The following is a 72089-nucleotide window of genomic DNA, read 5'->3' as shown; positions in this document are numbered from 1 at the left end:
TTGTGTTACATTTGCCGTGACAAAAAATTTCTGACTTAGGTTTCCTGGTATAAAAAAACCCACAGTAAACATATGAGCAGCGTCCCTGACTTGAACAGCTAACACTCACTCCAGGGCCACAAACTTGAGGCAATAATGGCATTTAGTTAAACTGGGCATTTCTATTGTGCTTTCTTTAGTTTGAATTGTAGTACGTATTGTAATTTTATTTCATCAAATATTTCTTAATCAGTACTTACTGTATCTGTTGATGAAAGGTGTTGACGAGTTGATTCATCTGGAACTCAAAACAGGTGCATTTAGGTCGTGAGAAAAATGGCACACAATCTGAAATATCAGCGTTGATTCTTAAATAAGTCGCACGAGAAAGGAGAGAAGTGTCTTCCCTTGTATTGTTATATAGCACATGTATGATAAGTAAATTGTTAAGAACCATACGAGCCCCTTTGATGAATTAATGAGCACACAACACGATTTGAAAACTTCTTTTTTAATGGGTACCCGGTTGTACATTATTTTACCTGGGTTATTATCAACGGGTGAATACCTGGGTACCCGTTAGCATCTTTACCTATTTGTTTGTAACCTCTACCAATTTTAAAAACAAAAAGCATCAAGGATATAAAAAATTCACAAAAGTTTGTCATTTCATTCAATGTTTTATAATTTCTAACCTGATTGACACCAAAGGGTCCCTAACACTGTCCGATTATTGGTATTTCAATGCAAACAGGAGCTTCTGAGGTAAACAAACAGACTGGTCGGTGTCCATTTCTTATTTCTAGAATAGTCTATTTCAGCCAAAACTGTGTCTGTATCCAATATTTGTAATTTCTAGTTTTAATATTTCTAAAACAAACTGAATACGTAAATATGAAGAACTCTTGTATACATTTGTTCAAAGAGATGTAATTCCAAAATTTACGGAATTATTTGATTTCAAAGAGAATTAACTACATCACATACATTGCTTGAGAACATCGACTGGCATAAGAAGATATGGTGACCATGTTGCTAGAGATTCAAAATGCGTGTGTGTGTGATTTGGATTTTTAACGTAGCTTTAACAATTTTTCAGTCATCACTACGATGTCTGCAGTGTGACAGTTTATAGTGATGTCTAGCACTGGGGCATCATGCTGCAGACATGCAGCATGATGTCCCACCCAGTCACATTATCCTGACACCAGGCCAACCAGTGCGAACACTAACCTCTCAATGCTGAGCGCCAAGCGAGGCAACTGTTTGTACCATTTTTTAAGTCTTTGGTATGACTCGGCTGGGAATCGAATCCATGACCTCCCGCATCCGGGGCGGACGCTCTAACCGCTAGGCCACCGGAGCGGTGATTCAAAATGCCAATAAGTTGACTGTTTCGGAACCCCTAGTGATAATCAGATTAAAAATTATAAATCAGTGAATGAAATGACTACGTTCTGTACATTTTTTATATTATTGATGCCTTCTGTTTGTAAAGTTAAAAGGTAGAAACAAATGGGATGGTGTAAGAATACTATAACACTGTTTAAAAAGTGTATGTTATAGTAACCAAGTTTTGCTTTGCCTTTGCCTTCAAAACAATATTCGTCATGGCTTTCCTCAAATAAAAAGATAAAGAAAACCAACACAACCATATGTCCTGACTTAAATAGCCAACACTCACTCCAGAGCAACAAGCTTGTTGCAAATATGGCATTAGTTAAACTGGACATTTCCATTTTGTTTTCTATTATTGCAATCATGGTACATATTTATATTTTATTTTGTCAAATATTTCTTAATCAGCATTTACTATCAGTATTTATAAAAAGGTATTGATTCAGTTGGTGACATAATGATTTTGAAACAGGGATGTAAGTTTGTGAGAGAAATGGGTGACAAATCAAGGACTGGTGCAAAGTTAAGACAGGCGATGATACTGTGCAGATATACACAAAACACTGCAGGAACTAAACAGTAAACAGGTGACACTATGTAAGAAATCCACTTTCAAACTTCTAATACAGTTTTTTGCCAACGAGTTGGAATATAACGTAAAAAGATTTGTTTGTTTTGAGTGAAGAACAGAAAAAGATCATCGATTGGATTTGTTACCTATTATATTTACTCAATATCTATTTTAAAATGTCTGCTTTTGGAGGAGATAAAGGACTGTAACATTGTGCAAGTTTTAACAACAGTGACCTGCAGAAACCTGAAAGACTAACATGCTTAAGCAATTAAGCCGGTTTCATGATCATCCAGATGTAGTGGGCAAAAGCTAAGATAGGTCCGAATTTAGCATTTAGTATTTGGATAATCACATTACTGAAATAATCATGCAAAACAAAGCTACATATTAAGTCTGCCTTTTTCCATTAGCAAGGTGTAACAGCATTGTCTTACCAGAGGTCTCTGTTCTATCACATCAGTTGGCCATTTTAATGCATGGTTTTTTGTTTTTTACAGTATGTGTCTTGCAGTATTACTGTATGTCTTTGTGCAAACATTTAGAGATAGAAACAGAACTATTGGATATTATGATTATAAAAAGGGATTTCTCAGATATTGAAAATGTGTAGCTGTAAAAGGTAATCATTTTCAACAATTAGTATATTCGCAGTTCAGGTATGTGGTAGCCATGCAGATAGCTTTACGTAAATTATATACTTGGTGGCCAGTTCAGTAGACTTTCTAAATAAGGCGTGAATTGTCTTTTCCAATTAAATTGAAAAGGAACTATTGAATAGCCTTGGTGAATAAATATAAATATATATAATAAAACAATATTAGTCCTACATTCCTTTGTCAAACTATCCAGATATCAGCCATGGTATCAATATTGTGGCCATACATTGATTTAACTATAAGACGGACAATGTATGTATCTTTTTTCTCCATTAATGATCAAGATGTTCATGTATTACAATTTGTTTTTATTTAGCTGAACACTGGCAGTTTGTTTTGGGAGAATATCCCCTGGGCTGACAGTGTCCACCATTGTGCTGAATCTGCAAGTGGATTTAAAGTTCTGTTATGGCAGGTTAGTGAAAAACCTATCAACAACAATTTTATTTTAATGCTGATGGATCTCACTTTATTAAAATGATAGTTTTATTTCCTTTTCTTATTCGTTTTAAAAACATTGAATATACCATATTAATTTGACAGTATACATTGGGACAGTTTACATTAATTTTTAAAAAAAATGTTTTGGTGAAATGTAATTTTTTTACGAGTTTTAGGTTGTGGGACAACTTTTAAATCATTCAAAAAGTACATGTCAGCAAACGCACTCAAATTTAAAATGTATTAAAGTGTGTTCTTGAGATAAAACACTTTTATCCACTGCATCGTCTTCTCATCAACACAACCATTCTCCTATACTCATACGATCCATGCTTTCGATGCATTAATGTTTTTAAGCTTCCTTATGCTGTTAACAATTACCATTGGTGACAACTCATCTTCTGAAGTGGAAACTGCAAAGCTAAAGTAAGACATTTTGTCTGCGCAATTCATGCAAATTTTCACACTTTTAAAACTGGCCTGATTGCTGCGAAACTGACGGGTTTCTTGTCACTGTTCTTGAATTAAATATGTTGAGAATTATGTGTTCTTTTTGTATCTGTCTTTCATTTAATATTATTGAATTTTTGTACAACAACATTAAAAAGAAATTTGTTGTTGATATCAGATGACTATTGGACTTCTGATATCATGGATGGAGTTGTGAAGTCATCTGACAAGTAACACAAATGGCTGAATTCATCTGACTAGTAACACAAATGGCAAGTACCGGGTCATGTTTCACCTATGGGGTAGTTTTGTCTAGTCTGTCGGCGGATTAAAGACATAATGATTATAATACTTGCCATATTTGCCATTTTTGAGAAAATATATCATTTTCCTATCGATTATATAACATAGTTTAAATTTGCTAGGCCTGCTGGTAAGTGACTACCATATGCCGCTGCCGCACTGTGGCAGCAAATTCCTAATTTTTTTTAATGCAATTACTCTGACCTCACACCAGAACCTAGGAAACCAAATGTGAAAAATAGGATCTATATATTCATAGGAAATCCAGATTAGAAAACGGATCGCTTTTCATTTTAAGCCAAATTTTATTGTCCAAAATATTGAATTGCTTAGCTGAACTTTGGTGTGAAACTGTTACACAGTGACATGTGGCTTGAAGCATTGGTTTCAGATCTTAAATAGAACACATGAGAAATGGGAAATTGTCATCCCTTTTATTATATAATATTCAAAAACAAAACGAGCCCCTGTATCATTACAGGTTTGGGGACTGGTTTATCAATTACAAGAAGACAATTTGATTTTAAAGAAATTCAGCTGTCGTTTATGCAGCAGTTATCCTTTTGAAGGCTTTTTTGTCAAAATTTAAATCAACCCTTTTTGTTAATTTTTTTTATGTGATTGATGTTAAACCAGATCATCTTAATGAGTTTAGGTCGTTTGAAAAATTTTGTTTGGGTTTTGGCACAGATAAATTTAAAATTACACTGTTTTCGTTTCAAGAAAAGATTCTAATGCTCAGTTTTTATTTTATTTTTCTACTGTGATAGAAAACGTTTACATTGTACAACATGCATATGTTCGTTATGTTGTTTCCACATAACATAATGGTGGCCCCGAGTGGCCGAGTGGTCTAACGCGCTCTCCGTTACGGATCACTGCCATTTCACCTCTGTCTGCGTGGGTTCGAGTCTCAGATTCAGCCAATGTGGGTATGTGAGAAAGCTTGCCAGTAGCTTCTCGTGGGTCGCTAGTTCTTTCCGGAGTTTTCTCGGGTTCTTCCTCCACCATAAATACTGGCCACCAAATATAGCCTATCGTGTGCTGAAAAATGGCGTTAAACCCTACAACAACAACAACAACAACAACAACATAACATAATGCAGGTCAGCTTGGTAAAATTAGAATTTGTATTCTGTACGTTGAAATGACTTTACATGCCAATTTATATGAGTATAGTCAAACTTGTTTTGTGTGATAACTTTTATGGTTTTTCACATGATCATCTTTTCTGGCAATTTTGGAGAGTCTTGAACGATAAACAGCTTTAGATTTAGAAAATTCATGTTTTATGATCCAAAATGTTATTTAATTCCATTCAGTAATGGTCATATGTGAATCTTAAACAAGGTAATTTCATCCCGGAAATGACCTGAACATTTATCTTTTGAAAAGCATGGGAACCATGTTTGTAACTACTGCTTTTACAGTTGACCAGTGAAGGTAAAATCTTATATTTAGATTTGATCAATTTTTCCATCACAATTCTAGAATAATTATAAATATTAAGCTATTATTTTTTTTAAATGCAGCATGGGTAACATATATATACTTTTCCTTTTGCAGTAACATTATAACTGTTGAAACTGTTCTTTCATTGTAGGTATTCTGCTGTCATGGTTGTCCCGTGAAATTCACTAATGAAGACTTTATTTTGAACCATTAATTGTGCAGACATGTTCCTTATAGAAAGAAAATGGAGATAATTTGTATGTTTCTTGAAGCATTTATTGCAAAATCTGAAATAACTGCAGACCTATTTACCCATCCATATTTTACTGTATTTGTGCAGAATAAAGTCCCTCGGTATGGTCATTAATCTGAAAATACAATTTGAGGATGCATTTATTTATTAATTTTTTTAAGTGGTTTTTATTCTGTTTTGTTTTGTTGCATCATCTCTTCAATCCGCATCCGTGTCTGCAGTCTGTGTCACATCATTGATTTTAACATTCTCAGCAGCCAGTTGTTTAAACAAAGAAAATTGTCGATGATAAGAAAGTTTCAGCATGAAAATGGAAAGTCTAAAAATAGAAAGCAGCATTTTCTACAAGTCTATAGTACTTTGTGGCCATGCCTTAAACCATTGTCTGAAAGAAAACTTAGACTCTTCCTGTGCACATGGTGGATGGAATGACTTCACGGCATGTGGAATCAGAAAATCATGCAAAATTGGAATCATTAGTGAAGGGAAATAGAAATGTTTTGTCAATGATGAAAGGAAAGGAAGTCAGTGATGAACACATATTTCAAAAGTAAATAACATGTGCTGAGGCAATCCTCTGTGAGTTTATCATACATATGAATTTGTCATTGAGCACAGCTGACAAGTTAACAGAAGCAATGACATATATGTTCGCAGATTCCAAAATTGCACAAGGTATTTAGAAGCAATCCATTACTGTAAATGTTAACAAAGCTGATTTCAATTTTTTTAAAAATAAGATTGCCTTCACCTATCTAGATGAACTTATTATTTTCTGAGAGGATGGGTGGTGGTAACAATTTATGTCATAATGTTTTGTATTAAGTCTTCCTTAACCATGTAAAATGTAGAGATTTGCTTTATTTTAAATGTTACGGATATGTAGGAAGCTGAGAAAACATATTTACTAGAGAAAGTAACAGAGGTAAATAACAGTATGAATTTGGGTGTGTGAATGTATTCCTTTGTGGGTTTTTATCATTGTAATATAAACATGTTTAAGTCAATGGTCAATATCTGCAGATTTTGCTTAGAACACAGAGTTGCATGAATATCAGTGTCTTAACAAACTATGAATTATTTACAAAATAGTGTGGGACGCCGAGTGGTCTAAAGTGTTCTCCGTTATGGATCACTGCCATCTCACCTCTGTCTGCGTGGGTTCAAGTCTCGGATTCAGCCAATGTTGGTATGTGAGAAAGCTTGCCAGTAGCTTCTTGTGGGTCGGTGGTTCTTTCCTGGGTTTTCCCGGATTCTTCCTCCACCATTAATACTGGCCGCCTTGTATAGCCTATCTTGTGCTGAAAAATGGCGTTAAACCCTACAATAACAACAGAATAGTGTATCATCAGTATGTCGTGCAATACTACATAATGGTAATTATAGTGTATTTATAGTGTCTACAGTTTGTGCCCTGTTTCATTGGTGATATGGGCTAAAATGCTAGAAACACTGAATTAAAATACTGACAATAAAATGTATGGGAAAACAGGTCTGTAACTGTTCAAATTTAGCCCAATTATTTTGCTTCTTCTGGGCACCATCAATGCATTAGAATTTATTGTATTATATATTTGGGGTTTTCTGTGATACAAAGTTGTATTGGTTGCATTTTTGAGTATAAGGGCTGTTCCAGTAAAACATATACCCCGCCTCCCGGATGGCACTTAAAAAAACTAATGTAGGAGGTTGTGTTTCAAACTATTTTGATTCTGACAGTGGAAGGTTGGTTAGGAAAATCACTTCTGTCGTCGGTTGTGCTAACAAAATGAGAAATCGCTGGTGGGGTTGTCAGAAAGAAGAAAAAATGAATATATATTTAAAATTGCATCTACCCCGCTCCTAGCGGTCTAACGTGAATGAAACATTGGGTCAGAAAATGATGCCAGTACACGGGAGTGCATGTAATTTGTACGAATTCGCATACTTTTAAAGCAGTGATACACATTCGGCAAATTACGTCAACGCTGCGGATATAAAAATTTTTTATTAAACTTTTAACTTTAAATTTAAAAGTGCGTAATTCGCGCTGCCGCAGCTATCCAACAGCACTTGATGAGACATCCAGATATCTGGATACTTCCGTTCGACATGAATGGCTGTTAAACTAAATTTGATTCGTTCCTTGGCCCTAGAACAAGCATTTTATGGAGTTTTAGCCTTACGTTCATCGTGGAAGTTTTACAAATGCGTGTTTCCAATAAGGGCCACACAGGAAACCAAAATGGTTGAACACAACACGGTTTGTCTTCAGACGACGTTTTCGTCGGCAAATACTTGTTGGTGATAGCTATGATGACAATGAATTTCATATATATCGGTCTGTTGGACATTGGAAAAATGTCACTGGAAATACCAGTGTGTGATTTTGAGCCTAAAATTGATGTTGAGTGCGAGTCCGATGTAGGTGTTGGATGGACAATATGCCGGTTATATTTATTAAATATACCCATGTCTAAACAAACAGACTATGGGAGTGTTGGACTTAAAACCCTAATACAGCATTATGGAAGAGAAAAATCTGGCGTAAGAGGCAGCAAAAACACTGATTCAAAGAAGTGAATCTTTGGCAGGGTTCATGTTAGTAAAAACTGACAGAGGTCTTGGAAACGCTTATAATCACGCGTATTTGCACGCCAATTTTTTTTTTATTTAGGTGGGCGGTAAAATTCAAAGACTTGCCAGTCCTGCTTCAGACATCTGCATAGTGGGAAAATGTGATGATATTTACAATGACAGAATTTAGTGGTTGAAAGCCCCCCCCCCCCCCGTCATCACCTTTAACATTACATCAAAAGAACATGCTGCAATAGCTAAGAGGTGAGATCAAAGGCCTTGACTGGCAGCTGGGTGGGAAAAACTACTGATATTTACAGTGCTTGAATTCAGAGGCAGAAATACCCAGAGATGTACATGTGGTCATTTATAACAGTACATCAAATAAACAACTTTAGATTTCATTCTTGTGTTCATTTCTGAGTGTAACGGAATAAGCAGTGCACGTGACCTCGGAATCATGACATGTTGAGACATAGACTTGAATGAGTATTTTGGGGTTCAACGGCAAACTGACGAAGATTGTGAGATTCAGGAGAGGGCTAAAGTTGCTAGAAGTGATAGTTTGAAAGAGACATTAGCCAAGTGTAAATAAGTGTGTGACGCCTAGCTTAGTGCTTTGAATACGATCTTCCTTGGATCAAAAAAAAATTCAGACTCACTCTGATGGACAAGCAAGAGCTATATCAGTGTTTTAAAGAATGTAGAAATTAAACTCTATGGCAACCAATAGTTCTTATAATTGGCATAGCTTTCTGAGAGGGGACTGCAACTTTTCCTGATAGGACTCATATTTTTACCAAAATGGGAGCCATGGACTCTTAGTTTTAAAATCCTAACGAGACCTCTGGTTCAAAACATTTCTTTTTGGGACAGAGATATCCAAGAGAGAATACCCATGGGGCCATACATGTGAGATGTTGAAAATTGCACAACCATAAATAACAGTAACTTGTTCAAGCTAGTTATGCATATGCGTTTCAGACAGCAGGCAATGAAAGGAGTTCACAGCACAGAATAATATTTGTACACCGAAGAGGAGGATCATATTAAATTCAGAAACAATTAACAGATTAATGCTCATAGGGAACATCAGAGAATCCCCATACAACATAATTAAGTGTGTGTAGATCTAAAGTTGGCAGAACCACTGAGCAACAAAAGAAGAGAAAGACAAACTTTTGTATCATGCAGATGTATGACCAAATGATGTGCACGCTCTCTATGTGCAAAAATTAAATGACATTAAACATAAGAGACTGACTGTGTAAACTCAAAGCAAGATGGATAAAAATTTGTCCTGTTTGTGTTCGGTTCTTCCTATGTATATTTTGATCATGGTTGTATTTTCTGCATACTTTTTGGCACTTAGTTCCAAGCCATCATTTGGAATTTGTATTGCAAAATGGATAACTAAAAATGTCTATTATCTAGTACAATACAGTTTTAAGCAGTATCATAAACTGATGGTGAAATTGATGAAAAAATACTTGATGTCATTCTGATATATGGATTCTTTACTACACTACTAATCTGTTCATTCTTATTCTTTTTTTTTTAACCATCTCCTTTGGTCTTACTGGTGCCAGTGCTTTTAATAAAATTGTAACTTCTATTTTCTTGCAATCTAAATATTTGTAATGATGTGTTATTGTAAAAAAGTAAAATGTGCTTAGTGTTGTAAAATCTAAAACTGTTAATTAGCAAGGGACCAAAGTAAAATGTGGACAGAAAATATTGCCATATTACAGTGCTGTTAGAAATAACAGAATAGTTGCACAAGAAGTATTTTGCACAAAGTTGTAGAACTAGTGCTCGTATTGTCACCACATATTCTACTTAAATAATTATATCATTATTTCTGTATATTCCTATCAGTATTTTCGCAGTGGTAGTAATTTTCTGATCTGACGTTCATTTCTTGTACAATTTTTACGCATCAAGAATTCTCACCGCATCATTAAAAACAATGTAATCTGCACCAAATTGAGTTGTTTGAGAAGAAATTAACTTTTTTAACCCAAAAATCACTGAAGCTACAAGTTCTTGCATTAAAGTCTCACATTAAATAACATCTGAAGTAGCCACCATATTAGTTTAGGATGCAACTGTACCAATTTCACTTTTGGTATATCCAAATCTTGAATGTGATGGAGGAACATAGCTCCAAATTAAACACATCAATTTTAGAACCTGTTCATTGACTATGAATCAAGTATCCGAGTCCAACTGAATTGCTAGAAATTTTTGAATTCTTTTGAGAACATCATAATTAGCTGTCAAATATGGAGTAAGCCTATAGTCTTTATGCCATCCCAACCAAGACCCCACCACAACCACGTGATCATGCCCAATGACATCACAGTAATAATCGCTATACAACTAGAGATGACATCTCTTCGAGAATTTTGATTTCAGTAGTGGAACAGTAAGAAAGAGTGACAGATATTTAAGTGTTAGGGAGATATTTAACAATGGCTATTCCCACCACCACCACTTCCTCATTGGAGATGACACACACACACAAAACTTAGAGTACATCCTGAAATCCTGGCAGCATCCCTGCAGAGGAGATAACTTGACTATTCAATTTTATTAGTCTCTGGTTATCCCATATTATTTCTGTTACTTGAACATTATCTTACAATGTGTCCATTCAGCATGGTCGAAAAAGGCTCACAACCATTGAGAGTTGTTCAAGGACTCACATTACTACAGATGTGAAAGAGCGAGAACCATACTATAAATCAGTGAAGATAAAATAGAGTATATATGCGTTTGACTGTCCCCTGATTGGTTGATAATGAAAGTAAGTTTTAGTAAAAACAATAATTTGAGAGCTTGTCCTCCTAATTGAGGGACATTGTTTTATTAACATAATTTCAATCCCTTTACAGACCCGAGTTTGGACGACTCATTACTGAAATCAGCATCTGACTCTTTGGTGCAGTATTGAAAGCACACATTTCAAATTTGTATAGATCCAGAAAATGGTGCGGCTGTTATGTTTTTTTTTCTTCACAAAAGCTGTTGTCATAGATGTGTCTATACTGATATAAATTTGATCATGAGCACTCAAAATTTTAAGTTACTGACTTTTAATATCGTGGTGTTTGCACAAATTTACAGTGGGAACTGAATTAGTGCAGAGTCCTGAACTCTTGAGTTTTGTGCAGAAATATGGAATCCAAGCAGAATACATCCACAAATGTAGAGGTTTTCAATCTTGGATTTAGTCTCCCCATTGTGTTTCACACTGATATGCATATTCACAGAACATGTGTACAGTAGTCGGAAAAGTAAGTGAGAAATTTAGATACATATCATAAACAGGACAAACAGTATGTGGGGGGAGAAGATCATAAGAACAGGCTGGAATGGAGAAGTATAATAAAAACAATAATGAGTAGAAGTGTGACTCTTTTTTATGTGTGCAACATTATTTTCTTAGCATCAGTAAGAACTTTCATCAACAGGAAGACAATAAAGGGTGTACAGTTAACTAAATCCATATGAATTTAGCTACTTAAAAGCTGTATCAAATTGATTTTAACCTTCTGGTCTGTTTCTGTCTATTCTGGTGATATGTGTACTGAATCAGTATGGTTGGAAAAAATATTTGGCAAGTTTAAAAAATTAAAAATCTTTTGGCAGATTATGATTATACCCTACTTCTGCCTGAGAGATGTGAATAATTTTATTTCTTGGTTTGTTGATTGTGGTTGTTGCTCATTTCAAATGCATCATTGAAAAACATTGATGCATTCTCATACTTTGTCACAAATATTTATTACAGATGAATATCATCAGATATTGGTGAATATAGCTTGAATAAGTTATAACAGTTCTAGCTGGAACAATGAACATTGTTAAGAGAAAATCTAAGTGAGCTAAAACGTAAACCTTTCGGCAGTGTGTGATGCAGGATTGCTCAAGACTTTTCCATCTCATATGCTCACCATGAAAAATCCATTTGCACCAACTGATGATGACTTTTAGGTAACTGTCAGAAAGGCATAATTGAGGATATTTGACGATATTCTAAGGTCTAAAAAAATTACTTGAGTCAAAAGTTATAAACTCATACAGATGTGGCAAAAATGATTGACTAGTACCTTTGTTGCTGTTGCCATGGTTTATTAGTTGGTTGAGTCAGTGTGGTTTGATTTTGGGGGTTTTGGTGATTTTTTTTACAATATATTAGGTGGAGGAAGAACCCCGAAAGACCACCAGCCTAAATTGGTTGATCTGTGACACAAACTCACTCTGTGAGATGTTTAAGTGATGTAAAAGCAAGCACCTTAGTACACTTTGACACATGGAGCCTCTGTTGATTTGACGTTTATCTCCAACAGCTGAAGTCATTTAGACATCTTGGGGTTTCAGTAGATCATTATGGCCTTTACACTATTTTCAGATGAAGAGAATCTATATATGGCAGCGAGTTTTACTGCTGAAGAAAATCCAAGTCCTTTTGAGACACCATACACCACTTATGTAGAACCACTGACCTTCCACAAATAACTGGCAACATTCTCATTTACATATTGGAGGCAAGTAATTACATGACAAGCATCTAGTACCACTGCCATCTAAGCCCCTCAGATCTGTATAACAAGACAAGCATCTTACACCACTCTGCCATGAAATCCCCTGAGGCCATAGGTATAAGTCTCATATGAAAGACTAGAAGTGGGAGATAGAACCCGTGACAAGTGGATTGAAAAACAAACAAACAAAAGGACAAAAGACTGATTATAATGAATGAATACAAATACAAATATGCAGTAGATTATATGATGTATATGAATTCAGTAGATTTCCTCCAGCCAGCTGTCATTTCAATCGCTTCTGTCCCCAACCCAATATTAAAATCGCTTCTACCGCCCACTAACCCATAGCCAGAAATTATGTTAAAAAATATACTTCTGTAAGGGGCAGTGTTTCTCGATTAAAACACATCTGACGGTGGATCATAAGCTTTTAAATTGCTTCTGTTGTGGGTTGGTTGAATTTGAAAGTGCCTTCCCCCCCGGGGGTGGGGGTGGTATATGTTGTATGGAACAGCCCTAAGTACAAAAGTATTGTTTTTTCTTAAAGTACTAATCAGCTCTTTGTTCCATGTAAGCTATTTTGAATAGAATGTAAATGAAACAATACAATATCAATGTATTATATATATATATATATATATATATATATATATATATATATATATATATATATATATATATATATATATATATATATTTGTGTTACATAAAAATGTGAACTTAAAATACTTATTTTGGGTCCTTGGGTTATGGCTGTCATCACCAGTTTTGAATGAGCAAAACTTGTACTACTTCACTATTTTCCTATTTTTACTGAAAACCCTACTTAACTAATTCAATTGTAGATTTTTTTTAATTAATTAAACAGATTCTTGTAAAACTCAGTTTGGCTCACATTGTATTTATTGATCACTCAATCTAAATCACCCACAACATCTTTATCAGATTTGACTTTTTCACTATAACATTTTAATTGACATGTATTGTGCTGTGCACTTTTTGGTTTGTAAACAGTGCATCTTTCCTTGTGATAACCTGTCCTGCAAACAATCTGCTGGTATTTGTTGGTATCAGGGCCATCTCTTACATGCATTACAAGCTGCAATTGTTTGATCTTCATTGGCATCATGCCACAGAAACGTCTGCAGCCAAGAATCTTTGAAGTTCCATTTCTTTATTTATCATATTCCATGTTATAGTCAGGTTTAGTTTTAAGCCTTATATATATATATATATATATATATATATATATATATATATATATATATATATATATATATAACATTTTATTCAACTTTTCTCATCTTGCACAGGCTTTATAAGAAAACAATCCATCCAGATGCATTCTGTGGAAAGGCCATCATAGTCGCACATAAAATGGTTTCAAGGAATCAATTGACTGGTTCAAAACAGCAGATTCCTTGGTGGAAACCCTATCCTCCAGTCAGTGAAATTTGTTCTTGTGTAAAACAGCACTGTCTGCTTCCATTGTTTGTATCTACAAAACCTTTTGGCTGCTTTCAGCCTTAATCAATACACTTCAGTAAATAGACAATGCACTGGCAGTGTACATGCTGGTAAGAATGAATGACATTTGACCAAGTCATATCAGAGACTTATAAAAATGGTACTAGCAGCTGCCTCGCTTGGCACTTAGCATTAAGAGTTTAGTGCTGGGTCTGGTCGGCTTGGTGACAGGATAATGTGACTGGGTGGGGCACGATACTACATGTCTGTGGCATGATGCCCCAGTGCTTGATATCACTACAAAATGTCACACTGCAGATATTATAGCGATATGACTGAAAAATTGCTAATGATGCGTTAAAAATCTAAAACACATACACAAATACACTTAATGTCTTTTTTTCATTTATTTGCGTGATTGTTAACTGACACAACAGTTGTGGTATTAATCAACAAAAAACTTAATAGAGAGTCAAAAATCTTTTCATTTCTTTGATGTAATAAATTTGATAGCTGTTCCAGTTTAGAATATTTCCGTATATTGGACAGTTTGTTTTCCTTTTATTTATTATTTTCTTCCAATACTAATTCTAGAGTGACTGCATGTCAGTTCCTACTGGACATGATGACATAGTTAATGGGTCTCACTGCTGGCTCCTTACACTGCAGGTAGTCTACACAGTATTAGGTATTTTTCCCCCCTTCTTTCATCATGGTATATAGTAATTCTTTTGTTAACCCCAACTTTTATGTACATTTCAATCGCATAAATAATTGGGTCTTGATTTTGCTATGTTATATGATGTCCAAATGAAACTGACCAGAGCTATTTGCCCTTTAAATATTGACCCACTATTTCTTTTTCATGTTATCAGCTGTTGTCTATTGTATCGGTTTTTAGTGAAACTCATCAAACGTCTTCATGAGATGAATATTTGTAAAACTTTATTTTCAATATTTGTATTTGAACCGCTCTATTGATGTTACCATTGTTGAAAATTATTAATGTTCTATAAATTCTTTTATGCTGTTTGTGTGTCTGGGAATACATAATAAAAGTTTCAAACGGCTATTATTTGTTTTTCTCACCCATGCAGCAGAAAAATATAGCTGTTTTGCTAACCTTACTTTTCTTATCTCAGACCAGTCGTCTCAGTCAAGGTGTCCACGTGCTCAGAACTACTTTTCAAAAAAAAGAAACCCTTGTTGTCTTCTGCTGTGCCTGACGTAGTTGTTTTAAAATCAAACAACAAATATATAACAACAAATATATAACAACAAATATATAACAAAAAACATAGTAACTTATGTCAATCCATCTTTGAGAACACACCATACAAAAACATTTTGAGAGAGACAGAGATACACATGCATATGATGTCGATCTTTTTGATATTATGCTAGATCGTTCCACACAGCATGGACAGTTTTATCCTATATGCAGGCATTGCTCTGTACATTTTCAGGCCAGCGTCATTAAATGTAGCTTAAGCTACCTAACTAGTTTTAGATATTGCGTGTGAAACAATATACTTTATGCAACAATTAATGACGCTGACCTGAAAATTTACTGTGATACAGGTAGGACAAAATTTTCAATGCTGTGTGAAATGAACTTTGACAGAAAACATTGATCTGTGCACACAGACTATAGGTCTATACACTTCATAGCCTCCCAACAATCTTAACAACTACGGAAAAGTTGGTAACAGCCAGAAATGTGTTGTGAAAAACATGCTTTATTCTAATTTTGTTAAGCATATCCGTTGTGCCTCAGTTAAACTAAAAATAATTTTGCAATATTTAATGACAAATATTGCACTTACCCGTCAGAAGGAATCATTTATCCGTCGACACATCCATAAGCAAATTTCACTATAGCACTTACTATATTTCCAAGACAAAAAAATAAATTTTCAAAGAATCCGTGAACTCGAAAGTTTAGCACATGGTTATCTGCTTGGGTCCGTATTTGGAGGGTGTTTTATGCACGGGGGTAATTTTACAATCAATATTAAGGACAATACAAGTATGTCACCAACAGTTTCACCTCCTCCAAAGAAAAGAAGAGTTATATACCACAGTGACACAGATCACTAATTATCCGCGAATAATCCAAGCATGAACACATGTTACATGTAACTTTTCATTATAATAATAGCCTCTACTACTACAACAGAGGTATAGGCCCAGTATCGTTCCATTATTTACAACGTAATTTTCTAAATCGGATCTGATGTAAATGAAACATTCTCTTGTAATAAATATTAGCTATTTCTTGTTAATGTCATATAACATCCATATGTTAAATGTAATAATACCTCAATCCTATGCAAGGTTTTATGTTATTATTGGGGGGGGGGGGCCTCAGGCATAACTACTGTGTACTTAGGATGACACGGTCACGCCACAGTCCTCATAAACATGTTTATATTAATGCAACACATGTAAATATTTGCGCGTAAATGATATTTCAAAAGTGAGAAGTTCTTTTTTACTTTAATAGAAATTATTGCGTGAGAAAAAAATCTACATTGGGTTATGGACCGAGACAAGGAAATCCCAATCATAGGGTTACATTATATTGTCCCCCCCTCAGCAAGCCTCGTAGGGAAACAAATAAGGTAACCCCTTGACTGGGATTTCCTTGTCTCGGTCCAAACCCTAACATAGATTCTATATGTCTTTTTCTCACTCTGTTTCCATATGTATGTCTAGCGCTCTCGCTATATCTGTCTCTTTCGCTCTCTATCTTGTGCTCTGTCTCTCTTGTTCAATCCCTCTGTCACACTTGCTCTTTCTGTCCGTCTTCTCCATGTATCACTCTTGTCTCATGCTTTCTCTCGTTCTGTCACGCTCGCTCTAACGATCTCGTTTTCTCGCTCTCTGTCTCTCGTGATCTGCGACTCGCTCGCTCATTCTCTGCATCTGTCTCACGCTCGCTGTCTTTCACTCGCTCCCTTGCTCTGTCTCAAGCTTTCTTTCGCTGTCTTTCGCTCTCTCTCGTGCTGTCTCTCTCACACACATTGTGTCTCGTTCGCTCTGTATCACACTGTCTCTCTGCTCTTCTGTTATCTACATTTTGAGCGTCTGTGTACTGTATGCTGTGTCCTGTTAGTTCTAGTGTATGTGCACATTGGTTTTGGTTTTATCTTTATCCGTATGACCCAGAAAAACATAGTTGACACCAATTTTTCCCTAATTGCGTTGCACCTAGGTAAATACCAGTTCACGCCTTCCAAGTTATAAGGTGCGTAGACAAACATTGCAAGCACGTACGTTCTTTAAAGGACCATCATCCAACCTGTATTCGTACCCTTTATTGGCGAATGTGCCCCCCCCCCCCATAAACCCCGGTCACTTTTCTAGCCGCATGGCCACAAAGAACCGTTTTCAATTCAACAGACGGGTAATCTCAAGGTCTAAGCCCCTGTACACTAATCATTTACAAATTCTCCAATAAGTAATTATTTGCATTTATTCAATAAAATAATTATATTTGTTCATAAGTAATATCGATACAACAAACATCCGATCAATAATGTATTTTAAATTTAATTTCCTTACAAACCCGCATAAATATATACACATATGTCCAAGCACTATATATATATATATATATATATATATATATATATATATATATATATATATATATATATATATATATATATATATGAAAGTAACCGATACAATAATTTTCTTAACAACATCGTATTCCTGAGTCCTGGGTTTGTTGAAGATGTTAGCAGAAGACAACATTTAATGGTCATTATCTGTATGATACATAATTTTCAATAAGAATTATCAACTGCAGATTAATTGAAAGTTTATAAAACAAAAACTTTGCATACGTGTAACTGGTGTGAACTCCACCAAGCAAGGCTAGTACTTGACGTGTTATCGATACCAGGGATAAAACTTAGTTCCATATGATTAACTATGATTACAGATTTACCTTTATCCAGCATAGGAAACCTCTTATGACAAAAGGGGCATATGTATCGTAGAACTCCGATGATCCGTCTACCAGATACAGCACCAAACACTCATTTCACATTATAGGGGCGCTGTACCGACATACAGACGAACCAGGTCTCGCCAAGGCTGATCATGCAAAGCCAACCGCATGACAAAATCCCATGAGTTACCGAAATAGTGATGTTACTTCACAGATAACCCTAACTCTAAATGACAAAATATATTTTCTTACCCAACTTCTGGACTGATTTTCATGAGGTAACTATCTATCCATCAGGCTCCGTGAGACATGTATCGTAGTGAAAACTGCATCCAGATTACCCCATCCGTTCATAGGCTGTTAACAGAAAACTGTAACCCTAACCATAACCTATGCTACATCTGTGGGAAATCACAGGAATCCGAATTTCTCCCACACTACTAAAAACAATTTTCATGAACCAAGTACTGATCTTTCCAGGCTCCATGAAACACGTATTGCTGTAAAAAGTGCATTCAAATCGTATTGTCTGTTCTTGCGTTATTACCAGAAGCACATAACCCTAACTATAAACCTTAACACTAAGTCACAAGAATCCGATTTTATAACGAATGCATCGACCGGTTCTCACCAACAAGGTATCGTTGGATTACTCTCATGATGACGCATCTTTGGACATAGGTATCATAGAATTCCGATGATCCGTCCGCTACCTTAGTACCAAACACTAATTTCACATTATGGGGGCATTATATGTCGCAGACAGGCGGACGAACTATCCTTATGTTTGTTTCACCAAGGCCGATCTAGCAAAGCAAACTGCATGTCAAAATTCCCAGGCGGTATCGAGATAATCAGAAAATAGGGATGTGGCAACTTGGTCATTTTACCTCAAGCAGACTGTCTTACGGTGCTAGTTTGGAAGACTGGATTTATTCATATTTATGCCGTACAGGGTCTGTTTTGTCACTCGAATCCAAGTAACTCCATAAGCCCTCAAGCTACCTTCATATGCTAGGTGTCTGAGCATGCGTCTTTACCGGGCTCAACTGGTAGGGCCAAAGGCACAAAATATTCACCGAAAAAGACAATATTCATCTAAAAACGACGCAGTCAAAATTTTATTGGAAAGGCTATAACTTAGCAAAAATATCAAGCTCTCTATCTCAACAAAGTATTATTAGATTTATCTCCTTAAGATCCGTATTTGGATACAGGTATCATAAAACTCCGATGATCCGTCTGCTCACTATAATACCAAACACTCATTTCGCATTATAATGGGTGCTGCAAGTCGCAGAAAGACATACGCACCATCTTTGCATAGGTTTACTCAAGGCAGATCAAGCAAAGCAAACTGCATGAAAAATTCCCAAGATCTTGAGAAAATAGTTACTTCGTGGGTAACCCTAAATCTTAACACATCATGACCAAAAAATTAATTTTTGCTCCAAAATCTCTCGACCGATTTTCATGAACCAATTACCTATCTATCGGTCTCCATAAGACACGTATTGCAGTGAAAAGACCATACAAATCGCCGGGTCCATTCTTACGTATTACCATAAAACTGCAACACTAACCCTAACCTATGATAAACATAAGGGAAATCACAAGAATCCAGTTTTCTCCCAAAGCACTTAACCGATTTTCATGAAAGAAATACATATCTATTGGGCTATATGACACACGTACTGCAGCAAAAAGGGCATCAGAATTGCCGGGTCTATTCCTACGTTATACCAGAAAACCGTAATCTTAACAATAACCTAGATAAACATAATAGGAAATCACAAGAATTCAATTTTCTCATAAACCACTAGACCGATTTTCATGAACGAAAACCTATCTATCGGACTCCATGAGACAACTATTTCAGTGAATACGGTATCCTAAACGACACTATCTGTTCCGAAAACCGTAAACCTAACCCTAAGTCACAAGAACACAATTTTCTCACAAATGCTTCAATTGATTTTTATCAACGAGGTATCATTGGATTTGTCTCCTTAAGATGCATCTTTACATTATAAACACTATACTTGATTATTTCGATTCCAGTCTTTCTGCTTTTACCCAAGTACATAGTAAAAAATAAAAATGAATAGGTGCAAAATGCTCCTTATTTTGTCAGTGAATTCCTATCAGTGAGTACTTATCTTCTATGTGTGGCCTCCTTGACAGGTTTCTGGTTATATCATGGATTAAATAAAAAGTGACTTCTTTGTTACACCATTTTTAAAATGTCAAACCCTAAGTACATTGTTGAGTTCATCGTGTATGCACAATTTCCAGAGACTTGCACTCATCTCCTGTATTCATATCATCATTATTCCCAATGTTAGATTAAAATACTTTGAAAAGCATAATTTTGATTACCAGGGCCCAAATTTCTGGAATAGTCTGCCTCTTCAACTTAATCATAATGTACCTGCAACACGATTCAAGAAAGCTCAGAAAACTCACCTTTTCTGCAGTGAATCGACTTGAGCTATTTTTCACCTGTATTCTTTTTCTTAAGTATTTTTGTCTCAGTATGTGGTATTTTCCATTGATACATTTATTCAGACTATACTAATGCTTGGATTTAAATTATTATTATTATTATTATTATTATTATTATTATTATTATTTTATTATTAGTAGTAGTAGTACTTGTGTATAATACTTACCTTTCTGCTTTGCATTGTACGTGTCCTTTACATTTTACACTGTTATCTTATTTTGTGTATAATGTAATTTTTTGTGTTTATTTAACAAGATCTTAAATGGAACTAATTGTCATTTGGTTTATGTTAAATTTCTAATTAGATTAAAAGAGATGTTTTATTATTGGAAGATGATTTATGTATCCTTTCAAAACCTCTTCTCTGCTTAACCACTAATGTCTTTATTAGTACAGTGGTAACACACCATGAAGTGTATTACGTGTTTTGAAGGAAAGATGTAAGCCTTCCTCTTTAAGTCAATGCAAACACTGATGGGACTGAACTTTGGCCACATGTGTCCCAGTTAAATATTAATATTTTATGCAGATACTGAAAGAAATATTAAATAATCTGTCTTCCCCGAATCATGTGGACATTTAAGGCAACTTTTTTCCATTAGATGTGTTACATCAATTAAAACACACATGGAGTTGAACTTAAAATTCAGGATATATATATATATATATATATATATATATATATATATATATATATATATATATATATATATAAGTAAAGCCAAACTTGCGTGTTACACACAAACATAGCATTAGTTCTATGAAACATTTAGTTTGTTGAATAACTCGTCAAGCCTCTTTCAGTTAACAAATAACCACAATTGCTTGTTCTACTTGACTGATATTAATGTCATTGTCATTCACATAGTCAACAAATAATATTTTCTCAATCTTAAGTATGTTAGCATGATGTGTGCCTTCATGTTTGAGTCATTCTCCTGTTCTCACCATGAAAGTAGGACAGAATATATATACATTGTATGAAGCTGCTGAAATAGACAACGTATTTTCATCAATACAGGACCCGCACTTGGGAGAAGTAGACAGTTAAGGTTTCGAAGTTTCAACTCTGGGGTGGGATTGGGAAAGGCGTGTGCTGTTCTTTTAGCCATTTCTTCATTTGTAACTACTGAACTGGAGAGGAAAAAACAAACGCAGTTATTGTCTGTGAATTTAGCATGGATTTTTTTTTTTTTATAGTTATGCATGCCGACTACCAATCCAACATAATGCAAGAAATTATTTTGTCAAAAAACTTTCTATGAAGTGCCAGTTGGGGTGGGGTGGGGAATAGAAACAATAATGGTAGAATGATATGCGAGAAGGTAAAGAAATCATATGAGGATCTCACTCCAATAATTCAGAACCCTTTATTTACCATAATTTCTCTGATACAAATGTAGGAATTGAATACCGATGGAATACAGAGTTACCCGGGTTTCTGTGAGTTATTAGGGTTTCTGTAGCTTTATGGGCTTTACGTGTTGGTAATATTAATGAGAGTGTATAAACCCAGAGCTTGTATGGTGATGTCTTAAAGCAATCAGCCACGGGGGGGGGGGGGGGGGTTATTGTGGTGTCAAGCACCGGGGCATCACAGTCACGTTATCTTGACACTGGGCAACCAGACCACCAGAGTAGTCTGAGAAAATAGTAGTCTTGTAATATCTAAAAATACACACACACACACACACACACACACACACACACATATCTCCTAAAATGGAAAATAATTTAACGAAAGGAAATTATTTTGCCCTAATTATCATTTCCCATTAGTAATTTTATGTCTTGGCCTGTGCACTGTAGTGACTAATACATATTTTGATTTTGATGATAAAAATGCATTTGATAATTGTGAGAAAATAGTAGATATACAATCTAAAATGAAAACAGATAATTCAAAGAAATTTTTTTTTTTATTCAATTGTTTCCCTATTTGAAGAAACATATTGTGGATGCTTAGAATTATGACAATGTGTGGTCTATAAGTATGGTCGTATGAACAGGCAAGTAATAAAAGAAATATCGTATGATGTTAAATGTTTTATTAATTTTGATTTCACACAGAAACACTAAAGACCACAACATCTGAATGCAAAATGAATTTGAAATCATGCAATGAAAAAGATTTCAAATATAACTAAGACAGACTTTACTATTTGCTACTTTTTTCATTTCTTTCCTTAATACTTATTACAAGACCTCTTAACTTGTGAAACAAGTCTTTATTTAAATGCAAAAGCTCAAGTACCAAAAATGCAACTTCTTAGTATATAACTTTTAATTATGGTTGCAATGAAATTAATGCTGTTTACAAATCACAATATAACTCATACACTCGTCAGAGGCTGTCCAGGTGCGTAAATTCTTGAATAACATTCGGGACACAATGGGGGTCAATGGAGGTGGGAGACTGATAAAAAGGTTTTGAAAATTAAGACATCTTTTATGTACAGCATCTTATCTACTTGAAAACATTATTAAAGCATATACTGAATGAAATGGTAGCAAATTATGAAGAACGCAGTACAACTTGCCATTCATACAGATCACTGTTGTAGACCTAAAGGACAGATATGGTATGCATTTGTAGGCTGGGAAAAAGCCTTTCATAGTGTCCAGGGAAACCATATAATGGTGGCTGTGACAAAAAGCCAATTCTAAATATTTCTAATTATAAAATTGGAGTATAGCTTCTGCATTTATTGGGTATAAATTTTGTAAGCCTAATTCCTCAATTATTCATTTGCAAACACTCAGTGTAACTTTCACTGCATTAGTGTGTAGATATTTAAAGTCTATAAAGCAATTAAAAGCCTAATACTGTATACTTACTGAAAAGAAAATTTACACTTACAATGAATGTATCTCAATAATTTAAATCTGCACACACGTTTTTGTTTTTTTGTTTGCAGAGGTACATTGTACCATTACTTAAAAAGTTCAGTCAAACACTTAACACGTATACTGTACTCTTACATTAAAGAACTGTACAATTTGCAATTGCAAATGGCCTGGAGTCACGATTAGAAAATCTCAATGAAAATGTTAGGACTGAATACAGAAAATATATACAGTTAAAAACATATTAAACTAGGTGAGTAAATTATAAAACAACTGTGTACATGTTTTATACACAATTGATTTTTGTTACCAAAAGAACAATTTTTCTAGGAAGTTCATCAAACTAAATTTTCACCATGAAATGTCGGTCATTTTGATGTCATTTTTCTATAAAATCAATAAATCAAAATGTATGGTATCCAAAAGTGGTTTACTGTTGCAAATGCAACGTTCTATCATGCATGTACAAATTGTTCACTGTATTACTTGACAGGAGGAACACATCCACTACCCACTGTTTCGTGCCCATAGGCAACAAATTTCTACCTAGATAGCCACCAAAATATTTTATGTGAAAATTCTTTGGACAACAATTATTGCCCATGGTTTGATGCCTGTTCATGTTTCATATATTTATGAACATATATACATATTTAGTGCTTTAAGCCAATTACTGACACAAGTAGAAGATATAAAGCATGCCCATATGATAATCTAACTATTTGAATAATGGAGCTCTCCCCCAACCCAAGATTCTTTCAAATTTAGCTTATTCACTATATGTTCCATATTTGTAAGCTTTGCGTTTAGGGCTGTTTCATTTAAACACGCATAGTACCCAGGGAAGGCAGTTTAAAAAAAATTATATGTACATTGATTTCACAGATTTCATATTAAAATGATGAGAAAGTTCTAAACTGAATCAATGGGTGAGTATCCCACTTTGAAAGTGCCTTCCTGTGTTGTCCCATGTATGTTTAATTGGAATAGTCGTTAATCTGGCTGCCATCATTTAAGTACAATCAGCAATGAGAAGCAATCTGTAATGTTTGTTTTTTTTTACATTTCCCTTACTTTTTTAACATGCTGAAATAATAAGCAACATCTTAACCATTGCTCAATAACACAATCATGTAAAATACAGTTGGAGCAGATGCTAAACAAGAAAGGTAAACAATAATGAAAAAGGGAGGTCTATTAACTGCTCTTGCAACAGAGCAACATTATAACATGAGTAAACCAGTATTGCTTTGCTAGGAGTGAAATCATGGGAACAACAGAAATGTACATCCCTTTCAGCATTACTGTATATTGAATTAGCAATACAAATAACATGTTTAGTACTAATAATTGGCGATTCTTGAAAATTTGTGCTGTTTAAGACTTTAGAATTCTGCTTGTGCTCTGACAGACATAGTAGAGGTCACATTCTCTGTGTAAATCTGCAATCTGTAGCAGGTACATGGATTTCAGTGGAGCATAACCTTGTTGCTATCAATCATGAGAATGACATTCAGCACTGGATCGGAAAGATAAACCTACAATATTTCATGACAAATAATGCACTTACCAGCCAGAAGGAATCATTAATCCATAAGCAGATTTACTGTATCACTTGCCACATTTTCAAGACAGAAGAATAAATTTTCAAAAAATCCATGAACTTGAAAGTTTTGGAGGATCTTTTATACATGGGGTAATTTTACAATATATACTAAGAACAACACATGTCACAAACAATTTCACCTCCTCCAAAGAAAAGGAGAGTTATATACGATAGTGACACAGATTTCTAATTACCCATGAATAATCTAAATCAAGATGTTGCTCTTCGTTACAGCTTGTACTTAGTATAACTACAGTAGAGCAGAGTTGCCATTATCGTTTATTTATTTACAATATAACTTTTCAAAATTGAAACTGATGAAAATGAAAGTTTCGTGTAATAAATATTAATTATTTATTGTCAATTTCACATAACATCCATATATTAAATGTGATAATACCTCATTACTATGTGACATTTTATGTTGTTATTTTTCTTTGCTCACGCGCATAACTGTGTACTTTGGATGCACTGGTCACACCACGCCCCTCATTAACATATTTGTATTAATGATCCAGGAAAATATTGGGTGAGAAAAATAATTTACATTGGGGTTTGGACCGAGATAAGGAAATTCCAGTTGCAAGGTTACATTATATGTCTCCCCACTTGGCAAGCCTTGTGGGGAGACAAATAATGTAACCCTTAGACTAGGATTTATTTGTCTCGGTTAAAATCATAACATAGATTTTATATATATTTCCCAGAAAAGAGGACTGGATGGGTGAAAATAATGTGAACGAAGTAAGAATGATTTTATTTAGCAAACTGAAAATCAATTTCTTTTTTCTGAATTTCTATGAAGGAATGAATCAATTTAAATAATTTTTTCTCCCCCCTAATCATTCCAGAATAGTTGTTCATTTAAAAATATCATAATAAATGGAAAAATTTATGGCAATTAACATTTCAGATGAAATGTTACTATTAGAAGTTTGTATGTTAATAGATTTTAGTGTGGATTTCATCAAAAAAAGGAAAAACATTTTTTTCTGCAGTATAATTGCAGCAACAATTGTTTTCTTCACTTCTGGAAATTTTGGTGAAATTTGTAACAGTTATAGAGATTAGTGAACTGCAAAGTGTGTTGAAAAAATCAATTTCCTGCTGCCAAATAATAATATTAAGATCATGAAATAAATATATCACTCTTTAAATGTGTCCTTTTTTAAATCCATTGCAGCATCATCTCATTAACCCAACCCTTCTCCTGCACATATATGATCCATTCTTCAGCGCATGAATATCTTTTTAGCTTTGTTATACAGTGAAAATTTATTGTTGGAGGCAACACATCTCCTTAAGCAGAAACTGCATGGACTAAAGTCATTTTATTTAAGATCTGCAACAGTCATGCTAATTCTCACATTTTCAACCACCATTTTATTGACAGTCCGTCCAGGAAGGAGATCAGATAATCCCAATTCCCAAACGAATCTTATACAGAAAAAGAAGCTAATTATCTCAAAATATGTTCATATAACGTACCGAAGTGGTAATGATTTTGTGCACCCAATCAAGGTTCGGAACCAGGCCCGGGTTTGTGTTTTAGAGTCCAGTAGTAAATATGTTAGAGGCACACTCTGGAACCGGATGTTAATTGTATGTCGCGTATGTTGGCTGAGGGGGCAGGGACCAGTTTTATATATTAAAACAAAGCATAAAAACAGTATTCACTTGACCAGAGAAGTCAATGGCAGTTCATAGCAGAAGTTTATGCACCCCAACCCCTATTTTATACATGCATTTTTCACATCCAAAGGCCATTTTTGACAGCATGTGGTGCTCACATTGCAAACGCAAGCTCTTTCCCTGGATGAAAATTTTGAAAAACATTGTCTACTAAATAGTTTGATGCAATTCATAACAGTTGTCATCCAAGTCGTTTTTGAGATACTCTACTTGCCTTGAACCCACGTGTCTACTGCTATGGGAGGCTAGCTCTTCTTCCCAGCCGACTATTGGTATTTAACTATGAACATACTGTAGAGCAACTATGGAATGTGTACATGCCTGACATCAATTTCAAGAACAACACAAGCCCGAAACACCTAGTTCACAAATATATCCATATCTATAAATAGTAACAATAATAGCTGAAAACGTCACACCATAGCCTTAAGTTAAGAAATTTGCCATGGGCCAATTTACGAAACTGGACCCTGCCACCTGAGACACAGTGTGTCGTTTTGAGCGATACAGTCTGAAACCGATGTCGATAGTGTGTCGCTTGAGTTGAATGCGACAATGTGTGTCGTTTTGAGCGACACAGTGTGTCGTTGTGCCGGGTATATTATTTCGACAACTAAATGACACAACCACTACAAAATGGATTGAAATTTGTGATTTCAAAATGTTACATGAAACTGAGTGGGAATTTCGATAATGCCAATCGGAATATTAAATTTCCAATGGATAGCAGACGGCTGTGTTGATAACGACACAGTGACAGTGTCGTCAGCTAAATCCCTCTATGGGAGTTTTTCTCTTATATAACGAGCGATTTCAGAGAAACTTTATAGTAGTCATTATGAGTACTAAATTTAATGTGGTCTAGTAACTAGTCTACCTTACTTTTAAGGCTTGAAATTATCAGTTGAGACTTTTTGCTTGGTCTTGAGACCTTTACTGGAATCCACTAGAACCACAAGTGCCAAAACGGCGGATCTCACCCCTATTTTTAGGTTTTGGGAACACACTCGGGAAATTCATGACAAAGTTTTCACGAATATGACTAAATATGGAAGAATTCGGAAAGATTAACCTAAGCGCCTCCTAGTGGAAAGCCGAGCGCCCAATGCACACAGTAGTAAAAATGGCGCCCGATTTCAAATGACAAAAATAGCAATCATTTCACAATAAATTATACAAAGATTCAACATTGATGAAGAACGGTTTCATCACAATGGTGACGAAAAATTATGAACATACACGAGTCTTACCTTAATCCTGGAGTATAATGGATACATTTGCCTATTTCTCTCACAAAATAGAAGATAAGTGACAACAGTTTACAATCCTGTCATATACACACTGGGCTTCAAAAATCGGTACCCAGATGATAAATATTTAAACAAATCATTGGTATATGATTTACATATTGTACCGAATTACTTTTCCTTTGTCCAAGCGTCATATTACAAAAAACGGATACTACAGTTACTATTATTTGCATTGGAAACAGAGGTACGGCTTTCTAACATGAAATGAATGCAAACAATACATGGAGATTATAAAATATCTCCAACATTAATGATATGTACAAATGCACTTTATAAAAATACAAGTTGACAGGAAGTCAGGTGGGGTGGCAATGGTTAGAGGAAACTCGGACTAATGTACTATATAATAACTACTATGTAGCACATGTATGACAGGTCAATTATAAGTAATGATACGAGCCCCTGTGGGTTTTTCTATGAATTTTTTTTCTTTTTTACAGTCCTCGAAAAATAATAACGGTAATAAACTTAAAGTGGATTGATCGGAAAGAAATGTAATTGCCAGTATCCAAATAAAATGTTTAAAGCATGATAATTTGATTTGTAAACAGGTGATAATAAAAGTTATACAAATGTCTTCACTCACCTTAATTAGACATCTTACATGTTTGTACCTTATGAAGTTCCCATGTTTCTTCATGCAACCTTTTAATTACAGTTACCTCATCATGTACAAAATGATGAATATTGTTTTAGGACTTGTTAATGAGTAATGCAGTGTTAATACTTACTCTTTTGTTATCATTGACTGTTATCTTGTGAGACAAATCACAAATCGGTAAGTCAACCTATTTTATTTCAGTCTACAATTTAAAATTGTTAAAATTGTGCCTGTTTAAATGAATGTAAATATTTAATTTCAAGTTAATTGTAAATAATTTTAAATTTGATTTTTGAATATAGCATATGTAAAGCCAGCATTCTTGATATATGTCAGCATATTAATTAGTAATGTCATTTGATTATTTTAGTTTACTAATTAAATTTAAAGAAAGAAAGTGATATCATGATACATACTGATACTGATGTAAGGTTGCAAGAAAAAAAGTAATGTTATGCGCTAATTCAAATATGTTTCTTGTTGTATCATTTTTGGATAGTTGTAAATAATTGTTTACTCATTGTTACAAATGCATTCTTCTTCTTCTTATTCTTCCGTTTTCTTAGTACGTTTACGGGTGCATAATGCATATTAGTTACCTCAAAAGAAGATTACTAAGCTAGAATGATCGGTCCCTCATCCAATACGAGAACTCGCGAGACAAATCTAGCTAAGGCTGATCGTTCGAGGCTGATCGCCAGAAATGAGTTGATATTATATACCTCATTTTGTGAAACCAGATCTCATTTCATCTTTGCAGTGCAGATTATGAAGGGGGGGGGGGGGCGGGTGTTTGAGGTTTTGGCAGCCTTACAAAAACGTTCGGTCTCTTGGCTATAAGTGAGACTATATCAGTTCATACCTAAGTAATATTTTCCCATACACTTTTGGTTTGAAAATGGATATACGTCGTGAACATGTATTTTTTTCAACAGGGTAGCTCTGTCGAATTCCGGCAGAGTTGTCTATGTAAAGCGTTGTGGTGTATATGGTTATCTACTTGTCATATTAAAAATCTGAGGTTACTCACTATGGGACAGTGTGGCACTAGACCTAAATATATTGGGGACCGGGGGTAGGAGGTCATATGACCCTGGTCTCAACACTTGGGGGCCTCCAAAAGTGTTTTCTAAATAAATATTCCTGTAAAGAAAAATTATACTTCGTTGTGTTCTTAGTGATCTTTTAAATCTTTATATATTTAACTTGTTGGATTTGTTTTGGCATTCAATTAATTTCCAAATTAAAATACAAACATGGCTTAGGACCTCAAACTATTGAAGTGACCCATGCCTCTCTGAGATTCTGAAGGGGTCTGTGTGTCACAATTGCTGAACTGAAGTATACGTTATATTTATTTCACAAAGCTTTAGCATTAAGGTCTATTGAGAAACATTTGACAATGTGATCGAAATTTAGGACCTTAAAACGTCTGGTTTTCTATGAATTCAATCGATATAATCGGATTAAACCAACACAAAGTGAGATCGAAGTTTAGCCGACATGACAACGGCTATATTATATTTTCAATACCCATCCGCAATATTGACGGAAAAGACTTTATTTTATATCCATTAGGCAATACTTATTTATCAAAATTCTACATGATATCCTCTGAAGAAAGGAGAGGAAACGAAATAAAGCATCTGTGAAAACCATATAAAAGCACGAATAATAGAAATTAATGACTATCCAAAACTAGTAACTATAACAATTTGTTTGCTTTGTTACAAGTTATGACTAGGTACTAGAAGAATGCCATAAATGTTCGTCAGTAGTATAGTGGGGACGATATAGGGACAATTGGAAATTTAACATGGGTGGGACTATACAGGGACAAAACAGTATTGGGTCTGTATAGGGAAAAGGGAAAGAGAGAGCGTCTGACGTCACAGTATTGGAGATTGGTAACACTGTAGCAACTAGGGGCAGTTGACGTCATAGGACTGAGCAAAGAGCTGGGTGTATAGAGAGTATACAGACAAGACTTTCATTATACATAGACAACATTTTTTTTATAAAAATGTCTGGGGGTGATGCAAGAAAGTCAATTTCTTTTCTAGATCAATGAGGGGCCCTGAAAAGAGCCTTTTAATGGCTTCTTCTATTTCCTCCACTTCTTTAACCATTGCCTGGCTTTATCAATGTTTCCTTTCTTCTTCTTTTCCATGTCTGGCATCCAGTCTGGATGACCCATTGCTCTAAACTTGTCTTGTATCTTCATCCAGTTGTTATTCAGTTGGTCAAAGTCCAATTTCTTCTTTATATTTTCTTCTTCCTTTCTTTATTTTGACCATTTTCTTTAATCTTCTTTACCTCTACCTCCATCACTTTTCTCATTAATACCTCTCCTTTCTTCAGCCTGTCCAGACCCCTCTTCTTATAATAACACTCGGTCCCATACAACATATCTTCCAGAAAGCACTTGACTTTGCTTACATTGCCAAGTGCTCCCTTTAAGCTTCCCACTCTCACATGGGGGGAATTCATCACACCTCTCAACCTCTTTTCCTCCTCTTCTATCATCCCTTCTACCAGGTCTTTTGCTACGTTTAGGCTATTAGTATAGTCCAGGTACTCTGCTAACTTCCATTTGTTTTCTAACCTCTCCACTACATAGATAGCATCCATTATCCAATAGTATCTATTTACCAAGTTGTTGAACAAGGCTGTCGCTGCCACCACCTTCTTTTTCTTTATTCCGTAGAATGGCGCAAATTGATTGATTAATTAGTTGGATTATAGTGGTGTGCGCATGTTGTGTATGTACCACTGTTAATGGTCGCACAGCGACCTGATAATTGATCCTGGGGGAAGGAAAAAGAGCCTCATCCCCCAGACGTTTGTTGAACACTAGTAATTATAGTCTTCAGTCGCGGGTCCGTTTGGTTCCCATTGCGGTTTGATTGGAGGGCTGTTTCTTGAGTGGGAATGGACCTACGCACTCATGATACTAAAGTAAATTTTCTGTTTACCAATCAGTGTGGTGTCAACCAATGCAGTTGTAACGTTAGTCGCGATTGGTTGGGACATCAATTTTAGGCGGGTGGAAATCGTTCCGCATCTTCACCCTTTGTACGAATGTCCGGACGTGGAAAGTGGAGGGGAGTTCCGGCATCAAACAAAACACCCGTACTTAGCCAAATTATATCCAGTTGTTTGTAAATTGACCCTAACAACCAATATTGTGTGAGCCACCTGTGCAACTGAGTCAAATTCAAATCAGTCTGATACTGTTCCTAACTCCTAACAATTGAAATAGTACTAGTACATAGCGTGCATAGTGAGATGCCCTAACAATTTTGCTTTTCTAATTGCCTAAGCGACAAATAAAAGTTTGGTCGCTGTTAGGTAATTGGGTTTAGATTTTGATGTAGGCAACCGAAACGATCAAGTCAGTTTTGTGTGGTTTTATCGAATTGGGAAACCAAGCCAAACTGGTCCCCTTAGATAATTGACAATTTGTAGCCCTAAAAGGGGCTGTTATTTCTCCCCATGCGGGAAGGAGCCTCGGCTAACTTCTTCCAAGCATATTGCTTCCGCTTTCCATGTTTCCCTTCGCTTTCTGGCTGGAAAACCTTCGAAGACATGTAATCCGCTTAAAACTTCGGCTGCTTCTATCAGTTTATTCACGGGATGTTGAGCGTAGGCAACGTTTAACCTTTTCCCGAGGATGTGAGGCGCGAATGACGAACGCTGTGAGTTCTTATATGTAAAGGACGTAGGTGAAGGAAAACATCCACTAATTTTGTCATCTCATATTATATACTTTTCACATAGAGGTGATGAGCGATAAAAACTAACCTCATTATATACTATCCTCACACGGGAAGCAGCAAAATACAAACCCCAAAATACTATTCACACACGGGAAGCAGCAGAAAACAAAGCCATAAACATCTATCCACACACGAGAAGCAGCATACACATAACATTAATATACTATCCACACACGCGAAGCAGCAAAATCAAACCCAAAATATACTATCCACACACGGACGGGAAGCAGCAAAAACTAAACCATAATCTACTATCCACACACGTGAAGCACCAAAAAACAAAACCATGATATACTATCCACACACGCGAAGCAGCCAAAAACCAAAAACCAAAACCCAAACATACCATCCACACAGAAAAAATATGTTTAATAACAACACGCTACTATCTACACTAACGTACTTGAGCGCTTACAAAAACCAATAATCTACCATCCACACAAACGTACTCGAGCACACACACACACACTCACACATTGGCAAATTGATTACTGTTTCTTTTCTAGAGATTTGGTTAGCCCTGAAAAGGGCTGGTTTTTTTTAACTCCAGAGGCACCTGGCTAATGCTGGCATCTCCCAGTCTGGCACCACACACACATCTTCTACTCCAATCTTTCTTCCAGTTGACTCTATTAGATGGGAATGCAGAGTCTGGATGGTTAGCCTCAGCACCCTAATCTTCAGTTTCTGGGATTCTGAACTCTTGTTGTTGTTGTTCCCTCTGTATTCTCCTGCTTCGCCATACCCGAGGGTGCTGCCCTTGCAGTGGCTCCCGCTGTCTCTCTAATTCCTCCTCCCAGTTTTCCATTTGGGGGACAGCAGCTCTTTGTACTGGTGGAAAAGGTTGTGTCTGTGGCTGTGGTTCAGCTACTGGTTGTGGTATTCGAAGTGGTTGTGGAGGTACCAATGGCTTTACCTCACACCTAGGTCTCGTCATTATTTGACATTTGATCCCCCTCTTCTTTTCATCATCTTCTTTCTTCTTATTTTCCTTCTCCTCTTCTATTTTCGCTTCTTCGGATATGGCTTCCATAGCAACTCATCCAACAGGCGCCTGTCGTATTCCTTATGCATCTGGGGTTCAAGAAGTTTTGCAATTGTGGTACTCATTGTTTTGTTGTTAACGAATCAACAGGGTAACCAGACTGATGAGTGTTTCCATATTTATATCAAAAGCACGGACGTGAAGGAAAACATCCCCATAGAGCCAAATCTTACATTACCCACTAAATCACCCAAAACGCGCAGACCTAAAAGAAAAACTCACTCACTTTTTTACAAACCACTTAAAGAAAATGCATATGCACGCACTTTATAACCAAGATAAAGAAATCATGTGCTTATACACGCACTTCTAATTTTTTCTAACATATCATAGGCAATGGAATGTTATTTCTTTTCTAGAGTATGGGGTAGCCCTGGAAAGGGCTGTTTTTTGTGTGAATGAGGAGCTATGGCAATCTTTTAGGTTCTAAGAGTGTGCCCTCCTCTGACGACAAGCTTTCTGACAGGAAAAGGTCTGCTTCTTCGAAAAGAGAAGGAGAACTCTTTGGTGTCGACACGACAGTCGACAAAACCTCTGTCAGGTTAGTGCTGCTGCTGTTGATGTTGTCGCTCTCTCTCTGTTCTCCTTGCTGTTTCTGAAGTTTGTACTTCTCAGTCCATTCTTCTTTCTTCCTGTTAATTTCTTCTCTGAAGAGCTCTTCTATCAGGACTTCAGTGCCTTTTAACATTCTAACATTTTTTATCTCTTCATGCTTCGGTATCAGACTTTGTCTGACACGACGAAAATTCAGTAGGCTTCGTTCAACTTGGCTTATCTTGAGCATATCTTCGTAGGAGGATGAGTCAACAATGGATGGTCAGACTTACTTACTTACTTAGTTGGATTAAAGCGATTTTCGCTCCAATGGAGCATGTATCACTGTTTAATGCACGTACAGCTTGCTATTTAATTACTCCTGGAGGAAGGAAGGAAAGCCACATCCCTCAGGCATTTGTGTTCATGGAACACTTATTAATTAGGCCGTCAGATCGAGGTACTATTTAGTTCCTAGCGATCTGGATGTATGGCCAAAGTGAGTGGGATTGGACCCAGCACGCACTCATTTATAAGGTTGCATTGCTTTGCTGATTGAGGCGAGCGGGATAGGACCCAACGCGCACTCGTGTATTTGGCTATGGGGGCGTGCACTGCACGCGAAATGTTTGATGTCCGGTCGTGGTAGAGGAGGAAGACGCTTATGGATCGGGAGGCGGTTCGTGGCACAGTTTTTATCGTTTTTAAGTTCCAGGGTATAGTACTAAAAGTGTCGTCCTGCATAGTTTGGAGGATAACTCTGTGCTGTTTTAGAATAGGTTAAAGATAGCTAGACAGGTTGACATCCATGGGTTTTGATGTTGCTAACTTGTGTAGCGGGCCCTGATGGTCTTGGCTATTTTGAACCACCTTGATTGGTATTGGTTTTTAGGGTCTTAGTATTCTAATAAGTGCTGTTTTCGTTGCAGCTTTGTGCTGCTGGATCTGATGGTCGTTGGGTTTTAGACCACCTTATACGTGTTAATTTGGGGTTATACTTCCTTATGCATAGAGCTTTTTTATTTTGCAGCCTTGTGTTGCGGGATCTGACACTCTTTGGAGTTTAGACCACCTTATATATTGATAATTTGGGGTATTTTAATTCCTAATCTGTTTTAGTCTGGACGATCCTGATGGTCTGGGTTCAAGACCACCTTATACAATCTGGTTTTGGGTCCTGTCGGTAACTCTAGATATTTATTGATGGCTGTCACCATGGGTTTGTGTGAGTGAGTTCGTAGAGTTGTTAATTTTCATTCCAGATGTAGTTTAAGAGACAAGGAGACGGTTAAGTGTAGAGCAGGAAGGCAGTATAGATAAAAAAGATTTTTTTATATATTATTTTCATAAATTGTATTATTGGTTTGGAGTGACAACTTGTTTTATGGTTGTTTGTATGTTATTATGTAGTCCTGTTTTAATTAATTCCTATTTTCCTATTTAATTTTTTTGTGGCCATAATTGGTTCTTATTATTCGGGCTATGAACGGCTGTGTCAGTCTGTGAACCCACGAGACCTAGCAGGCCGTCATAATTCCCAAACAGTGATTTTGTAATATTCGTCCTTAATTGGTTTTTATTATTCGGGCTATGGACGTCTGTGTCAGTCTGTGAACCCACGAGACCCAGCAGGCCATCATAATTCCCAAACTGATTTTGTAATATTTTTGAATGGTCACTGATTTACTTTCTTAGATTTTTTGATTAGATTGGATTCGTGTATAAAACATGATATTTTCGAATGTTAGATTAATATTGGCGTTTGTGTTCATCAAGAATTATAGGTATGTTGCAGGGGATCCAATATTATGCTGAATAATTTTAAACGTAGTCCTTTCCTTTTCAAGTGTGTGTCAGTTTTTAAAAATATGCTCTAGGTCTTCTGGGACCATGCAGTGGTAGTAGTTAGGGTTATGTGGTTGTGGTCCTATGTACTGTCCGAAGCTGTTAGCCAGCTTGGTTTTGCCTGTGAGTATTCTATTTATGCAATTTTGTTCATTGCCTTTTGTTTTGGGTGGTTTCTTATTTCAACAGACTTCTTTAATGATGGCTTTTAGTTTTCTGCCTTGTGTGCTTGTGTTCCATAATTCATGCCATTTATGGTCAATGAGGTTTTTAGATATGCTATTGAGTTCGCATATGCTATAATCTAGGTTGATGTGAGTGGTTTCGTTTAGTTTTTGTTTAGCTGTTATATCTTGCATATCGTTACCTGGTATGTTAATATGGGATGGTATCCACATAAAGTCTACTTGTAAGTTATTATTGTTCAGTTTTTTTTAACAATAAATTGGTTTGCCTAAGATAGTTTTCTCTTGATTTGGTGTTGTTATTAAGTACTGAGTTTATGACGCTTAGCAAGTCACTTATTATTACCGCTTGGGGTATTTTGTTCTCTTTGATCCATTTGAGTGCTTCAGGTATGGCCCAGAATTCAGCTGTGTATATGGAGCAGAGGTTATGTAGTCTTCGTCCTACTTTAATGTTAAGTTCGAGGATTACGTAAGCTGCTGATGTTCTGGGTGGTTCTGTTATTTTGGATCCATCAGTGTAAGTCTTGCAATTTCTGCTTGGAGGTTGTCTATAGGAAGTTGTTCAGACTGCAGACTGCCCCATTTTTATGGTAAAGCGCGGACGCGAAGGAAAACACCCCTACACGGTTTTGTAGTCGGACCGCTAAATTAGTGTCATGTGAGGGATAGAGAGAAGTCAAAGAGCATGAATCATGATACCTATAGCAAAACAAACTAAAATTGCATATTTTTTCAAAACACAAGATTTTTATTCAAATAACTCATAACTAACAAGTACCACATTTTCTCAAAATTGACCATTCAATTTAATTAAAAAACATTTTTTTTTCAACTAACTATCTAGTTAGGACATGGCTGACAGCGTTGTGAATGAAATTGTGATTTCCACTGGAAATCATTGGGCCATTGATGTACACTACGTTTCCTAGCAAAAGACAAAAGATCAGCATCATGATCACAAAACCATCGATCTACTTTCTCATCGTTTCTAGAAGAATGACGATCAAAATAAGTCGCTAAATGTTCTAATGAATATCCCAGACTGCGATGATGCAGAATATACACGCAATATTGTCCACACACCAATGAATATGTGCCTTGTAATTTCACATTATTGAATCGTGTGGTCGCAGCATTTCTTCTCATTAAGTCAATTACATCGTCTTCCAAAGGGGGCAATCCATATAAATCAAAATAGTCCACACATCCTTATTGAGGAAAGTAGACGGCTACTCAGTGGGTTCCTGGAAGATGACTGTCGTCCGTGTTTATCAAATAGGCTTGATGGTCTTGAGGTTTGCGATGAGGGAGTTCATCTTTAGCACATACGACAGGATTCCAAGAAGCGGTGTACGAACTTTGGCTCAAAAGTTAATAAAGTTCTCAGGTATCCATTTTTGTGTTTGTTTCTTCACAGGTGATAATAAGTTATCACTTCGATCCTGACTTTCTCTTGGAAAATTTCTGACAAGTAAAAGTGTGTTAGCTCCGACTTTGTACCCTTGTCCAAGAGAGTTTCGATGCGACGGATCTGTAGAGGTGTTAATGGAGGACAAGAATATTTATGCAAGCACTTATACCACTCATCCAACACGAATTCTCCCGAGATGAAACTCCAAGCTTTTTCCAGATACTCGTCCAAATTTTCTTCTTGACGCAGCATCATACATATATCATGTTGAATTTGACTGGGATGATCGTTTTGACATCAATGGCAATCTTTCTTGATCAATTGCTTAAGTTTTTCTCCCAAACAGCCGACTGAAGGTGCTTCTTGTTCGGGCCATCGCGATGTCATCATTATGACTTCTTCCTCTTTGTCTTAGGATTCATCTGTCATGGTCAACTCACTTTAAATGTCCGAAGTTTCTCCAGTACGTAAAGAGGGATAAGTCTTCAATGGCTTTTAATAGTCTAGAATGACTTCTCTCAAACTGTTGATTTCTGTGGTATTATCCAATTCTGCATAAAGGATGACGTTGACCGTGTGGGGTAGAGGTTCTGCAAACTGAATCTAGCCGGATTTTATAGGGTGGAAATGTCTCTAGTCGATGCCTTGGTCTGGAGTGAAATCAAAAGCACACAAAACATTGCCTCCTGCATAATCTTCGTATGTAATACAGTGAGTGGTGTTGGTTCCTAACAGTCCGGTGGCTTCGTACAGGGACAAGTACGATCTCAAGTAATTCTTCTTCTCGAAGTTCGGTTTGAAGGGTCTGGTAAACAAAGTTTTGCCATCGCGACTGACTTCGATTTTCTTCACGTTGAAGTGTTGAAAGTTGAAAGGATTTTCCGTGAAAGCTCCGTTGAAGGCTGAATCCGACTTGAACAGGAGCAAGACTATCGGCGCGTCATTTTTCTGTTTCTCAATAATTTAATAACCAAAAACGTCTTAGTCTCGGACAGTTCTTCTTTTCTTTGTCTTTCTAGCTTTTACAAGTGTGAAGTCTAGTGAAGGCGTGTTTTCTTCGTCGTCTCTTTCTGCCTTGTCCTTGCTGTGGCTTCAAGGAAGCGGGAATGCCTGACTCGGTAGCGTTCGGGGCAATTAGAGGCGTTTCTCGTCGCCCCAAAATGCATTTACCCGTTTACAGCAAGACATTTTAACCTGCTCTCAAGAATGCTTCTTTAGAGTTTTGTTTGTCGATGATGACATTTTGGAGAAATTCTTTAACGTGTGTCAATGCCACATCTTTCAATGCATACAATCCTCGTGTCACCATCGGTTTCAACACCGGAGCCACCGAACGAAAGGCTGATTTCAACATATCTCCTAAACCGTGTCCTCGCTGTCGAGCAACGCCTCGGTACACTGGATAAATGACTTACGAGTCGTTAGAGAACCGTTTTCGAAAATGGAGTTTCACCGTGACTTTCCCTTTGGTGAATGAAATAGTTTGTCCCAGATCTCCTTTTATAGCAAGTTGACAGTGTCCAAATAAGATTTACTGACGGGTAAATAGTAAGGATGTACAAATTCGCGGTGAACGTGATAAGTGTTTACACCTTCCTTGTCATGGGTCGTGGCAGAATCCACTTCGAAAGGAATGACACGCAGTAATGGTATGGAGGTGTGTGCCACCACGTTATACTCCACCACATCGAAGTACACAAAGATCAAGTTTAGTCCTTGGTTCAGTTCTACCGGGAAACTAAAATATCTCGCAAAATGCACGTTGTTGCTAATGTCTGCTATGTTAATCCTTTCGGTCTGCTTATCCGTGACCATATTGAGGTCTCCACCCAAAATGTCATACAATTCAGGGTAAAATGTAATACGTATACTTTTTTCCTCACTTTCAAATTTGATCAGTCGACGATTTGACACTTTATAGTACTCGATGGTGACACGATTTTTTTAGCGTGGCCAGAACTTTGTCAAATGCTGCATGGACTTTGTCAGCAATTGCCTCCACCAGATGTTGACCACTAAAATAATAGCCTGAGGTAATTTTAAATTGATACGTGAACAAAGGAGGAGATGTGTCACTGTTGCTGTGGAATACTGTGTCCTTTGGAAGTGATTTATGTTGATTAGTGGTAATCATGGTTTGTTGCACTGTTTGGTCCAGACTTTCGACGTCAAAAGTGTTTTGAGTTTCAGTGATGTGTTTGATTTGTGTTGGGTACATCATTTGCACTAAAGCCAGTCCCGAATGGGCTTCGTGATCTAATTGAATGGCCTGAGTTAATTTGGCCGTGTAACACCACAACGTGTTTAGGGGAAACACCTCCATGGAACCGTCACTGGGTAAGGTTAAGTAAAATTGGTTATGGTGGCTCATAATTCCAGAGTTATGTGGCTGTCAGAGGGGTTTCTGGAACTCAGTGGAATGTCTCCGCTCAAAATAGGGTTGGAGCACAGGCGATCAGAAACCAGCACTTCGTTATCGAGAGTCACCTCTTGGGCGGCACGTCGAATGCTTCGATGGGAAGATTGGTTCTACGCATGCACCAGGTGCGGTAAGATGTCGATGTACTTGAGAGTGTGGTGATGCGTAAAATATTTCAACATGCGTTCTTTCAAGTTACGTTGAGAACGCTCCACGATGCTGGCTTTGGTTTCAGGATTCTCGACGGTAAAAAAAATAAATGTCACGTTTTTTTAATTCCTTTTGGAAAGCTTGGTTCAGAAATTCTGTACCTTTGTCCGTTTGTCATCAGAGAGGGTGACGACCGCATTGTTTCAACACACGATTGTATTCCATCCATCGTTTGTAAGGCACTAAAGCTAGTTTTCGTCCTTACATTCGATGTCAAGGGTTACGTCTGAGATTTAGGACTTCAGAGGTCCTTTTTATCTTGCTCCCACGAGTCCTCCCAACATGGTTCCTAATACTCCTTTCAGTAATGGGCCTAACAAGAGGGCTAAAATTCCTCCACGTTGGACCAACATCTTCTTCTTTTGACGAATGGGAATGTTCTTTTAAACCATTTGGCGAAGAACGTGACGATATTTGCCTAAGCATTGTTTCTGGTGCTTGGACCAAGGGGTCGTACCTTTCAAAACGTTCAAACAACATTCGCACACGGTATCGATGGCCTCTTTGGAGGTTTTTTTCGCATGGGTGGACAAGATTTGGACAGGACAGAGAACATATCCCCATGTTTGACTAAACGAAGAGGCAGTCCTTTCCTTTTCTTTCCTTGGGGTTTAGAAGAGGGATGTTTTCTGGAGGATGACATCTTTTCTTGTTGGTTCCTGGACATTCACCAAAAATACACTAACGTCAATGTCTAATCACAAGCAATTTTATCTTCATTATTTTGGACTATCACTTTGTCATAAAGGTGACAATGTGTTTTCCAAAATCGCCAAGGAATCCTCCCCTTTGACGACTCCTCTTTCTCTTTGAATGGTTGTGTCTTTTCTTAGGGTAACGTCGATGCTTGGCTAAGTGCTTTGTCGGATGATGAGACAGTATTTGTGTCTTTCTTTCTTGAACAGGAGAATAACGATAGTGACGGCGTGCACTTCTTTGAGGTGACATCTTTTGGGAGTTCACTAATACCCCTACTTTGTTGCATGCCTTTTTATATTGGAATGCGACGCCACTGATTGTCTTTACGACGTATCAACTTGAGGACAGGCAACACTCATCGTGCAGGGGTACGCAACGGACTAAATCGAGCCAGTTCTTGCTTGGACAAATCCAGTAAACTCTGTTAGATGCCCGATCTCTCTTGGACTTTGGGAGCAGGCACTTTGTGAGTAGCTGCCACTGTCACTAACGATGAGAGTCCAGCCACTGGAGAAGTTATTGGAGACACAGGCTTCCATCGGGTCATCAGTGGAGAAGTGGATGAACCTACGGCTACCGGAGACGCAGTCACCGTCGTTGCAGGCCGTGGTTTGCAAATGTAAGGTTGCGTCCTGGCTGAAGTGCCCGTCTTGTGATTAGTTTTCTGTAGGCTTTTCTTTTTCTGGAGTTGTGACCTGGTCTTGACATCGTTTCTCTTTTTCTTCTTGGAACTTCGTTTGACTTTTTGATTGGGGAGAACTTTGAGGGCATTTGGGTCCCATCTTAAGAGGGAGCGAATGATGAAACCTCCTAGAGTGCCGCTACCTCCAGGTTTCAAAATGATTTGCTTTTTGGTTTGAGTGTCGATGCGGAGATCGGCCAGTTGGGTCAACGCTACATTGTTTCGATGAAAAAAGCGCTTGGTTTATGAGGATTCTGAATGATGCCTTACAGTAATTCACGTGCTGTCACCGTGAACCATCGTAAGACTTCTTTGAGACTGGCTTCTAAGACAAGAGCGCGTATTTGTTGATTTTGTTCGTCACTAATGCCATGCAAGGCACGAATCAATTTGACGGGAAGATGAGAATGAAGAGACCTCATGTTCAGACTGTGTGAGACAGACAAAAAGTGACTGAGGTTTTTATATATTTTTGGGGGGATTAAGTCGAGGACGGAGACGTGTACAGGACAGGTCCTCCGTCTTGACACCAGTCGTGAAACAATTGGGTACGAAATCGCAAATAATCGGGGGTAGTGGGTTTCAAATCAACGAGTAAATCGGCGCGTGGAGTTTTTGAGTGGCATCGTCGTACGCCTGAGTGAGTCAAGGTGTTCCTAACTGTTTGGCTAAGACTTGCAATTGCTATTTATCTCGAGGGCTTTTAAACAAAACCACGTAATGACAATTTATATTGATGGTGCGATGGGCTTTACATTGTTGAAACAAATTTTGAGTGATGTAAATGACACTGGCCTTACGATGATGCCCTTTGCGCGTAAACCACAGTTTAATTTCTTCTTCGTCTTTTCCTAACATGTTTTCGAAAATGACCAAATGGGTTTGATGGGAGTCAGACATTATTCCATTCTCTTCATTAAGAATGCCTTCCACTCTTTGTAACTCCACACGATGAGTTGAGGTGGACGATCTATCAGATGATGTTTATGTTCGATCAAACGTTTGAAAAATTCGGTTTTGCCTGAACCGCCAGGTCCAGCAATGATCATGTTAAAGGGATGGCGAAGATACAAGGCCTCCCAACTGGCACGATCTAAGTATTTGTCTATGACTTTGAAAGTGGAGGAAGAGGGAGCAGAGACAGCAGAGGCAGCCATAGTGTCAGGAATGTCACTTGTGACAAGAAAATAGACAGGATAAGAGTATTTATACTTTTTTCAGGACACGTTTATTGCTTTTTTAAAAATGAACACGAAAGAATAAAATGCTTAAAAGTCAAAGGCTTGAGTACAACTATAAAATGCACATGAAAACGATCGACGTGGGATAGAAACAAGTTTCTGTACAACATGTTTCGGGTAATGTTCTGACACGTTCAACAGGGGGTAATGTCACACAGTTGTCATCCCGAAAGAGTCTTTCAGAAAGTTCCATGACAATCCTGTCCTCGGTGACGGGTTTTCTGGTACTGTCACCAACACAGGTTGAAAAGTGACTTTTTTCTTTCGACGTTGATTAGAAGGATCACAACACTCGAGCATACTGGGCCACTTCTTGGGTCCAAGCCTCAAAACCCCATTTTTATCAGGCACGTACATCTATCCAATGGGGATGTAAGTCACAAGGTACACACACATCGTCATACACGTGTTCGGTAGCTGAAAGTTGACGAATCTTTTTTTCCCGTAGAGATCGAGCAGTATCCAGATGAAAATGCAAGGCTTTGAGCAAAATGAGTCTCTCGTAAACATTTAAGGCCATTTCTGTGGTAAGTACTGTTTGTAAAGAGCCCACAAGGAATCGGCTGGTAAACAAAATCCTAGAAATCAAGTCACTAAGACACACACCACTTGTCGACCCCAATTGAACGGAAACAGTTCTTGTAATAATTGATATTAATGATCCACGGTTTGAATATTGTTATTGAGTTCCTTCCACGGAATCTGTTCAATCACTATTGATAAAAGTCGTGGCATGGCAGCCTGTTTGTACACTCTCTTTTTTCTCGGATGCAATAAATGTACTTTCTAGCCAGAGATCTTCGTTCTCCAGTAGGGAATTTAAATGTTGCATACGGTAACCTACCGTTCAGAGTTTGTTTAGAAGTTTCCTTTTCCACTAAGCAGAATCCACGTAGAATATGTTGGTAATCCTTTAACTCTTGTTCCTCAGTTAGTTGCACTAGGTGAATCTCGAAGTAACCAAAATCATGAACATGTTGATCATTTGCGACCTGGAAGTATTGAACATGGTCTGACCACTGGAACAATTTCTTACGAATCAGTTCTCTTATACCATTCAAGTACCAGTGGTTCAAACACCGGTGACGTAACGGATGCAATTGTTCTTTACTTTTAACTTGTATTTTAACCAGTTCTCGGTAAACGCGTTCTCTCAATTCCACAGGCAAACCACGAATGTTCTTTTGTAAAATATCCATGAATAGGTCATACTAAATCCTCTTTTGTCTGACACAATAAATGTACTGTTTGCACAGACATGGCTTTACTTCAGTGTCGAATCTAAATCGTCTAGTCACTAATTTGCATATCACAGTTCGTTCAGAAGTTTCCTCTTTCACTAAGTTGGCATTGTGTAAAAGATTTTGGTAGTTCTTTAACTCTTCCTCTGGAATTTGATGCAGTAAGTTTACAATGTAGTACATAGAATCATCAATAGCAAACCAATCCTTTTTTAAACCAAGGGGTAGTTGATGCATGTTTGTCCTATGGAACACTTTCTACTGAATCAGACCTTGTATTGCATTCAGGTAACAGTGGTTTAAAAACTGGTGACGTAACGAATGCAATTGTTGTTTACGTTTTACTTGTATTTTGACCAGTTCTCGGTAAATGCGTTTTCTCAACTCCACATGCAAACCACGAATGTTCTCTTGTAAAGCATTCATTCAGGGATTACTGATATCGTCCTACTAAAGGTAAATAGTGACAACTGGGAGACCATCGGGCATGTTCCAGGTAGGCCGAATCTTGTGGTTCCCAGTGGTGAAGTGAAACACCGCAACTGAAGCACTTCACTTTATCCCCTTCGCCCAAATACTTCTCTGGCTAATTCTTCAGGGGTTACTTAGGCCATTTTCCTTTGAACGATTGAAAATGATTTTCAAAGTTGCAGTATTCAGACAAGCCCACAAGGAAATTATATTCGTCTTTCACAGGGTTCGTTTCGATGCATGCAGGGTGGCATCGAAAGGAGTTTGCTCTGGGCTGTATGAAATCCGTAGGGTGGTAGACGTGAAGGTTGACATCCACATTTACGATGAAACCTAGTAAAGTGTCCATGATAAGGAGCAGAATCGCTTTCGCATCCATGAGGTTTGACACGCACATCATCACTTTCCATGATAGGTGTAGTGAGAACAAAGTTCCCATGATGCTTTACTGCAACACTGAGGTCACAGCGTACAGCATCGCTCACATCGCAAGGCTCCATGTCGCATTCCACTTCAGAGGCCCCAAACTTGAAGTGTGCCTGTCTGAACTTGTTTTGCGTTTCTCTGAAAGTATTAATCTTGTTCGCTTGGTCATGGTAGTCACAATGATCTATAGATCTTGCCTATGGTCCCTTTTTATACTATTTGCAATGAAGTCTCGAGCTTGTACATCATTCCTTTTTTATGTCTAGTTGTTTTCGAAGTTACCGTCTCTAAGTTCGCGTCATAATTGTACCGTAGTTTATTGGGTGGAAAGGCCATAGAAAGGTAAGGACAGTGCGGAGACCATTGAGTATGTTCCAGAATAGCTGAATCTTTATAGATACATCGATCCATTCGCAACTTCAGACCACAACTGAAACACTGTACTTCGTATCCGAATCCAGTCTCAGGTCCCAAGCAGACTAATCCTGTTCTAGCAAAAACATTCAAAGTAGGTAATCATTCCCTATCCTTGGGCTATTTTTTAAACGTTTCCAATCGACGGGCATGATTACAATAGTCAGGCAAGATGACCGGAAAATGGTAGGGCTTGAACTTGGAGTTCTCATTGGGTCTCTCACTCGATTCTTGCTGTGGCGAAGTCATTCTTCTGGTGAGTGGCTATCCTCTTGCAACCAATGTTTTATACCAAATGTCCATAAGGAAAAGTAAAGTGATTGAAAAGACGCAATCGCTTCTGGTACACGATTTGAAAGACATTTTCCAAGAGTCGACTGACGATTTGGTGAGTGGATAAACGTACAATCTTAAGTGGTTCACATGTTGTCACTTTAAAGTTTGCAACCTCTCCAGATTGCAAGACATCTTTCAATACGCCAAAGTTGACCACTCAACTGGTGCGATAATTCAGAGTCAATCCTTTCACTTTACACTCCATGTGCAAGACAACGACGATATTTGCACACCTAGGGATACAGAGAGCACACGTCCAAATATTTGATTTCTTCTCCTTTCTCTTCGTCGGCTTGGTATAACAAACAGGTGGCATTGGTCTGTCCTCCGTACAAATTATTGCTCGGGTTCAGGGGGTCCATCAACTGGTAACCTTCCATGATGCGTTTAAACTCGGGATCGATTTTCAAACGGTGATCGTACTTGTGTTCCCACATTTCCACCACTTGGTATCCTTGCTGTTCTAACTTCAAACGTCGCGAGCAAGTGGCATGGTACAAGTGTTCCATGGTTCGTAGGAAAAACTGTTTTTTAGTGCCACGATCAGGGTAGCAGACTGGACATCCGTGAAATAATATACCGTTAAACTCATAAACGATCTTGGGGTTTCCTAATTCCCAGCCATCTACTGAATACGTTCCGATAGTCTTTTCACCCCCTCCGTTGCGGGCATGCTGAATCCATTTGTCTTCTTTGTCGTACAAGTAATGTAACCAACGTAGGGTTTTGACTGAATATTGACTTTTGACATAGTTGGTCGTTTGAGGGCTGATGACAGCAAGGGTGTTTTCAGGCATGAACCGTTGTCGGTACACTAAGGAATACACTTTGGCAATGGTGCAAGCTTCTTTCAAAGGATCGACCCCTCCGTGTTCCATGAACAGTTCTCGAAATTTTCCACAGGAACGCCGAAAAATGTCCACGTCGGAACGACAATATTTTAACATTTCTTCCTGAAAGGGTCAGAGGCATGGGCCTGGAATCAAGCGTAGAAAGCTTCTCGTTGTTCGGTACGCATGTTGTCGGAGTCATATCTTTAGCCTCAGGTTTATGGGGTAGAACGGCATGTTCAATGGCTTCGGTATTGAAAAAGTAGCCTTTGGCCATTTCTCTCATTCCAAACGTTTTAGGCATTCGACTCAAAGGCATGGCCAAATAGCTCATCGAATCTTTAAACTGTACTTGTCCCACTTGCATGGAAATGATTTTTGGTCCGTTCAAAATGACTTTCGGACGTTCGGTGCCTTGTTCCGTATAGTATCTGAGAAGAAACTGTCCATCGTATCCCGTATCGTTCGATGTCCACTTGGCTCCATGTTTCGTCGATGGCGTCTAAGATACATTGAGCGAAATCGGCTAGCGTGTTCGGTCCTCGAAAGGTTTTTTCATGCCCTCCAGGAATCTTGCTGCAGTGAGGGCAATGACTATAGGTTCTTGAATGCACTTCGCACACGCTTGATGAGCCACACAGACCTTAGGAACGTGAATACCAGTCTCTTGCATGCATTCGAAATCGCAAAAGATGAAATTTCCTTTCTTCTTTTGGTTATCATCTTTCTCTTATTATGGTTGGTTATTTGTCATGTAGCATTCGTGTTCCAATTCCACGATTTGGTGACAAATGTGACATTTTTTCTTTTCTTGACATACGTGTGTCTTGGCATTATTGGTACGTATGCCTTGTCCACACGTAGGACATAATCTCAGCAGTTGACAAGCACATTTCTGCGTTGTCCGGTCCCTTGAACAGTGTGGCTTTTTCATCGATGATGTCAAACGGGTCATTGGATTGTTGCACGTGTTGAATCTTGTCAATGACTTTGGAACGGTTCAATTCTGCGGGGCTGCTAAACTCGATCCAAACATGGAATTTCAAGCCGTCGTGTTGTATGGAAAGTCTCAAGCGATCGTCTTCTTTGGCTTGACATTGTCGCTTTATTGTGGTGAGCAAAGAATCCCACATCTCGGCGATGAACCATTCGGCTTTCTCCAAAGGTATGTCGGACTTTAAATCTTTAAATTTCACTGTGTAGGTGTAAGCCGTGGTTCTAAATTTTCTAGAGGAACGCTTTTCCGTCTCTCGAATGTGATAGTACTTTTCAGGGTTAACAAAGGGTGGTAACCTTTGGTTAGATGAAGACTCTCTGGGTCTGGATTCTGGTTCACTCTTGTCATCTTCAAAATCACTTGCATGAATTTGTGCCAAGACTTCAGCTATGGTGCGAGGCGATAGATCACGTTTATGCTTCTTACTTTCTTCTTCTCTCTTCTTGATTGGATTTGATCGTTTCATCTTTACTGAAAAAAGTAAAATGACTACATGTGATACACCATGGATCACTTGATATCTATGACAGACCAGCGTATATATAAAAGGTGTGTGACTTGCCTTCCACTACTCATTTCACTCTCAAACTTAGCGAAACGATGGAAGAACCTACACAGATCGAACTTTTCATCAGAGCTGCGCGAGGGGTCATAAGAAAACTTTCTTCAGACAAGTCGACGGACTACTCTCCTTTCTTTCGATATAAAAGTCAAGATGCTTGCTATATTTGTAAGAATAAAGAGCATTGGTCTTCAGAGTGTCCCGACCGTCAAAAAAGCAAAACAAGGACTAGAAGAGACAAAAGTCAAGATACCTGTTATCATTTTCGAGAAAAAAGGACATTGTTTTTCAGATTGCCCTAAGAAACAACAAGAGCAAGAAGAAGAAGAGATGAATTATGAAGAGGAAGAAGAAGAGGTAGACTCCCCCAAGGAAGAACCCAGACATATGCAGAAAGAGAAACAGGAGAAAAAAGGAAGAAGGGGAGAAAGTGAAGAAGAAATGGATGACAAAACTGTGAAAGTGAAGAAATTTAAAAAAAAAACAGAGAGTGAACAAAGACAGAGAAGAAGACAATGAACTTTTTTTTTTAAAAGTGATATGTTGTGTTGTGAATTGGGTTGTAAAATTTGTATTAGAATAGACAGTCTATAAAAAGTAAGTGTCTCTTGGTTTTGATTTTTAGAATAACGCACTTACACATTCACACGTACCATAAGGGTAAAAAAGGGCTTTTTGAGTTTTAATTGATGTTGGCAATTGAAATAGTATCTCTTTTTGAGAGAAATGGGTGGCCCTGAAACGGGCCTTTGGGGTATTTGTTGATTCAAACAATTAACTTCAACTGTTTTAAGCCTTTGCCACGGCCAATGCCTACTTCTGGCCTGTGTACTGTCGATGATGATGATTTGGTAGAAATCACTAAGGGTGGTATGGTAGGTGTTGTCACAGGGTTAGGTTGTTTAGCTCAGGAAGGTCTTTTTCTCTTCGGTCGTAATAAAGAAGTTTGATAAATTTGTTTCAGACTTTTTCATTCCGCTTTGACTTTCACACCCTTGTTTCTTTACTGCTTCTTCTTGTTGTTTTGTTTCTTTCTTACCTTTTTTTCTTGCTGCTGTTGCTGTAGGAGGAAAGATTGTTCTACTTCCTTTTGCTGCTGCATAAATTTCTCCAATTCTTCTTTCTATATCTGTTTAAAATTATCCACGTGTGGTAAAGAAGGAGAAGGTGACGAAGGTACTGATTCCGTAACTAATTATTGTGAGGTAAGAAAATCCACAAAATCCCAATTTAAATTCACCTCTTCAGGAAGTAAGTCCGGGTTCTCTTGCGTAGTTAATGCTATTCAATTGCTTTTCGTTGACACGGCCGGTGCACCCCAATTCATCGTCTTCCGAGTTTCAGTCATGTTTGAAATCTGTCGCATGGATTGACTGCGCACAGACGTTAGTGATTCTATATAGGGAATGTGACGTCACAGACAGGTCTCTTCGGATTGGACGTGTGGTGACCGAATTGTGTAACGCGTGTTTGGATTGGTCAATGAACTCAGTTCGTTTCGATCCTCATTTCCCCTATAAATAAATGTAGCTCGCTGCATTCCTTCACCTGTTCTCGTCACTAAGATGTGGACCAGCGTGGAATCCTCTACTCTAGTCTCTTCAGTGCTGTTCAGGTCGGACTTACCGATATATGTCCAATCCTCGTTGACTATTGTTAGGATGACATACACAAGCGTGTGGAAGAGAAGAATCTACGTAGAAAGGCAAGGTTGTTTAAAGAGAGTTTTAATTTACGGTCCAGGAGTGTGACAAAGTTTAAGGAAAGAAGACCAATGTCATGCCTTCTATGTTAACATGGAATAAGGTTAACATAAACCAAAGGGCCTTTCTTGTCAGGGCCCTTCACAGGCCTCGAAAAGAAATTGATTTTTATAAATATGTCCGCTGTCTATTGTCTGTGTTATATCCATATCCCAAGTTCAATTTCCCTTGACGCTATACAAACCCACAATATATTCCAATGTTCAATTTCCCTTGACGCCAAAGTACCGGGACATTTTTCCCCATGTTAAATTTACATAGATGCCAAAGTGCCCGGACCCTATTTTAACATTAAAATCGCCTTGACGCTGAATCGCCCCACTACACTTCTCATTGGAACCCGGGTCCGCCGGTCAATGCACACATGTGGCTATATCAGACTGGTTTAGAATCTCCACAAGAGTACGAATTAAAATGCTGTAACCTGCATATATAATGTTTTCTACAGCATCTGATTGCTTACAACAATAGCACCCACGTCCTGGTAATTACATTTCGATACAATCCAGAAGATGATAAACAAAATTGTAGGGAAGATAGCCTAGAAAAAAAGATTGACAAAGTTGAAGACTGATTGGATTTCTCACTGGTTTTATGAATTGCATCTAATTTATTTAATTCTGATAAAGTCCATGACTGAACAGATCGTACACATACATGCATACATACATACATACATACATACATGCACACATACGTACGTACGTACGTAAATACGTACGTACGTACATACGTACGTACGAGCGTGCGTGCGTGCGTGACTGCGTACGTACGTACGCACGTACGCACGCACGCACATACATGCATACATGCATACATACATACATATAGACAGACAGACAGACAGACATACAGACAGACAGACGGACGGACGGACAGACAGATAGACAGACAGACAGACATAGTGTACAAACGTACAGACATACAGACATACATTTTGATTCTTAAATTAATTCATAAAAATGTGTATAAAGTATGAAATTGCTATAGGCTGCAAGTTGCATGCGATAAAAACAAACAAACAACCTATGAATGCAGGAGAAATGTCAAATTTAAATACTAATGTAGTGGTTGTTGTTGTTATTTTAGGGTTTAACGCCATTTTTCAGCACACGATAGGCTATACGTGGCGGCCAGTATTAATGGTGGAGGAAGAAACCGGGAAAACTCCGGAAAGAACCACCGACCCACGAGAAGCTACTTGCAAGCTTGCTCACATCCCCGCTTTAGCCGTATCCGAAACTCGAACTCACACAGACAGACAGAGCTGAAATGGCCGTGATCCGTAACGGAGAGCACTTTAGACCACTCAGCCACTCGGCGCCCCGATAGTGGTGGTGGTTAGTGGAGTAAAAGTACAGAGTACTTGAGTGATAAAGGGACAAAATGGTGGAGAAGGAGGATACTTATGATTGTACTTATATTTGTAATTAATGATACGTATGATGGTAATTAATGATACGTATGATGGTAATTAATGATACGTATGATGGTAATTAATGATACGTATGATGGTAATTATATTTTACTTATGATCGAAATTAATGATACGTATCATGGCCATTAATGATGGTTATACTGGTAATTGATCTTGCTAGTGTGTAGTAATTGTAGACGACGGGAATATAAGGTGTGGTTGTGTTATGCGTGGTGGTCATGATGGTGTTGTTATAAGTAGTTGCCAATATAGTTGCTTATGTTGCAATTATATAACCATGATAAAGACTAGCGGTCGTGGTTTTGTTATTGGTAATAGTAACGGTGATGATAATGGAAGTTATGTGATAGTAAGGGTGGTGATAGTAGTAGTAGCAGCAGTAGTAGTAGTAGTAATGGTAGTAGCTGCATCTGTAGTGGTTGTTATTGTTGTCCTTGTATTAAACACCGGTAAAATGCTTCAGTTGTAATCATATATGAATACGTATTACTACTACGAATGCTAATACTAGTACTAATACTACTACTAATACTAATACTAATGAAAATAGCTAAATACGGCGATTGATATGACTGATGCTACAATATTGATCGTAGTTTCTTACCGAAATGAGAAAGAATAGCGATGAAGAGATTTGCGACGCTGCTGCAGAAATAACTAGAACAGCCACACCCGTGCGAAATCATACGCCTGTATCATAGGCGTACTACAGGCATAGTCTGCACCTAAAATATGGGTACTCCTTGATTTATGAGAATATGAGCAAAGTGTAATAATAGCGTATCTCTGGCGTAATACAAGTATAATAAGGTGTATTAAAGGCGTAAATCACAGGCATAAAAAGCTTAAAAGTAATAATACAGAACTAGACCATACAAAAGTACAAACGTTTTCCATTTGCACTCTACTTTCGACTCTGTTAACTAAAGAACTGTCTGCGATTAATAAATACAAACTGGTATATTTACACGTCATCATAAGAAGTGTGACCATTTTGTTTCAGTCACACTTTCCATTCTTCTCTATAATTTGTCTTATAAGTCAATGTTACAGTCCTTTAAACAGAATGGTCTGGGGTTGGGTCATATTAAACCGAAGACACTAAAAGCAATGTCGTGGATGTGATGTTGCTATGCTGTATAATACCAAAGCCAGACGAATAATCCAACAACTGCATGTTATACATCAATTAAAGCAACCAGTGAAATTTTCACAAAACCCGATTTCTGATATACGTCAATGGAGTGACTCAGCACTTCGGGGGAAAATAATTAGATTACAGCCCTGTAAACAACGTACTTTGATGTAATTGCTTGCACGTGTTGAGTAAGAGAAAGATTTCAAATGAGTTCATGCTTTTTCCTTCTCCCATTTTACAGGCTGATATAATAGTTATGTCGACATTAATATATGATGTGTCACACTTTCTTTTTCTTTACTTGTTTCATTTGCCTTTGTCGACGCTCACACCACCCCCAAAATTGGGGCAATTTGTTTTCATTTCACTTCGTATTTTACCAAGGTCCTTGCCTGAAGTTTAATTGCATTGCAATAACAACCAAAGCGGTGACCCAGTTTATGACTACTGCTGTAGTACATTCGGTGTATTTTTCAATCACTATTTACAGGGCAGAGCATTTTCAGTTTTAGTATGCATTTTATAGGATTATCTCCCTTCGACCACAAAACGAATCTTCATTATATCATTTATACATCTTGGATATTCTAAGATAATTTTCATGTATTTGTATTATATGATTCATACATCTTGAATATTCGAAGAAAATTTACATTATTATGTCATACCTACTTTTGCTTTAAATGTTATTGTACACCTCCTTCCTATTTCAAGGTTGGTCATTTTGCGTGCATCGGATATTTAAGGATTCGTCATGACCCCTTTTTTTTTAATCCTACGTTATACTTGAAAGGCACCATTAAAACCTTAGGTATTTTTGTGTTTTATTTCTCTTTTTTTTAATCCTACGTTATACTTGAAAGGCACCATAAAAACCTTAGGTATTTTTGTGTTTTATTTCTCTTTTTTCCACAATCTACCTGATATCAAAGTGTGCATGACCTTTTGTTTATTGTGAGCTGTGTAATTAAGTATATCTCTCAATGATCGCTGAAAATTTCCGCTTCCGGTTCTTTAAGACACACTGAAGTTCAATGTCAGTACTAGTTTTCTTTATGTCAGCTCTGAGAAAGTTGGGTTGTTAATGAAAGCATATGAAATGAAATTCTGCTTCCCATTTTCTCACATTTAAAATATTTGCCGATTCAGAATCTAACAGTATATGATCGTGTCCAGTTGTATTATTATTATATTTCAGTGAAGGTTCAATTTCGCATAAAGATTGTTTGTTGAAAATCTTTTTAGCGGTTCTGCTAGGTTTCATAACATTGCATTTATAAGTGTTTTGTATATTTGATTTAATTTATATTTGATTTAATTTAGTTTTCTGTTTGTAAATTTTGAATTTTCATTTCATTGCATGTTAGATGAATGTAATTTTGTTTACTGGAATTCGACATTTTCCAGAAATTAGTTTGACCTGAATGTTTTGTCGTAAACGCATAAACCTGATCTGGTTCCCGACCTTGATTCAGAAGCCAGTGGGTAAAGTAAACAACGTTCAAATTTTATCTTATTCTTAGAGTAAAATGATTACTTTTGTCAAGGTCATACTGGGAATACGTGACTTTCGATGTAAACAACCTCTATTTTAAAATTCTGGTTTTACCGGAATCGCAAAGTAGTCATCTTTAATACCGATGTTTATAGAGAATTTAGTCAGTTTGGGCTTTTAAACACTTGTCAATGTGTTCATTTTGTTGTGACCGGTTTGGAGTTACATTTTAGTTTTTATTCAAATTATTTGGATTCGAAAATATTAATTATTTTCCTGGAAATATTTGAGTGCTCATATAGAATTCCTGGACGAAGACATTTCTTTAAATTTTATTCGGAACTCAAACACCGGAATATTATTTTATGTGGTTCACAAAGAACTGTAAACACATCAGCGCTATACTGACTACATTATACGTCATCGCCTTCCATTTAGGATCTTTCGTCGTGACTAGAACTTGAATTTATTAGAACATTTAATTACTAGGATTTCTAATTTTAAATTCTATGAATATTCTTGTATTAGTTTTGGATTTGATTCTTAAAATCGTAAGTGCTTTTTCATTTTTATTTTGTCTTTCCATGGAAATATATTATTTGTTCAATGTCACAAAGCTTGTTGTTTTCACTTTTTCTTTATTACTGTTTATTAGAGCCTAAACACGTAACATAGGATAAGTCTGTCATAACACGATGTGAATATAATCTAGCCATTTCCGGACACTGGTCCTTGCTCAGTTTATTGATACCTATTTAAGAGATAATTTTCTCATCGGATTTATAATCATCCATCTTGGACAATTGTTGCTGCGGGCACTTGACGTGAATATTAACTGCTCCCTAGTAAGACCTTTTACATCCCTAGACTGCGTTGACATACAAAAAGGCAAAATAAGCATGGATGTAAAATTTATTGGAATTGTTTACTAGTCATAAATAAGATACAAAAGATGCAAACTGGATGTTAATTTGATGATAGATAACTGGCAAATGTAATAATAATAATTATAATAATAATAATAATAATCATAATCATAATAATCATAAGTATATATTCAATAGGTTGTGCTTGAAAGACCATCAGAGAAAACTGTCACAAACTTAAAAACAACTACAGTTGTTTCTCATCTGAATAATATAAATGCCTCTTGTCATAGACAAACTGGAGGCAAAGTAAATAGATGAGAGACAGACAGACAAAGACAGTGAGAGAGAGAGAGAGTACTGATTGTCTCTCCGCTTTAAAATTTCAGCCATCTTTTTCTTATCATTTTATTCTTCTTCCTCTTTTGTCATCCATTTTTCTCTCGACACCCTTTGAACGATGTGACTTTTCATATATTCGTATGAAAATGATTGTTTTCCATATAACTTCTGCTAAGGCTTTCCGTTTAAACAAAATATTAAACTCGCAGAAGAATAGATAATACGAGCAGTCTATAATAAATAACTTTTTTTCATGTACCTAAAGTATTTTAAATGATTTTATGTATTTTTACGATCATAAATACTGTCTGTAAAGTTTAGAAAAACTGTATTGTGTGTAACCATACCAGATTTACCAATGATATTCAAGACGTCTCAGAATGTTCATATAATGGACACGTAATGGTCTCCTGCTTTTGCAACTATGCAGTGTGTTCCGCAAAGATGGTTTATCACTTCGCAACTATACGGCGTATTCTGCAATATCACACACAGATAGATTTATCACTTCACAACTATACGGCGTATTCTGCAATATCACACACAGATTGATTTATCACTTCCAAACTATGCACTGTATTCCGCAATATTACTGGTTGGTTTATCACTTCACTAAAGTTTTACACAAGAGACATGTTAGAACCCTCAGCTATAATATGGAACATTTTTTGTTGTATCTGTGGTTCATTTTAAAGTGATAGAAATACTAGTTATGACGCAATCTTTTACAAGGAAGAGCAAACACAAATCGCCGAGACTGATTTGCCGCAGCACCAACGCCCTCACTCATTAGTCTTAGAAGCCGACTCTCTAGAACTTTCAGCTCTTGAACCAACAACTTCACTCAATACAGTCTTGGAATGCACTCTCTGAAGCTTTCAGCTCTTGAACTAACGCTTTCACGCTATAGTGTTAGAAGCCGACTCTGTAGAGCTTTCAGCTCTTGAACCAACATCTTCACGCAATACAGTTTTAGAAGCTAGCTCTGTTCAGAGCTTTCAGTTCTTGAACCAACGACTTCACGCAATACAATCTTAGAAGCCGTCTCTCTAGAGCTTTCAGCTCTTGAACCAACGCCTTCACGCAATACAATCGTAAACTGCACTCTCTAGAGCTTTCAGCTCTTGAACCAACGCCTTCACACACGCAGTACTATCATAGAAGCCGACTCTCTACAGAATTCAGCTCTTGAACCGACACCTTCACGCAATATAATCGTAGAAGCTGACTCTCTAGAGCCTTCAGCTCTTCAACACACGCCTTTGCGCAATACAATCTTAGACGCTAGCTCTCTCAGGAGATTTCAGCGCTTGAATTAACACGTTCACACACCTCAATCTTAGAACCCGGCTCTCTAGAGTTTTCATCTCTTGAATCAACGTCTTCACACAATATAATTTTAGAAGCCGTCTCTCTAGAGCTTTCATCTCTTGAACCAAAGCCTTCACGCAATGCAATCTTAAAAGCTGACTCTCTAGAGCGTTCAGCTCTTGAACCAGCACCTTCACGCAATACAATCTTAGAAGCCGACCCTCTAGAACTTTCAGCTCTTGAACCGACGCTTTCACGCAATGCAGTCTTATAATGCACTGTCTAGCCTTATCAAATTGCAGTGTACAACATAAAGTTGGCTCAACCAAACTTTGAACCAACGCCCTCACGCAATTCAGTCTTAGAAGCCGACTGTCTAGAGCTTTCAGCTCTTGAACCAACAACTTCACTCAATACAGTCTTGGAATGCACTCTCTAAATCTTTCAGCTCTTGAACCAACGCTTTCACGCTATAGTCTTAGAAGCCGACTCTGTAGAGCTTAAAGCTCTTGAACCAACATCTTCACGCAATACAGTTTTAGAAGCTAGCTCTCTTCAGAGCTTTCTGTTCTTGAACCAACACCTTCACGCTATACAATATTAGGACCCGTCTCTCTAGAGCTTTCAGCTCTTGAACCAAGGCCTTCACGCAATACAATCTTAACCTGCACTCTCTAGAGCTTTCAGCTCTTGAACCAACGCCTTCACACACGCAGTACACTCATAGAAGCCGACTCTCTACAGAATTCAGCTCTTGAACCAACACCTTAACGTTATACAATCGTAGAAGCCAACTCTCTAGAGCCTTCAACTCTTCAACCAACGCCTTTACGCAATACAGTCTTAGACGCTAGCTCTCTCTGAATCTTTCAGCACTTAAATTAACACCTTCACACAACTCAATCTTAGAACCCGACTCTCTAGAGCTTTCATCACTTGAACCAACGTCTTCACGCAATATAATTTTAGAAGCCGCCTCTCTAGAGCTTTCATCTCTTGAACCAACGCCTTCACGCAATACAATCTTAGAAGCCGTCACTCGAGGGCTTTCAGCTCTTGAACCAACGCCTTACTGCAATAGAATCTTAAAAGCTGACTCTCTAGAGCGTTCAGCTCTTGAACCTTCACGCAATACAATCTTAGAATGCACTCTCTAGCGTTTTCAGCTTTTGAACCAACACTTTCATGCAATACAATCTAAGAAGCCGACTCCCGAGAGCTTTCAGCTCTAGAACCAACGCCTTCACGCAACACAATCTTAGAAGCCGACTCTGTAGAGCTTTCAGCTCTTGAACCAACGCCTTCACGCAATACAATCTTAAACTGCACTCTCTAGAGCTTACATCTCTTGATCCAACGCCTTCACACACGCAGTACAATCATAGAAGCCGACTCTCTACAGCATTCAACTCTTGAACCAACACCTTTACGCAATATAATCTTAGAATGCACTCTCTAGAGCTTTCAGCTCTTGAATCAGCGCCTTCACGCAATACAATCTCAGAAGTCGACTCTCCAGAGCTCTCAGCTCTTGAGTCTATAACTTACGCATTATAATCTTAGAAGCAAGCTCTCTCCAGAGCTGTCAGCTCTTGAACCAACACCTTCACACAATATAATCTTAGAATACATCCATCTAAAGCTGTCATCTCTTGTACCAATGCATTCAATCAATACAATCTTAGAAGCTAGCTCTCTCCAGAGTTTTTAGTTCTTGAACCAACGCCTTCATGCAATACAATGTTAGAAGCTAATTCTCTCCAGAGCTTTCAGCTCTTGAACCAACACCTTCCTGCAATACAATCTTAGAATGCACTCTCTAGAGATTTTAGCACTTGAACAAACTCCTTCACTCAATACAATCGTACAAGCCGACTCTATACAGCATTCAGCTCTTGAACCAAGGCCTTCACTCAATACAATATTAGAAGCCAACTCTCTAGAGCTTTCAGTTCTTGAACCAATGTTTCCACGCCATACAATCTTAGAAGCTAGCTCTCTCCATATCTTTCAACTCTTGATCCAAAACCTTCACGCTATACATTCCTAGAAGCCGACGATCTAGAGCTTTCAGTTCTTGAACCAATGCCTTCACGCAATAGAATCTTAGAAGCTAGCTCTATTCAGAGCTTTCAGCTCTTGAACCAACGCCTTCGTGCAATACAATCTTAGAAGCTGTCTCTCTAAAGCTTTCAGCACTTGAAACAACTTCTTCACGCAATACAATCTCAGAAGTCGACTATCTAAAGCTTTTAGCTTTTGAGTCTACAACTTCACGCATTACAATCTTAGAAGCTAGCTCTTTCCAGAGCTTTTAGCTCTTGAACCAACACCTTCATGCAAAACAATCTTAGAATGTATCCATCTAGAGCTTTCATCTCTTGAAAGAACTCCTTAGCTCAGTACAATCATAAAATCCGACTCTCTACAGCATTCAGCACTTGAACAAAGGCCTTCACGCAATGCAATCTTAGAAGCTAGCTCTCTCCAGAGTTTTCGGCTCTTGAATCAATACCTTCATGCAATACAATCTTACAATGCACTCTCTAGCGCTTTTAGCTCTTAAACCAACGCCTTCACTCAATACAATATTAGAAGCCAGCTCTCTGGAGCTTTCAGTTCTTGAACCAATGTTTCCACGCCATACAATCTTAGAAGCTAGCTCTCTCCATATCTTTCAACTCTTGATCCAAAGCCTTCACGCTATACATTCCTAGAAGCCGACGATCTAGAGCTTTCAGTTCTTGAACCAATGCCTTCACGCAATAGAATCTTAGAAGCTAGTTATATTCAGAGCTTTCAGCTCTTGAACCAACGCCTTCATGCAATATAATCTTAGAAGCCGTCTCTCTAGAGCTTACAGCACTTGAAACAACTCCTTCACGCAATACAATCTCAGAGGTCGACTCTCTAGACCTTTTGGCTTTTGAGTCTACAACTTGACGGATTACAATCTTAAAAGCTAGCTCTCTCCAGGGTTTTTAGCTCTTGAACCAACACATTCACGCAATACAATCTTAGAAACTAGCTCTCTGCAGAGCTTTCAGCTCTTGAACCAATACCTTCATGCAGTACCACCTAGGAATGCACTCTCTAGAGTTTTTAGCTCTTGAACCAACGCCTTCACTCAGTACAATTGTACAAGCCGACTCTCTACAACATTCAGCTCTTGAACCAAGGCCTTCACTCAATACAATCTTATAAGCCGACTCTCTAGAGCTTTCAGTTCTTGAACCGATGCCTCCACGCCATACAATCTTAGAAGCTAGCTCTCTCCATAGCTTTTAAGTCTTGTTCGAAAGCATTCACGCAATACAATCTTAGAAACCGACTCTCTAGAGCTTTCAGTTCTTGAACCGACACCTTCACGCTATACAATCATAGAAGCCGACTCTCTAGAGTTTTCAGCTATTGAACCAATACCTTCAAGCAATACAATCTTAGAAGCCGTTTCTCGAGAGCTTTCAGCTCTTGAACTAACACATTCACTCAATACCATATTAGAAACCAGCTCTCTAGAGCTTTTAGCTCTGGAACCAACGCCTTCACGCAATACAATCTTAGAAGCAGAATCTCTAGAGATTTCAGTTATTTAACAAACTTCTTCACGCAATAAAATCTTAGAAGCTAGCTCTCTGCAGAGCTTTCAGCTCCTGAACTAACACCTTCACGCAATACAATCTTAGAATGCACTCTCTAGAGCTTTCAGCTCTTGAACCAATGCCTTCAAGTAATACAATTTTAGAAGCCGACTTTCTAGAGCTTTCACATCTTGAACCAATACCTTCACGCAACACAATCTTAGAAGCTAGCTCTCTTCACACCTTTCAGCTCTTGAAGCAACGCCTTCACGCAATACTATCTTAGAAGCCGACTCTCTAGAGTTTTTGGCTCTTGAACCAACGCCTTCACGCAGTACAGTCTTAGAAACCGACTCTTTGGAGCTTTCAGCTCTTGAACCACATTGTTAGAGTAAAGAAAATAAACAGCAAAATAAATGTAACATACTTGTACACCTCCCCCCGCCCCCCATCCCCGCGCCAAAAAGAAAGAACAAAACAAAGGAAAGCAAACAAACACAATAGCGGTGAAATCGAGTTAACTGATCCGCAGTAGCAACAACAACAACAATACACTAGTTCTCATAAATGGCTGTGCGAGAGTAAAAGGTTAGAAATATATTGTCACAAAGACGAAACATTAACATTAAGGTGTGCTTGAACAGTATCTCACAGATTAGGGCATGCTCAGTCGAGTTAGATATTTGAATTCATCATGTACACTTTTAGATACTACTTTTTAAAAATTCGAAAACCTGATTGCGACTTATACACATTTTAAACTTTTCAGCAATATCGTAAATCAATTCGTGAACATTAATTGTTTGTACCAGTTTCAAACGACGATTGCATGGACAAACTTTTTCGTTGAAGTATTCTTTTAAATGATACTCTGATGGGACATTTCAATTTATGATGTTCACAGATATCACATCTTAATATATGGTGTGAGGATTATACATAAGTGACTGACTTTAAATATTTTCTTTTCAGGATCAAGTTGTGTTATGTAATATTCCAGCGGCCATGATGAAAGCGCAGCAAAAACGAAGCCGAGAAAAATGGAGCGAGAGTAGCTCATGTAAAAGATTTCTCTAACATTCGCACTCAACACCAATTTACTCATTGCAAAAATATTATAAATGCCCTGAATTAAATTTTTTATTTGTTTATATAAACCATTCTACTGAATATTAGGAAGACTTTTGCGATACACTGAGCCCTACACGGTTAGCAAAGCATTGCACTAACCTCAAAGATTCGTCTTAACTTTGTTGTATTCTTTAGTCTCTCGTCAAAAAAACATTCTACAAAACTGAATATTGAATTCAAAATGCCATAATGATCCCACTTACTCTTTGCAGAATACATTATGCAATTATCAATAATTAATCAGTTATAAAAAGTCAGGTAATATTATTTCGCATTGAGTCTTATTACAATCGACTCTGATTGATCGTAGTGCTTGCATTTGCGGTACCAAGGTAAAACACTGCCTTCCTACAGCAGAAACAATTCAGTCTGACACCATATAGTATGTTATCGAAACTGTCCAAAATTAATAAACTGCATTGAAGAGTCGTCACTAGATGCAGCGAAAGACTGCACGCTATTCCTGATTATGTCTGTCATAATTGCAAGAAACAACATGTTTTACGAACAAACATATTAGGAGTGTATTACGCTTTTGAGGAATATAATGTGTCATGATGATTATCGTTGTCTTGTTGTGGACAACAAGTGTATATAACATTTTATGTTCCCTCTTTCTTCAACCTGTCCTAGATTTACCTTCGACTTAGAACCCTTTGCATTTGAGAAAAAAGCCATAGTTTTCCTTTAAGGATGATGTTTTTCTCAGATTAAATAGAATTACATATGAAAGGTACATCAAGTTAAAGAGTTAGACTTGTGACCAGAATGGTGCCGTTCGATTAAAACCGAAGGACATTCTGGATAGTGTTTCATTTGGTAAAACACTTAACTTGCCGTGGATTGATACGGCGTTTAAAGCGTTGTTGCAATCGAGCAATCAACTGTTTGTTTTCCGATTCGCGATGCAGCGGCACTTATTCATGGCGATACTGGAAAAAGGAGGTAATTGAAACTTCGTGATGAGATTGTATCAATTTGATTTAGTTAGCATTACTTATTACCTCCAGAATATTTTTAGGTGACTGCTAAATCTAATGTGTATGATGGATTAAATCCATTACCTTCATAAAAAGTCAACGATCGATTCCATTACCCTTATGTCGTTGCGCCTGCTATGTGGAGGGCAGAAATGCCTGGTCATAAAACCAGATTTAGGTTTGATGGTAGGTTTTGATATAAATTCTTCTTAAGTTGACGCAGTTAATTTCTGAATTAAATTGATAAAAATCTTTCATCATGGCGATCTGTCTTTAAAAATGTAATATAAAAAATTCCGACGAATGTTATAAAAAGTAATGAGGGCTTTTTAATGTCAAAGTATATATATTTTATAAGTTCGATGGAGACTAACTCAATAGGTTGACTTTACCGGGCTTTAATCCCTACTGGTGAAAGACGGAAATGAGTGGAAGAAAGCTGAAAGTTGAAAAAGACCTTGGTAGATATCGGAGGTATATTTGGCAGTTATGAGGCAAACTAGGGTGCAGGTAAAGAGACCTTTTCATGTTCAAACCCGGAATCAAATAAATGTACTATTTGATTTGTCAGAGCTCAGATGCTATCAAAGCTGAAAAAGAGCTTGATAGATATCGGAGGTATATTTGGCGGTTCAGACGCTATATAGGCCCAAGCTTAAGAGACATATTGATGTTAAAACCAGGACTCAGATAAATGTACTATATGACTGGTCGGAGTTCGGATGCTAACTAATTAAACTTCAGAATGTTTGTTTTGTTGTGTTTAAGTTTCAGCATAAGAAAGTGTTTTGAAACCTCATGCTAAACAAATTCTTGGCTATCAAGCAACAGAGGTTATGTATGTATGTATGTATGTGTGTGTGTGTGTGTGTGTGTGCGCGTGCGTGCGTGAGTGCGTGCATATATGTATGCATGTATGTAGGTATGTATATACAACAGGTATAATGTACAAATGCCTAATGTAATTGAAACAGCAGCACAATCAAATCCTTCTGAAAATGTGTCTGAAAAGTATCATAAAAATATAACTCTTTGCAAGTTCTTGATTAAGTGAGAATTTACCAGATGGTGTTCAAATATATTTGCTGGAAAAATAATCAAAATTAAAAGTGCAAAAGAAGACGGACAGAAAAATCAACAGCATTTCAGAGACCATTAGTTTCAATGCGTTTTTAGTGGTAGGTGGGGGACCAATTTACGACAATCTGGTCCAACTTTAAAAAAAAACATCTCAACTCTGAGTAAGATCAACTCAAAGTTGGCATGCCGATTGTAAATTATTCACAGATACTTCCGTTAAGCAAATGTTTTGAAACAAACCGATAATTTTTAACTTAACATATTCATGATAACCTTAAGGCCACCACACTGTTTTTGAATCATTGTTGTCAGGTTCTGTTGCATATGGAAAACCATCTTTTATTTCGCATGCTAGAAAAAGACCACGCTTGCAAATGGCAACGATTTTTAACCACCCTCAATCCCGTGGTTCTTATTACGCCATAATAACTTCATCAACGGCACAACGACCCGGTGACCTGTTGTCACCAATATCAAAGTAAGCTATAATTTTGAGGCTATTGCAGTTGGTGTTTTGATTTCCTTCAGCTGTTTCATTGAAACGTCTGGAATAAAATGTTAAAATATTAAACTGCAGTAGTTTATTTATTGTTGAAACTTCGTGGTGTAAATTAGACGTATATTTATGATACTCAGTTCTTCGCGAATTTTGCTGTGCTTTGTTGGTTTTTTTTGCATAAAAAAGAAGAATTTAAATTGGAAAGTCTCAAATTACTCTCCAGTGACGTATGCAAACAATACTATTATATACTTTATACATAATCCGATTAGTTTAACATTGTTGCTACGGGTCAGTTCCCATTGGTAAAGACATAAGGTAAGTAAAAATATTCACCGGTTCCTTATATGGTTATAACGTGCCCACTTTCAAAGAACTATTTTATCTACGACGAACGCTGACCGTGTCCAAAATTTTGACGTTTTCAACGGATGGCTCGTCCAGAAGAGATATATTTATTTGTTCAATTGTCTAAAGAAGAGATAAAGGTGGAGGCAAGACATCTACAATAAATCCAGCAGATGTGTTAAAAATAGAAAATCAGAAATAGCACAATATCAAGCGGCGAAGAAGCAAGATGTAAAAAATAGTCAGCTATGGTTATGGAATGTAAAGAGAGAGAGCCAATAGAAAACATCCACTCAAATCTTTTTAATGACTATCTTAGTCAAATCTACTGAATGACTATCTTAGTCAAATCTACTGAATGACTATCTTAGTCAAATCTACTGAATGACTATCTTAATCAAATCTACTGAGTGACTGTCTTAGTCAAATCTACTGAATGACTATCTTAGTCAAATCTACTGAATGACTATCTTAGTAAACCTTTGGTTTTTATGCGCAATTGTTACGGCTGGATATAGTTCTCGTCCAAACTGAAATGTAAAAGAATATCTACTGTAGCCACCAACAAAATTAAAAAAAGAAACCTTGAATAAGTCCACGTCCAAGGACTTAAAATTGCAAGAAAAATACAAAACTGAGAGAGAAAGCGAGAAAAAGAGAGCTACAGACAAACAGACAGACAGACAGAGACAGACAGACAGAGAGAGCATGTCATACTAACCTTTGTTACAATGTATCAATCATCGGGTGCATGAGCGTGTTCTGTTTTACGTAAAAGGTACACTTTTATACACTATAAATAACATAGTTTTATCCCATAACATGATACAAAAATAGTTCATCAATTGTTTCTCGTATCCATATTTCGTTGTTTTTCTTTGGCTACATAATGTTCGATTCTCTTTAGCAAGCTAAGTTTCTTGTTCACTGTTGTCACGCGCTTTCATAGTACTAAATAAATTCATGTTTAATAAGCGGTGCTCCGGTTTCATTCAAAAAATGGTAAACAGGCAAAATATGAAATAAAACAAAATAACGCACACACACACACACACACACACACACACACACACATAGATGTATCTTTGTGTCTCTATCAAAACTGTCTATATCATAGTCTTTAAGATGAGTTAATTTTGAGAATGTCTTAGAAAAAAGTATCTTTATATATGCATACATAGCAGTGTAACATTCTACCTAGTCTGGGTGCCGTCCATTTAGTACGTGCGCACAGGGGGTTGAACTTTGTGTATGTATTCCCATGGGGGATGGAGTATAAGACTAAGTAGTACGTTCACACATAATAATATACACTATAATGTAAATACTACAAGAAAACCTATATGCCCTAGCCAACAACAAACAACCGACAGTATTCACACACCCTCCAGTTTGTTGTAACACCCCTACCTGTTTCCCGATTTTAATTCATAATTTCTAACATGACTGTCAACATAATGGAATTTGAAATCAAACGAGCAGACAGACTACTGACTGTACTTGTCTAATTTCCAGAACAGTCCATATTTTTGTTCTTGTAACAGTATGTATACGGTACTTACTACGCTTAAATAGCTTTGCCGTGTCCTTAAGATCAGGACACAAGTGAAGTGACAGACCATTTTCCTTGCAGGGATCGCAAGATGAATTTAGTTTATTGTAATTTTCCTTAATTCGTTCAACATTTGTACTGAAGTCAAGCAAATGAGTTATAAATTCATCTACACAAATATAACCATACGTATGACAAGCCTTGCCATTGTCACAAAAACAAATATCTACGCAAAATTTCAACTAAATGACATCACTGGAACTTTTGTGTAAGTGATCTCCCAGCAACGTATCAAGATCACGTATATTCGCTTTTTTATCATGCCTAAGAACCCGAATTAAATAAATATTTTTTTCTGTTGAGGCTTTTATGATATGTCTTACAGAACGCCTTTAACGGTCTTCACTTATTAGAAGTTTTCCATGAAAAATGAGAGAAAATAAAAGATAATTTATTTTTCAGGACTATAAATCAAGCAATATTAGGAGATTGACCTATCTGAGTATGTTAGTGTAGTGATACATTTTTAAAGTGTCAGAACGAGTAGTCGAACTGGAAACCGCAAAAACGCGGATAGAGTACTACGTTAACTGGTATCTTTTAAAGGTAGATTCTTTTTCATTATCCTTTTGTGTCCATTGTGTTAGTACTGACACAAAATGAAACATTTGCGATCAGTTGCATGTTGGTTTTTTTTTTAAATATACCATACATAATTATGGACAAAAACCGATGATGTCGATTCAGGGTAGGCGGTTTTAGACTTGGATAAAAGATATGAATTTCATAAGCCATATAAAAATCAATGATTTTCAATACCATTGTCAGAACGGGATTGAGTCGAATACAGCAGTTGTTAATGCATATCAGATATAATGTCAGGAAATAAATATGATGTGTCGTTCTCCAAACAAACCGAAGCAAAACATCAGAAAATTAATTCAAGGGTCACACTCTTAACATTTGATTTTTAATGTAATTTTTCGTGATCTGACAAAACTCATTATAATTTTTTTGTTATTAAAAAAGGTGCCAATATATGTTTCCTTCGGTGCAATACACGTAGTCTCTCTTTAAATATACCTAATCCCAAACAAGATTGCTTGCATTATTTCAATATAAAGTCTCTGGTCAGGTCAGATTGGGATTTGAAACTGCAGCTTTTGTACCATACGAAAAAAATATAACTGAGAAACCGCTAATTAATGAAGTACAAGTAAAGATTATTTTTAGAACACAAAACATGTATGTATGTATGTACGTATGTATGTATGTGTGCCTTATGTTACGTGTTTGTGCTCGAATAGACAGTAACATAAGAAAGAGTGAAAGCAACAAGCTTTGAAAAATATAATAATTTATTTCCCTGGAAAAATTCTGTAAAAATGGAAAATTATGAACTTATGATTTTATAGAAACAAATCAAAAAATAATCCAAGAAAAATAAAAATTTTAGTAGTCCTAATAATTAAATGTTCTAATGATTTCAAGTTCGAGTCCCGACGAAGAATCAAAGATGGAAGACGATGACGTATGCTGCAATATGTAGTGTTGAAGTCTACAGTTCCTTGTAGAAACAAGACATATCACTCCGGTTCTGGAAATATGAATAAATTTTTATAAGAACTGTCCTTGTTCAAGAATTTTTAATGAGCACACGTATTTTCCAGGTAAAAAGAAATAATTCTTTTTAATCCAAATAATTTAAAATAACTCCAAACGGCACAATATACAACTTCTAGTGTAAGAGCCCAACTATTACTGAGAATATTTCTCCAAAACAAAGGCTATATCGTATTATACGCAAAAAGGAGGTCAGGTGATCATGTTCCAAAACCTCGTCGAAATTATGTACTTGTTAAAGGTCGTGTACACCCAGTGTGGCCCTGACGAAAACCAATCACTTTACTCCAAGAATATTTGTGTTTTTTAAATTGTTTACATTTTAAATCAGTAGTCACATCATGACATCGACAAAAACCAATCATTTTAAAATACAAATAGAACGTTGTTTTCAAATAACATCAACACTCGTAACAGATGATACATCTAAAATATACTGCAAGAACACTAGGGTATGGTATATTTGATTTGTTAGAATTTAGCGAAAAAATTTGGATTGTCGGTCCTCGGAAGATATTTATAAAACCGAGTAATTATCCAGTTTGCAGGAGAAGATGTCAGAACATACATTATTCATGCTTTATGATATCATGAATTACTTTCTTAAAATGGACCTTTCCTAATTTCCTAACATATGGAATTCTGAGGACATTTAGGCAGAAGTGTTTAGCAATTTGAGATAGGAATAATTCTTAGTGATGGGTGTTTGGGTCGTGTCTCGTAGTGCATGGCATGAAGTACTAATATTCGGCATGGAAATGCTTACTGATGAGTCGTACAAATGTGAAACAACACAAAATATGCAAGTTTGTAATTAGAGCATGGGGATATATTAGGTGATTAGAAAAACCTTTATTGTAGTATCTTCGCGTTTAATAACTATTGTTTCATTTCAGAATTGTTCACCACAGTCTCTTAATGATTTTTGTCTATTGTTAAAAGGTAAACTGCTTCAAATAACAATGCCAGCGAATATTTGTATACCTTGATAATTCAGGTGAGAGCACCTGTTACCTGGCAGAGCAAATCTCCATGAACCCTATCTAGGCGCAATAGATTTACGTCACGATTACCTCTAGTTTATATATACGGTTTCCATAATCTGCAGAAAAATGCAGAAAAATGCGAGAAACACCATGAATGGAAGAATATATTTCGTCTTCATTTTTGGCATAAGTATCAAGTGCCTTTTCATATGCATCATCAGGCAGGAGACTCGGCCCTTAGTTAAACTATATCAATGGTTGTAAAAAGAAATAATTAAAAATTGCATTTTCGAATGCATTGCTTCAATCTGTCCCGCCCCGAAGTCGAAACTTAATAATTTTGCATTTTCCGTAAATCTGCTAGAAACAACACATTGTAAGTTAGATATCTAAGGAAAAAAGATATTGAGCCAAACCAAACATAACTGGATACTGAGCATTAATACGTTATAAAACTGAGTAAGTTCGGCCTAATTTTTAAAACTGATAATGTATCTAGCTACTACATTCAAAATTATATTCTCCCCCCCCCCTTTGCCAAGTTTTTCTCGCCTTGCTGTTCTTTCCAAAAATGCTGCCGATTTCATGAGTAAGGACCTCACCCACGGCCGGTTTGCTTAGGTTGTGCACTTATCTACACGTGCATGATCGCGTTTTAATTTTAACTTTTACATCAAGTTACAAGCATTAACAGAATGTTAAATGGCACCCATTAAAGAACGTTTCCTCTGAAACACGCCAAAGCGGTGCAGTTCAACTCAATTTGACATTGTCTCTCGTAGGAGAGAAAAAGAAAAGGGTAACTTAATAACAAAAGAAACACTGCAAAATATACGTAAATCTGTTAATGCATTTTGTAGTAATAATGATGCGTTATAAGAATATATCAATTTCTATGTCATCATATTTGCATATGTTAACCAGGCCGTCCTATATCAAACTGAAATTATCTACGTTCTTTCTCATAGTATACTCTATGGTAGCATGTATAGAATACCGTGGACAACATATGATTCTCCATCATATTTTGGTGCACGAGAACAGACCCCTGAACTTCTAAATGAGACTACTAAGAATCACTCTGTTCTCAAAAACAACAATAACAACAACTACAACAACAACAACAATAACAACAACTACAACAGTTGGACATTTTTCTTCAGCATGAGAACATTTTCAAATTTTCTACAGAGAACTGGTTGTTGTAGGGATTTAACGCCATTTTTCAGCACATATAGACTATACATGGCGGTCAGTATTAATGGTGGAGGAAGAAACAGGGAAATCCCCGGAAAGAACCACAGACCCTCGAGAAGCTCCTGGCAAGCTTTCTCACATACCCACATTGGCCGAATCCGAAGACTCGAACCCACGCAGATAGAGGTGAGATGGCAGTGATCCGTAACTGGTAAAACACTTTGCATGTAACATGAAAATATAATGACCCTACGCGAACCAGTAATGTCTACTCGGAGACCATTTTATTCTAAGGAAATTATGTACCAACAAAGAATCAATAGGGTCCTTTAGTTCGAGCCGCACTATGTAAGTTGTTGTTGTTCCCTTAAGTCAAATAATCTTATTACCAGGCCATAGTATTCTCAAACGTTTTGAGTACTGTACGTAAACTCACAACCACTAAATCATGATCTGCTATGTATTGTGCATATACGTCATTAAATATAGAAGTCCAAGAGAATGAAACACGTGAAGGAAATGATGATATCACTCCAGTTTTATTCTGTTCAGCATATTTTAATTAAATTAGTTATAATTTATTAGTTATAGACTGTAAAAGGTTTTACTTTGAATTTTTTGCTGAATAATGTTTAGACAATAAGTGGCTAGGATCACGGTACACAGGCACCATCATCATTTCAACAATCAAGGAACGACCATTTCATTGAACTTCATGTTTGAGCGGATTCGTAAAGTTAAGAAGCTTAAAAATAATTACCCACCACACAAATCACTGTAGCGAGGAGAACCACAACAGACGTTGATGCAGAGTAATTGATCTTCAGATTTCCTGACTTCATGAATCTTGTAAATTTGGATGTCAAGTTAAATTCCTATCATTGCAAATAGTTATAACGTTAATAAATATTAAAGAAGACAAGAAAAGCGCATGAATACACATGCGTTCCATTATGCAATTTAACCACCTGTAAAGGGTTGTTACAAAGAATTCGTACTGATTTTTAATTATATGAAAAATTATCGAGATCAACATTTGAAAGCTAGTTGTTTACGCATATAAGAAAATTTAGTTTGACAAATTATTGTACGAACGTGAAAGATGAAGAAAAGAATCATCTAAAGAAAGCAAACATTGTAATAGGGCATTCAGCAAAGACGTATTTCTATTTTAAGGAAGAACGATTTTAGATAGATAGATAGATATAATAAAGCTAATGCATTTTAAATTATGTCCCAGTGTCCTTTATATGTCGGTGTCTGTTAAGGCAGGTTTTACTGTATTACATCGGCAGAGGAGGAATTTAAAAATGAGTCTGTCATTATTAAAACTGTGTTAACAAGGAAATTACAATGCGAAATTTATTGAAACAAATAATTTAATCAAGAATGAAAAAAGAACATTCTTCAAACACAGACATATTTTCCTGCATCTAGGATTTCTTTACGAGGATGTATTGAATTTAAATAAAAAGCTAAATGTTTTATACATGGATTTCTGACTTTATAACTACGCATGAAATTTAAATCTATATTAACTGTACGAACAAACCATTTATTTTTCAAATAATCAAAGCGCTTCTCGTTTTATTGTACAAATAATGTGTGTGATAATTACATTTTCAAGTTTTAACTGTCTAAAAACAATTGGCTATGCTTTTGGCAAGGCATGACATGAAAAGCAATGCCATAATTCATACAGGTAAGACGTACCTGTACTTTTTTCTTAGCATACTGCACAAAAAGGAAACAAAACAAGCAATTCTTAAATTTTTGTGATTGAGTAAGGCATAGATATTCTCAACTGTTTAAGCTGTGTTAAGTCTCAGTATGCTTTACGAAGAATATCTAATTCTTCCTGGATAGTGATCGAAACGGAACAAATTGCCTCTTTGTCGTCCAGATTCTATAGGACACACGGTACTAATTATACGGAAGAACTGTGAACCAGTCTAGAAATAATAGAGTATTTACAGGTTTGGTGGTCCATAATTGGTTAATAATGAAAATTAAAATTTTAGGAAAAATATCTTTTGAGAGCTTATCCTATATGTAATGTAAAACAAATATTGACAAATTTCTACTGATGCAATTTTAGCATTTTTACAGGCTTGACTCCGGAGTACTCAGTACTGAAAGTACCACCTGATTCATTTGGTGGAGAATCAATAACACGTGTTTCATGCACATATATGTAAACAGAATGCCGCGGGTCATATGGTGTTCTCCACATATAAGTTTGCACCAAGGTTAGATGTGCATGAAGAATCAAGGTCTCATTATCAGCACCCAGAAATTTTAAGTTATTGAATTTTGAATATGATAGTGTTTCCATATGTTTACCATTGGAGTTGAATTAGTACCGTGAGTCCTATATGGATTGTTTAATATGAGTTGTACCGGACAGTGTACGGTCTCTCGATAGATGCTGCACAGACTCTGTAAAACAGAATGATGTGAAAACTGAAAGCAATAAATCAATACTGTGAAAAGATAATTAAGCATTAAATTCCTTTTAAAGGAAAGTTATGAGCTATACTTGGAAGAAGATTTAAATTTGTGAATTTTTTAAAACAAACGAATTTATATTCAACTCTTTCATGTGTCCGGTTTGCAGACGAATGTTTGGGAGGTGTTCCGCAACATTTGTGAGCTGCACATTAATTTATAGATCTTTAATTTGTCTATCTTTCGACGTTAAATTAATGGACAGTTGTTACGACTCCATGGTCTTAAACTAAGCAACGAATCAAGCAAAAGCAAGGTCTGTAAAACGTAACAAATAATTTAACCCTTTAAGTTCTTAATTTTTTTAGAGGAACTT

This window comes from Sinohyriopsis cumingii, chromosome 5 (assembly GCF_028554795.1).
Source record: "Sinohyriopsis cumingii isolate HCF-2022 chromosome 5, ASM2855479v2, whole genome shotgun sequence".
In the NCBI taxonomy this organism is placed as follows: domain Eukaryota; kingdom Metazoa; phylum Mollusca; class Bivalvia; order Unionida; family Unionidae; genus Sinohyriopsis; species Sinohyriopsis cumingii.
Note: the sequence above shows the minus strand (reverse complement) of the source record.